The following is a 53,086-nucleotide window of genomic DNA, read 5'->3' as shown; positions in this document are numbered from 1 at the left end:
TAGTGACGATGACCCCCAAGAACTTCCCTTCTTCCATCCCAAAGGAACACTTGCTCGGGTTGAGCTTCATGTTTATCTTCCTGAGCGTGTTGAAAGTTTCTTTGATGTCTTTCAACATCGCTTCTGCGTCAGGGCTTTTGATGACCAAGTCATCCATGTAGACTTCCAAGTTCCTCCCAATTTGGGCCTGAAACTGGTTGTCCATCAGGCGTTGGTATGTGGACCCGGCATTCTTAAGTCCAAATGGCATCATTTGGTAACAAAATGTGCCATCGGGCGTCCGAAAAGCGGGTTTGTCCTGATCATCAACGGCCATGTGGATTTGATGGTACCCCTTATACGCATCCAGGAAGCATTTAAGGCGAAACGGTGCTAACGAATCCACCTTAAGATCAATTTCGGGTAACGGATAACAATCTTTGGGGCATGCTTTGTTTAAGTCCTTGAAATCTATGCACATGCGCCATTGTTTGTTATTCTTCGGTACCATAACGGGATTTGCAACCCATGTTTGATATCTGCTAACGCGTACGATGCCTGCGTCAAGGAGTTCCTTGACTTGGGTTCTACACGCGTTAGTTTGTTCTGGCCCCATTACTCTGCGCTTTTGTACGACTGGCGTAACAGCTGGGTCGCACTTGAGCTTATGCTCTGCCTTACTTCGGGGTACGCCAGTCATGTCAGCTGGTGTCCACGCGAAGATGTCAGCGTTTTTCTGTAGTAAGCGTTTGAGTAAGGTGCGCGTGGGATCCACGACTGTTGGGCCAATGGTAACGGCCTGGTCAGGGTATTTGCCATTGAAGGCCCATCTTTCCGGTTCGGTGATGGTTGGTTTAGCCATTTTTGGTTTGGGTTTAGATGAGACAGATGCGATGCATACCTGGGGAATGCCGGTGATCATCGCTACACCCTCAGCTGTTGGCCATCCCATCATGCCGTGGACTGAAGATACCACGGCGTTGAATCTTGCCATCCCGTCTCTCCCGAAGAGAATGTCGTATGTGTGGTGTGGTTTCCTCATCACGACAAAGTCCACCTCTTCTGTGCGGGAGTGTTTCCCGTCCGTAAGAGTGACGGGGAAAGATAGGATACCCAGGGGGGTGTTTGTGCTGCCGTCGAACCCTTCCATCGAGGCGTAGACCGTTTCCAGGCGTTCCTTGTCTTCGTCATCTAGCTTGTCGAAGAACTGCCTGTACATCACCGTTGACGAGGCGCCGTTGTCAGCAAGAGTGCGGGAAGTGATGTCGTGCCCCAGCTGGCTTTTGATGACGATAGGGCCTTCTTTGCTGGGTCCTCCTGGCACTCGCGGAAAGCGCACCTCAGCTTCCTTCCACGCGCATGGTTCTGTCGTTCGCCTTTTTCTTCCTCTAATGTTGCCATGAACCATGTTGATGCTGATGTCAACGGGCTTTCGTCCGTTGCCTCTGTACCGGTTATCATTCCTTCCTCCCTTCTTGATTGATGCCACAAGGTGTGCAAGTCTTCCATCCTTGACGAATGTTTCAACAATATCCTTCAAGGATGTACACTCCTCCGTACTATGACCCTTTGTCCCGTGGAAGTCACAGGATTTGCTTTGATCCGCATTAGGTCGCTGCCGGATCATTGGAGCTTTTGGCCATGGTAGTTTTTCGGTGGCAAATATCTCCGTGACGCTTTTGGTGAGTGGCGTCCACCGGTGTTTTCGGCTTGAAGGGTGTGTGTTATCCCCTCCGCCAACAAGAGGGCGAGAGCTGGATGAGGTGTCAAAGTTTACCCTTGACTGCCAAATACCTAGCTTCCTCTTTTTGTTCTGCCGGGCGATCCGAACATTGTTTTCTCTGGTCCTCTGCGTGTAGAGGTGTGTACTCTGGGGAAGATCCCTACCCAGTTGCTTCTCTGTCTCGGCAAAGCGCTTGGCCGCCGTCATGATGGCATCCCATGTGGATGGCATGCCGTCCTTACCCGTCAACGTGCGGATAAGCTCTGGTATTCGGCGCCCTGGATGAAAGCGGCGCGAACAAGATCTTCACTTATGTTGCCCAGACTCAGCTTTTTGGAGTTGAAGCGAGTGATGAAGTCTAGTAAAGATTCATCCTCCTCTCTAACGTAGTTGAGGATCGTCCACTGTTCTTCAGTATATTTCCTCTGTTGGCTGAAGTGTTGGCTGAACTTGTTCTGAAAGTCCGCCCAATCATAGATGTGGTGGACCGGTAAACGATCGAACCATGCCCTGGCCGCTCCAACCAGTGTCATCTGGAACATATAACACCACGTGGGTTCCGTCCAGTTGCTGACGGTTGCCCCCGCAATGAATCTGTTCAAGTGATCGTCTGGGTCGGATAGACCATCATAAGTGCCGATGTTGGACATTTGTTTGGCACTTCTCGGGGCGATTGCTTCCGCAATGTCCCTTGCAAACTTGGACTTTCCTGCATTTGCAGCAGTTGGTCTAAAGGTTTTGGAGAAGTCACGTGGGTTTCTCCCCGCGTTCGTTGGTTTAAAGGTTTCTCCAAAATTCCTTGTCGGTTGGAAGTCCGTTTCCTTACGCTTCCCTTTTGCCTTATGGCGAGGGTTTGCGTCGGTATCGGATTCTTCCCGCTCATCGTCCGAGTACTCGCACTCACTGTTCATGTTGAGATGTTGGCGAGTACTGCCGAATTCGTCAGCCTGTTGAAGTGAACGCAAGCGTTCATCCAACTCAGCTTGGAACTCTTTCTGACGTGCTTCGGCCCACGCCTTAACTTGATCGAGTGTTTGGCGAGGGAGCCTCGCCCGTTTCTCCAACTGGGCATCAGTGAACCCTAGTGAAATATTGTTTACTGCACTTGTCCCGGCATGAGTAACCGGGGTAGTGTTCGTAAAATTTGTATAACTGCCGGTGTTCCCCCCAGTTGCTGGGGTTGTGGTTACCGGGGTTTCTTGGTCACTTACTGGCCTTGGGACCGGAGTAACGTTAACCATTTCTTCAGAAATTTTGAAAAAACTAAGAATTAGTTCTAGCTTTTATGCACGGATGGCGCCAATGAAGAAACACTAATCGACCCCGGCAGATTACGGATAATCTGGGGGTTAAATAGATGTTTCCCACGAGGGTTAGGTCCGGCAAGATGGTTATTCTTCTGATGACCTGCAAAACAGACACCGTGAGCTCGTCACTGAGAAGGGGGGGTACCTCCTTGTGACCACCCTCCGGCGTGAGAATCAGACTAGATTGCTCTTGAATATAAGTGTATATTAAGAGAAATAGCTAGAGAGAAGATAAGATAATGAGATATCAGATAATGTCCTTACCATTCCAAGGTGTTGGAGTATTTATAGCCGAAGGTAGGTTTCCAAGAAGGTACAGCCGGCTGAATAGTATTCCTGTTCTACCAACAGTGGGCTACGCACAAGCCATGCTGGTTGGTGGATAGGCTGCGGCCGATAGTGACAAGGCCGGCTGTATACTGTTCCTTTACTGCCGGCTATGCACTGTTCCACCAACTGTAGGCTACGCACGTCCCACAGTGAGGGTTGGTGAGTAGGCAGCGGCTAATAGTGACAAACAGTACTAGAGGGTGCTCCTCCTCGTACTGTTGTCGGTGAGCTGTCACCCTGTGATTGGTTCATGGGCTGTTTTGGTCAGATCGTCTATTTTGCCCATACCTTGGCAGGTATAGTACAAAAGATCTTCCAGAAGCATACGGACTGGCTCATTTGGGCGGGAGTATTCCCGCCTTGCTCATTCCTTCAGGTGACATTACTGAAGTATCAAGAGTTAGTGCCTTGTGCGTGTAGCCTTGCTATTAGTGCGGGTAGCCTTCCCTGATGGCTTGTATCCGCAGCTGCGGGAACAAGCGGGGTACTTCACCATTGGGAGGCTTTCCCTGCGGGAACAGCTGACATACTGCGCGTAAGGTCTTCATCTCTGAGCATGGTGGGTCCTGCGGAAGCAGTTGGTCCTTGCGCAGACGTCCCTCTTCAAGGTGAGTCTTGCGGGTCCAACTGGGCTCTGCTGGGACCTACCTCTTCAGTGGCGTACGTACCAGTGGTGGGGTTCTGGGAAGCTGATAGAGTCCAGGTGAGTTCATCAGCAGAGAGATCGAGTAGATCAAGGCAATCAGCAATGGCGTTGGAAGCCCTGAAATCCCCACCGAGAGTACCACTAAATCTGGAGACGATGGAGATCACGTCTCGGACTATTTGAATGGTGGACTCGACGGAATCCACAAACTCAGATCCGGGAACCGATAAACATTCATATGCATCGTTGCTGCTGTAAGCGTGAGGAGTACAAGTAGATACTAGTACTAGTATGACGACGGTCGTAAGTGGAAGTGGAGCCATGATTTTGAATTGTTCGTTAAGCTAGCTAGCTAGTTATAAATTGTGTAACATGATGGAGTCAGCTGTGTGGGGGTGAAATTAAATGAACGAATGAATTAATATGGTTTGGGAGACAGGTGAGATATTTAATGCATGGGATGGGATGGGATGGGATGGGATGGGATATGTCTTTATGTATTGCGTGCCAGCCTTGTTTCCCTTGTAAGTGTTTTGCTGCCTTTAAGATCCATCCATCCATCCATCCATATATAACGAGCAAAAGTTAGCTAGTGTTACAATAATAATAATAATTCAAGATTCTGTTCTCGCTACATTTTCTTCATACAACCCCTCTTTGATGTAGATGATGACCCTGTCAACGCTGTTGTTTGGAGTAAAATTTATGGCGTCGGTGATGGTGGTGAAGTTACCGCTCCCATCGCTGGCCACAGTCAGTGTGTTTGCGTCGTAGTTGTTATAATCATAATCATCTTGGTTGTGGAAGATCTTGAGCTTGTCGTTGTGGATAGCCGAGAGAAGAGAAAGACAGTTGCTAACATGCTTGTAAGAAGCGATGATGCTGGCGACTAGAAGTGGTTTTTGAGGGCCAGACGCAGACTGTAGGCCTTCTAAGCAAGTATTCTTGTTGGTGACAGCTGCTGACAGGAAAGCTCTCACATCCGCCAAGTTTAACGTTTTGGGGTTGGTGAGCCGAGCGAGGGACTTGTTCAACGAGGCAACAGTTATCTGGTGGAGTTCATTGCAGTCTTGGATGGTTCCCTTCTGCTTCTCGGTGATACTAATATGAATATCATCGCCGTCCAACAAACTTAATACTTTTAATGCTTCTGATATAGCAACCTTGAGAGATTGGAGGAGGATATTATCAATAATATTGTTATTGTTGATATCTATGGAGACTGAGATCTTTAAGCAAGCATCCGGGTATGGCGTAGACTTGCAAATTGCTAGAGATGTGGAAGGGAGAGCCCGATTTGTTGGCATGAGTATTAGCATTAGTATTATTGGTATTTGTTTGGAGAAATTAGACATGTTAATTGTTTGTGCATATGGATGGATTTACAAAATCTGAATTTAACATCATATATCCTAGCTAGGAATGCAAAAAAACAAAAGCATGCATGGATACAAGAGCCGTGACTTAGGACAAAAATGTCACATGTCCTGCCTTCAATCATCAAGCAAATTCCTCCATCTTTTATCTTTCTAATTCACGGGTACCGTCTCTTAAGGAAATTATATATCTATCTAAGTTGGAAGTATCTTGTCATCTTCAAGACGTACAATAAATCTGAGTTTGGACAGGAATATCATATCACGTGGGTGGGGCGCCAAAACCGCGTTAAAAGTCAATATAATATCTCCTCAACACATACGCCTTGCTTTCCTGTGCCCTGCCCTACATCCAATGCCACATTAAACTTTGACCCAAAATGAAACCACACACCGACAAGCATCAACGCATACAAATCTATTTCATTCAACTTGTCTTAGTTTCATTTATTTTTCTTTTTCTTTAGAAATTAGCAAATGAATTATTAAACCGCCATACTCACGGTCACGGTGGGTGGGGGATTCCAATTTCCATGTCGTTATGGCAAAATGTGTCATTTTCCCATTCACATGCAACCAAATCTCTATTTATGTAACTTTCACATTTTTCTTTTTTTTAATGTAAAGGGCTTCCTCAACCCATTCACATGCAAGCAAATCTCTATACATGAATCTCTTATGGTGAATAACAAATTAAGTCCACTTGCTCTGTTTCTTGCATATATATATATATATATATAGAGAGAGAGAGAGAGGTTAAGTATAATTTGAAAACTCTTTTGAGCTAAGAAAACCCAAGAAACTTAATAAAAGGCTCACATGTTTCTACGTATAGGGAAATTCCTAAAATAGCTCTTTTTAGAAAGATAATTCTCAAAGTAGCCCTTTTGACATATTTATATTAATTTAACAATTTTTTTAAGCACGTAAAAATATTTAAGGTTCGCCCTTACAAAGTTTTGAATTAAGAATACATATATTTTTTTAATAAGTTTCATCTTTACAATTTTTAACAAAAAGGTACATATTTTTTAACATATTTACATATTAAATTATTTTCTAAATATATAAGCATTATAAAATAATAATAATAATAATAATAATAAAATAAGTTAACTTTTATGATTATTTTTTTTCACGTAAGTTGATTACAAAATTTTGAAATTACTATTATAAAAGTTGATTACAAAATAATAGAAGTTGATTACGAGACAAATGTTATAAAAGTTGATTACGAAATCTTAAACTTTAAAAAGCAAATTAAACAATCAATTTGTTTACTGAAAATGTTATAGAAAAATACAACCTTTAATATGTTAGTTAGATATTTTCTTATATCATATTTAAAATGGAAATGTAAATTTAATAAAATATATATATTCAAGTCAACAAAGTTACTATTAATTTATTGAAAAGAATTTTAAAATTCAAATTTCATTTTAAAAAAGTAAATACAAAAGTACGTGAGCCAGAAAAGAGATAATATTTTGCCTTCCAATTTTACCCTTGTAGTACTTCTATAATAGTTAAATATTAGAATAAATTATTGTTTTATGATAATGCAATCTCAACCATTGAATGCTAATGAATTAATTAAATGAATGGATCAGATTGAGTTTTCAGGGTTTCTTCAATTCAATAAGGTTTTAAAAATATCCATACCATATATATATATATATATATATATATCGTTTTTTTTGTGTTACATGTAATATATGTTGTAACATTTAATACAAAATATCGAAACATAAAAAAAAATTGTTTTGCTATTTTTTAACATTTTTTTACTAATTTTTATATATGTTTTTAGGAGAGAGAAAAAGTTATATTTATATTTACATTTTTTATTCACTTTAATTGTGAACAACAAGATTTAAACATTAATTAAAAACGTGTGGTTGATAATGAGTTTCTAGAGTTTTCAGAACTCAAGTGGATTTTTATTTTATACTTAGCATATATATATATATATATATATCTACTAGTTTGAGGCCCGCGTATTACACGGGTAATTGATGAAAATTTTAAATTTAATCATTAAGTGAAATACAGTCAATAAAATGATCATATATTGTTAATACAATTACAATTTACATTAAAATTACATAATTAAGATTACATAAATATGTTACAAATAAGTAAAACCTTCCTTGTACACTACATTTGTGATTGTATTGGTCGATATACATTGTTTATCAAAAATCAAAATCTTTTATCCATGTATGCTTGTAACTCTTGATAAGGTAACATATAGGTTTGCTTATAACTCTTGATAATGTATCCATGAAACTAACAAAAAAAAATATTCATGCACATAAAATACCATACATTTTAATTAATTAATATGATGTCATTTGAGATTATCCGCTTATGTTTATCAAAAAAACATGATTATCCAAAAAACCAGATTACCTGAATGTTGTTGATATAATCATCCTTAGAATATTTAGAATTTATGATAAATTTGTTGGCATTAATATTCTTTGTATGACAAATTTTTAATTAAGTTTATATTTTACAAGTAACAATTGTATAATCAAGCATCATATAAAACAGAAATACTATCACAAAATGATTTGTTTCATTTCATATGAAATGTAATTGCCAGGAAAATAATAAAAACATACTAACCTTAAAGTCATATTCAAATAATAGTGAGTTAGCAGAATATTAGAAGATTTAAAGTTACATAAAGTGAATGTAGTTATTCTTTTTTACAGTAGTTGAAAATATTAGATTAGAAATGCTTAAATTTGAATACCAATCCCATGTTATTAGTTAATATTATGAGAAGTTGTTGGAATATTTAATTAATCTACATATATTAAATCCAAAATTAATTTTTTTAATACACATTTAAATTAATCACCAAATTTAACCCGTGTTATTAAGAAAATACACATTTTCTTGAGTTCAAATGCATATAAGAAAATTATTAAATTCAAATTTGAAACCTATCTTATATAAAAAATTATTAAGTGCTGATCGAATCACAGTTTAAAAACAATTTGTAGTTTACCGTATAAATCCAAATTATTCGACAATGATGCATCTTTATTTTCTTTATTTTACAATTACCCGTGACTTAAAATTTTATTCGAACAGACCTGTAACTTTAATTTTCATATTTCCTTATTTTTTTAATTTTCATATTTCCTTATTTTTTTATTTCAACATTAATGTTAATAAATGAATCAGTTAGGATTTATATTTATTTAATAAAAATATTAAATTCATATATTGAAATGACTTAAAAGATAAGAATTATATATTAAAATTGATTGAAAAAGATGTTAGAAGGACTAGGAGGTTGACAAATGACAAAAATGATACACTTTTATTAGAGTATATAAATGTGTGTTTTAGTGGGCACGTGCTAACGAACTGAATGTGGCTGGTCTTGAAAGAAACTTAACCAGACCTGTTTCTTGATTACAATTAATTAAAGACATCGATTTGATTGAACTGGCTAGCTGGCTGGGTACAACAAATATGCACATTCGTCAACATCTGAATTAAATGCTATCATAATTAAGGTGTAAAATATATGCATGGGTGAGAAACATATACAAAAATAAAAATATTGAAACTTAATTATTATTTCATGAAGAAACTTTGCAGTCCTACACTTTCTTCACTGTATGGTACATTAAGTGATTGTACTTGTTTACATCTCTCTTTTAAGACTTGGGGACAATATGAATTCTGTTTTAGTTCATTACTAATGATTTGCTGCATAAATAAATTATATTAATCAAGAAACAACATATATATATATAGTATCAAACATGCACGTACATGAATTAATCATATATATAATCAACGACAAGAATTATACGAATACTTGATCGAAGGAAGTAACTCACTAAGATAACTAAATAAGTATAAATTTTCTGAATGAATCCTCAAAGCGTCAATCCTGCGGTATACTTGACACCGGTGGATGGCAACCAGGAGTTTCCTAAGAGGAATTGTGCGACGGTGAAGTTGTTCGCTTGGGTAGATACATTAAAGGCATGAAGACCCGGCCACTTGACGCGGCCTCCTAATCCAGCACCTGGGCCATAGTTCATGTACTCTGCGTAGAAAAGAGTATCGAGGGCGAAGTCACCGTTCCATTCTAGCCAGCCTTCCGGCCTTATGAGGCCACTGATGTAGGACTGCATGATGATGGTTCGAGAATACAGCTTCCACGGGCGTCCGAGGTATGTCATACTGGAGTTGGAGATTAATTCCGTGGATATGTTGGAGAACTGAATCGAAAAGCCCGAAGGCTGAGTTGGTTCCTTTCGGCCCTGTGCGGTAATGGTGTTCTTCTGGTTCGGGAGGCCCTTCCTGGCTAGGATCTGACAGTTCTGGAACACCACCACCCCATCTCCAAATATGAAATCAACGGTGCCTGTGATCAAACAGTCTCGGTAGAACTGGCGCATCGAGTGGGCGTACAGAGTGTCCTGGTACCCCGTGATGGCACACCGGAAAACGACCGACAGGTCCGAGTCGGATCGAAAGGCAACTGCTTGGTGCTTCTCTGGGCCTGCGGTGTTCTCAAACCTCATATCACGAGCAATGAAGCCCGCTCCCTTGACAGCAAATGTAGCCGAGCGATAGGTGGTCCAACCGTCAATGAAGTTGCGGTTTCCAGAAATAACGGTGAGGTCCATGCCATCCCCGATCATCATGACGTTGGTTTTCTTTTTACCGATCTCCACATACTCCTGGTATACGCCTTTCTTCACGTAGATCACATAGCGGCGGCTGCTGTGGTCTGGGACTGCAGAGATGGCATCCATCACCCTCGTGAAGTCGCCGCTACCGTCTGCCGCCACCACAGCATCAGCTGCTATATTATCGGCTTTGGCCTGGAGGAGTTTCCTCAGCTCTTTTCCTTTTAGCCAACCAGGAAAATTAGCAGCAGCAGGAGGAGCTTTTAGCAGCTTCCTCCGTCCACTCCCAGAGTTAGAATTAGGGAGCGCGCGCACCATGCCGAGTATTTGACGCACTAAGGAGGTGACCTGGCCAAGGCTACCGCCTACCAGTGTCTTTACGAAAGTGTTTGTGCCCTCAAATCCATCCATGCAAGTGTCTTGGTTACCCAGTGCCCCGCCAAGCCATGTCCTCATATCAGCACCCGTGTTACCAGTGCTGTTATAATTAGAATGCCCCCCTTAATTTGCCATACAGCAAATTAAACCAAATTAATTTTTAATGAAAATAAATTAATTAAGAGCTAGCTAGGTGGCGTACGTACCAGTGGTGGGGTTCTGGGAAGCTGATAGAGTCCAGGTGAGTTCATCAGCAGAGAGATCGAGTAGATCAAGGCAATCAGCAATGGCGTTGGAAGCCCTGAAATCCCCACCGAGAGTACCACTAAATCTGGAGACGATGGAGATCACGTCTCGGACTATTTGAATGGTGGACTCGACGGAATCCACAAACTCAGATCCGGGAACCGATAAACATTCATATGCATCGTTGCTGCTGTAAGCGTGAGGAGTACAAGTAGATACTAGTACTAGTATGACGACGGTCGTAAGTGGAAGTGGAGCCATGATTTTGAATTGTTCGTTAAGCTAGCTAGCTAGTTATAAATTGTGTAATATGATGGAGTCAGCTGTGTGGGGGTGAAATTAAATGAACGAATGAATTAATATGGTTTGGGAGACAGGTGAGATATTTAATGCATGGGATGGGATATGTCTTTATGTTTTGCGTGCCAGCCTTGTTTCCCTTGTAAGTGTTTTGCTGCCTTTAAGATCCATCCATCCATATATAACGAGCAAAAGTTAGCTAGTGTTACAATAATAATAATAATTCAAGATTCTGTTCTCGCTCCATTGTTTCTTTGGGCATCAGTCCCCATCCTTCTTTTCGTGCACCGCTCTGCCGCTTTTGCTCATCACTTTACTTTATCAACAAAAAGCATGCACCGTGTTACTTTACCCAAAACGTACCTTCATACCCTCCTTTTTCTTTTCTTTTCTTTTGTCACATGCATTTTCCTTGTTATTAGAATCAACTCGTTTTTCCTAAATGCATCGATCCCTCCTTATAAAAAATTATAATGAACTCATTGACAAAACTTTTCCAACTCCGTAAGGTGAACGACTTCTTCTCCATGCAGCCACATTCACCAGAGTTATTTATTAGTCACTTGTGGATTCTAAGTTTTTTTTTCTTTACTTTAAAAATATGTATATTATTATTATTAATCTAATTGTTTAACAAATATACATTAATTTTCATCAATAGATCGATGAAGGCATAAATCTTTCTATATATATTCTAACAAAAAAGAACTAGCGGGGTGTAACATATGACCATTGGTTATGGCCGTTACATTGAATACTCGCCGGCCGGAAGCATTAAAACTACACGCTAGACATTGCCTTTGTGAACGTATATGTTTGATTTCAACATATACGCCGCATAACATATGCACCTGTATGTTTGTGTGTGTGTAGGGTTTGGATCAAATACAAATGAAATTAACGTGCTAATCATGAGAATCAAGTAGAGTAATTATATATACAAATAGAGTAATTATCATAGAGTAATTATGTAATTACATTATGATGTAATTACATAATTACTCTACTTGTATATATAATTACTCAACTTGATTTTCACGATTAGTACGTTAATTTCATTTGTACGTTAACTTTCCCATATATATATATATATATGTATGTAGGATCAGGATCATGTGAGAACTTTTTGGAAATTCAGAAGTGTGAGAACCATTTTGGACCATAAAAAAATCCAAAAATTAAAAAAAATCATAAAACAAAAAAAAACACAAAAATAAAAAAAATAAAAAACAAAAGTTCTTATTTATCATCCCGGTTTCTAAAAAAAAAGTAAAAAAAAAATTCTTGGTTTAGCTAAATTATACATATACATATATGTATAATATATACATATATGTACACACATGTTTTTTTATACACATATGTATAATTTAAGGTAAATGATAATGTATATATGTGTACATTACATAACTAGAGATTAAATGAAAATATACATATGTGTATAGGTAAAACACGAATTAAAAAGAAAAAAAAATCGGTTTTTTTATTATACATATATGTATAATATATACACACATGTTTTTTTCTATACACATATGTATAATTTAAGGTAAATGATAATGTACATATGTGTATATTACATAACTAGAGATTAAATGAAAGTATACATATGTGTATAAGTATAATACGAATTAAAAAAAAAATTCGGTTTTTTAATGAAACCGGAATGAAATATAAGAATTTTGGTTTTTTTACTTTTTTAAAATTTTCGGTTTTTTTTGTTTTATAATTTTTTAAATATTTTCTTAGAGGTTTTTTTAATGATCCAAAATGGTTCTCAAAGTTCTCAATTTACCATACACACACACACACACACTCTAATAAAATATGACCACTTTTGCCACTTGTCAATCTCATAGCCATCCTCATATTTTTCTTAACCAATTTTAATATATGGTCCTTGTCTTTTAAGGCATTTCAATAAATGAATTCAATATTATTTATTAAAAGTAAATCATAACCGATTCATTTATTAACATTAATGGTGAAATAAGAAAACAAAGAAATATAAAAATTGAAGTGGTAGGTCTGTTAGAATAAAATTTTAAAGTCATGGGTAATTGCAAATAAAGAAAATAAAGGTGCATCATTGTCGAAGAATTTGGATTTGTATGGTAAACTAAAAATTGTATTTAAGCTGGTATTCGAGCAACAGTGCATAGTTTTTTTATATAAGATTGGTTTCAAATTTGGATTTAATAATTTTTCATATGCATTTGAACTCAAAAAAATGTGTATTTTCTTAATTTTCTCCAAACATTTTGTATAAACATGAAGAATCTATCTACTCTAATAAAATACTATCACTTTTGCTACTTGTCAATCTCATCGTCATCCTCACATTTTAATATATGACCATATATACCATATATGCAACCAATTTTAATATATGGTCCTTGTCTTTTAAGCCATTTCAATATATGAATTCAATATTATTTATTAAATGTAAATCATGACAGATTCATTTATTAACATTAAACGATTCTTACTTATTTGTAACATATTTGTGTAATCTTAATTATATAATTTCTGTAATTTAATGTAAATTATAATTGTATTAACAATATATGATCATTTTATTAACTGTATTTCATTTAATGGTTAAAATTTAAAATTTTTATCAATTACATGTGTAATACACGGGCCTCAAACTAGTATGTGTGTGTATGTGTGTGTGTGTGTGTGTATATATATATGGGATTAGTGAATATACGGTTGTTATATATTTAAGTTAGATACAAAACTATCAAAACTAAAAACTATGTAGTTTTGATCCAAATCTAATTAAATCCCTAACTTCCCTGATTACCTCTTCATCATTCGTTCAGTTTTCTTTGCTTTTCTGGTGAAACATGTAGCTAGCTTGTTGTGTGAAACCTAGAGTAGCCTAGAGATAGGGGTATTCTACTTCAAAATCTAATTCTTCGATCTTGGCCTAGAGAATTGTTCGTTCAATCAATTCTACTCCAAAAATTGATGAAATCCAGAGCGGTAAGCATTCTTAAATTACACATTGTCAACTATAGAATTTTATTGTGCTTTCTGTTTGAATGATGATGTTAATCTTAGGATGCTACATTATTGGCACTGATGTTGTATGTTCGACAATATTCTTATGTGTTACAACGTCTATGCTGAGCATCTGTTGGAACCGCTATTACAGACGATGCTTGCATTGTCGGGCCCAAAAACCGCAATTTTGGTAATTATTTCATTTGATCACTGACCCATTCACTGCTGTTGGATAAGGTAATTATTTAATTTAATCATTGACTTGTTCACTGTTTTTTAGGGTTGTTAAAAAGCTCGTGAATCGCTTGAAGCTTGCTCTAAATAAAAACCCTGCTAGTAAACAAGCCATGCCGAGCCAACTAGGTTTTGTGACTTAGCCGAGCCAGAGCCAGGGTTATCTAGTTTATAAATTTTGCAATACTAAAAAATATAACTTTTTTGTCTTTTGTATATCAGTATGTATAAAATCAAAAATATAAAAATAAATAAACTTAATGAGTTTGGCTCGTGCTTATTCACAATCCGAGCTCAAGCTTATTAAATTGTCACACCACAACCTAAGGCGGAAATGTCGGGGCGTGATCCGATTGCTCACAGCTCGAAGATATTATCATATATAAAATGTGACAATATCTAATTAATTATTTTAATTCAAATGTACACACAATAATCAAATACAACAAAACAATTCAAATAAATAAATAAAATCAATTAAATTTAAGTTTGTCTTCAATATAACCCTATGGTCTTTCTAAGTGTCCATTCTTCAACTCAGGCAACCTGTATATGCGTAGAAAATGGAGTTTTGTCAACAAACATGTTGAGTGAGTTTACCACCAAGTTTTGACATAAAAAATAATGTTAATATAATAAATAAGCAAAACGTAATAAATGCGGTAATGAAATCAAACCATAAGCAAATAAGTTGTCGATTAAACCATTTCCAAGCGAATCGGGCGCCGGTAAATCAACCATGAGCAAATAATGAGAATAAGACCGTTGCCAAGCGAATCGGGCGGTGGTCAATGAGAATGAGAACCCTCTCCAAGGGGATATGTCAAGCGAATCAATACAATAACACATAAGCACATAACAAGTAGATTTGATTAATCACACACAATTACACGTTTGCTATTTTGATATGTATGTATATATAGATATGTATATATAGTATTATATACGCATATGTGCCCAAAACGTTTATGAAAATCGAGTAAAATAGGGGAATGATAAAACTCACCTTAGACGGAAGGCAAGTGATTAATAAATTCGACAACGAACTAATGATTTAAGCGAGTCGTCCAATACACGTCAAACGAGATAACAAATCAGAACCTAAAACTCTGTGATATGAGACTATAAATAAAAACGAACTTAATGCCGCTGGAATCAGTCCAAACAGATGAGTAGAACTCTAGTTATGTTGATTTTAATGTTTAAATGAGCGGGTACTGACCAGAATCCGAACTCCGATTCGGAAGTCGGATTTTGGGCAGTAGCCTTAAAATTATGTTTTGAAAATAAAAGTATTCTGGACCGAACGTTGAATCCGACCAGAAGCATGAGAAAACGTATAGTCAAACTTGTTGACTGTTTTACCCTTTATCGGGTTTTGAATCAATTGACCAGTCAACACCCTTCAATCACCTAAATTGATTGAAGGCTATTGGCTAGGGAATGTGTATGAAAAATTCTACAGTTTACAACTTACCCGGAAAGTGAAAAAACAAGGATAAACGATGTGTCAAAGGTCCTAAAGTAAGCAAAGTCAACCGTCAAGGCTTGTGTCTTTAACGAATATGTAAAAACCGAAGGGTTTACGAGCTGGGCAGAAAGTAGGACGGCTGGAGTATGTTCTTTAGGGTTTGATTAAGGTTTACAGCAGATGGTTATGTCTTGTTTATATAAGAATAGCTAAAACGAACCAAATATGGGCTTTTTGGCCCGTTTAAGCAAGTATATACGATTTAAGGAAAGAATCTTCGATTTATTCACAAAGATCTGATCTTGGACAATGGAAAACGAATTAGGAATGGTATTTTAGTTGTATGATGTTTACTTGGACCTTAATTCACTCTAACATGCTTAAAATAAATGATTTTATACCTTAAACGAACTAAAGCTTAAATGATCTGTGCAGGTACCCCGTCGCGCTGCGCGGCCACCTAGGGTGGTCCCGTCGCGCAGCGCCCCGGGCCACAATGGGAAAAGTTTCATTTTTTGCATTTTTAGTCCCTATAGTTTGATATTTGGTCCATTATTGAACTTTTTATGTTTTAAATAGGGTTTAGACATTATATAAAGTACGAGGGGTATAAATTGAACATTAGAAACTTAAATATATTATTTTTGTTTAATAATGAAAATCTAAATTATTCCCGGTCGGTTTAAACGTAAACGAAAAATCCGAGATGTTACATAAATAAACATGCAGAGCCCCACATAGGCTAAGCGACTCGTTTAACTTTGAGTTCAAGCCCGAGCCCAATCTGACTCGGCTTAGTTCAACTTGTTTACAACTCTTAACTGTTGTGCATATTATTCTTTCCTTGCAGATTGAGTATGAAAGTCATTCATGAACAAATGATTGAGTTATGGAAGAAGCATTTTGAGGTGAAGGAAATGGTGGTGTTCTTTTATGTAGGCTACATGCTTTGTACCAAAGGCAATTTGACATCCTTGGATTATTGATACAAAAACTATTGGACGAGATTTGTGAATTGTGTGCCTGTTAGATTATAATTTGTTATGTTGTAATGAAAATTTACATTCTTTGTATGAATGTATGTTTCAGCCCCTGGTCTTGTACCCATTTTGTTTTAAGTTTTTTTGTATTTGACCTTATTAATGTTAGTTCATTGTATCGTGACGCACTTCATTTTAAATGTTTATATTTGACTTGTTTATTAGGCCATTTTATTTTGGCCCGTTTATTATTACTTCACTATATTGTTCTTTTAACAATCGGTCATTCATACAGTTAGTTATGAACAGGGGCGGACCAAGCTCTTTAGCAGGGGTAACCTCCGCTACCCCTCAACTTTTCGTCGATAGTGTAAAAAATTATATTTTTGGACAAGTTTTCGTATTTCGTTACCCCTGAAAAAATATGACGTTACCCCTATTTGTTTAAAGCTCAACCAATTTAAAAATTCAACCAAAGAAAATCCCAATCAAAGTTTAAAGCCCAAACCAATTAAAACCTATTAACCATTTTTCAAAAATAATACTCATTGTACGGAAATTGGAAACTAGACAGACATCAAACAGCGTTGCACCAGACACCACCACTCGACACCATTTTGAGATTTAAGTTTTTAATATGATTTTGGATATGCAAATTCAAGAACATGAAAATAAATTCAGTGAGGTCTCAACTAGTTTGTTAGAAAATATGTCTGGTTTAAATCCTTGCAATTCGTTTTCTAAGTTTGATATATCTAAGATAGTGTCATTTTATGAGATGCGTCTGAATGATTTTAGTAATGAAAAAAGATGGTGTATTTCGGGTGATGATCTTACGACTTTTTATCACACTATAAAGGAAGATGATAAAGTTGCAAAAATGAGTATAATGTTTGACCTTGCTCGTGTAATGGTGGAAACGGGAAAACACACCACTTTTCCTTTGGTTTATCGAATATTGAAGCTAGCGTTGGTTTTATCGGTTACAACCGCAACCATTGAAAGATGTTTTTCTAAATGAAGCTTATCAAGATGGATTTGTGCAACCGAATAGGTGATGAGTATTTGAACAATGCTTTAATTTGTGCGATCGAAAGAGAAACGCTTGATAAAGTAAAAGAAGACGATGAAAGTAAAAGAAGACGATGTAATGTCTCGATTTCAAGCTTTCAAAAACCGAATAGGCGAAATTTGCACCATATGTGTTTAAATTTATTTATTATCGTGTTTCTATACATCAAGGGCGGCTATGAGGCAGGGCCGGGTGGTCAACCGATCCCGGCCCGACACCCCAATAGGCCTGAATTTTTATTTTTTAATTATATATATTTAAAAAAAATATGTGTTTTTAATGTTTAAATTCAGTTACACAACTAATTTAAGGGCCAGTTCTTTCGCCTTCGGCCTAAAAAAATTTCACGATTCTCGGCGAAGGCCCTAGTTTACATTGTGTGAAATATGGTAAAAAAATATTTTTGAATGTTACTCTTAAAATTGATGTCTAGATCCACCACTGGTTATGAAATGAGGGGACAAGAAAGTTCTCAACTGATTTTCATTTGCTATACCACAAAAGTTTGGTTAAAGTTCCTATTTGAAAAAAAGTTGAGGGTATAGTAAATTATGAAGACCGTAAAGCGTCTTGTTGACCACCTCTCAGATTCAACTGGACAGAACAGTTCAAGACATTTGCAGAAAAGAATGGCAGGTTCATAGCATGTTTTGCATCTTTTCTCCTGGATCAGTCGTGTATTAAATTGGTTAGGTAATATGACACTACATGGGTCAAATATGACACTAAAAATTGCTGAAAAAGGACATATTTGCCACAGAATGTTGTTCATGAACAGATTTGACCAAAATGCCCTTGACGTCAGATTTGCGGGTCAGGTTAAGTTTTCAATCAAACTAACGATAGATGCTACAGGCCTGTAACTAACTGTGAATCTCTAAAGTCATAACATAGCTACATGTATCAACACAAAGTCAATACAGAAAGGCGAGCCAATGATCATTCCAAATTAAAAGCCAAAACCTACTAATTTACTAAAGTTAGGCTAGTAAACCGTTCACTATGGTTTTAATCCTCTGACACCGACTGACCGAAAGTAAGAAAATAAAACCGACAGCGAAACCAAACTGATGCCCGGTTTGGTCAGTTCCACGATTTTAAACCGAAACGTGAACACCCCTACCGCACCCATTTGCTGTGAGCTTAGATTGACCAGGCTACCCAAATATGAATACCATTATTTAAGCTGATATTGTAATTCAAAATTAGTGTACGTTACCATTATTGATGATCAGGCTTTTTTTTAAACAAATCCTGATTGATACTTTGTCAAATGCAGTGAAAAGCTCCAAGACAGTTACTAATCCAGGTAATACAGTAACGAATTGGCCCGTTTATTTTTTAGCTAAGTTCTTTTATAATACTTAAAAAATAACACAATTGGCCCACTTGAAGTATCTGCATGTTATCATTTGAACATGATTTTTTATATTAATAACGATATCTATCGGTTTAATTATTATGTTTACATGGTGTATATCGAACTGCAATATATCTTGCACAGTAAAGTGGACAAAATGATAGGCAAAAAATCAATATGATCCTGGACAAAAATGATAGATCCACCCCATACTAAAACATTATGAGAAAAAACCAAAATCTTAGTATCTAATCAAATTAAAAAAAAATTAATACAGTACTCAAAAGACACAAAAAACATTGCACATATCTTCAAGCCCATCCACAAATCATCCTTCTATTTCTAGTACATCATCTTTCGCCTGAAAGAAAAACTTAAATATGAGAATAATTTTAACAAAAAAAATGATTAATTTTTAAGTAAATGTGATCTTACCTTCTTTTTTGGACACCCGGTAATGTAATGAACTAATTCCTTGCGGTAAGAACAAGCTCCCTTTTTTTTTGCTTCTAAGGAAGATTTTAATCTAGTTGCACTCTTAGGACGACCTTTTGTATTAGTATGAACTTGTGGATCAGGAATAGAAATTTGAGGCATCATGTTTACTTGCGAAGTTCCCACATTAGAATCTTGTGACACACTCTAGGGCTACTTTGACTTTGTTCGAGTACTTTGCTCTTCTAAAAACTTCAACAACATGTTATTTAGTTTCGTTATCTCAGAGTCTCTTGCTTGCTCGACCGCTTTTCTAAAATTTGATTGAACACACCATAAAGTTAATGCACTAACCTTATTCCCACTATGTGTGTCTTCGATCCCAATAGTGCAATTAGCCAACTTATATCTAGTATCAAGTGTCCACCTAGGTAAATATAATGATCAGGGAGGGTTTGAACATTCTTTTTCTTCAGTACATATAAGATATGCTTGTATAACATCCCATATGTTTCAAACTTTGAACAAGAACAGGTAACATCTAAACTTATCTGAGAGACGAAACTTAACATTTCTCCAATATATTTTATCAATATTCAATTGTCCAACCTTGTAGTTGATTTCTTCTAAACTCTTGCTTATTGTCTCGTGAGTTAAATTGAAGGTAGCTTCGGTCCATTCCTTCATGAATACTTTAAAGAGTTGTTTAGTGTAACGTGAACCTGCTTTTGCTTCTATCAGATTAACAAAAGAAAAGTTTGGCTTGGAATTCATGCACCTGAAGTCTTCATCTTCTTCAGCAGCCCTTCGAGCCTCAACAGCTTTATCATATTGTACTACAAATTCATTCAGTACAGTATTTGAATTTACATATCCATCAAAAAAAGAATGAATGCTCTTGCTTAGCTTTAGCCGAATATTTACCACATAAATATTTCCAACGAGCTTCAAAATCTTCAATCGTATTACTTTTTTTCCATTGATTGTGTAACTCTTCAAAGTCACTATGTTGAACTTTAAGAGACTAAAGATGTTCAGTCTCATGTTTTTTAATATGCCATGAACAGTAGCGATGTCGAGTTTTTGGAAAAACTGTTTTGATTGCATTGCAAATAGCTTGATCCTAATCAGTAATTATCGCCGATACTTATCAAACATGCACTTTAAGAAATTTTGAAATAACCATTCAAAAGTATCTTGTTTCTCATTTTCCAATAGTACACCAAAAAGTATAGACTGACCATGATGATTCACCCCGACAAACTGGGCAAATGGCATCTTAAATTTGTTGGTCATGTATGTGACATCAAACACAACAACATCCCTAAATTTTATATACAATTCTCTTGATCTCCCATCAGCCCAGAAAATATTTCTCGGAGACCCATCATCAAATAAATCCACAACAAAATAAAGGTTATGATCTTCTAGTAATTTATCTTGGAAATGTTTAATAAGCCCGTAGAACTCCTTACCTTTGTATTGTTTTCGCTGGTCGGCTAAGACGTCAGAACATTGTTTTGATGTAACATTATTTTCATGGCATTTATGACCTTCTTGATTTTGCAAGGTTTCAACCCGGATTGACCTAGTTCCGCCATTAGAGATTTGCAAGCCAATGAGCGGTGAAACTTCCCATGAGACCGGTGTTTCAATACTTTGGTGGGCGAAACAGTAAACTCATGATTTTGTGAATCATTGAACACATCCACAAACCATTTCCCATCTTTTCTTTTTGAAATTCGAAGACGTGCGTTACATCCGGTCCTTAAATCCCTTCAACGTTTCTTAACATCTCCTACGGAACTTTTATACTTCAAATCTTTAAAACCTTCTTTGTTGCATACATACATTCTTCGATAATGCTCATTTGTTGTCTTATTTTTATAAGCCGTATGAATACGTAATCCAACTCCATGTAAAAACGCATAGTGATTGTAGAAATCATAAGCATCATCAGGAGTATCAAAAACTTTTCCCATTATGTCATTAGCTTCTTTCTCAAACGCATAATCCATGTCATTTCTTTTTTCTATTTCAAAATCTGAACCGCTATTAATGACCAAAAGGCCTTCTGAATCAATACGGTCAATTAGATTTGTATCAAAGCTTCAACCGGTGACTGAACTTCTAGATCCATTGTTGTATATGCCATGTTCAAGAAAAATGAACATGGATATTATAGCGCGTGCACGCGCGCGCGCACACACACACATATATATAAAGAATTAACAATTAACAAAGGTCCATTTAAAGAAAAAATAATTGACAAAGAACTAGTAGAGCATGGATATTATGGTATAAATATAAAGAACTAAGCTACCGTCAAAAGTATTTTTACTAACCTCCTGATTAGGTTATTGAGAATTACGATTCCAATGGAGCTGAAAAATACTAACCCTTGGTCTCAAGTTTTTTTAGGTTTACAAAGGGATTGATATTGATGGAGAAGATTGCCATGGGAAGAAAACTAAACGAATGATGAAGAGGTAATCAGGGAAATTAGGGATTTAATTAGATTTGGATCAAAACTACGTAGTTTTGATAGTTTTGCATCTAACTTAAATATATAACGCCCTTATATTCACTAATCCCTATATATATATATAGGGTTTGGATCAAATAAAAATGAAATTAATGTGCTAAACGTGAGAATCAAGTAGAGTAATTATATATACAAGTAGAGTAATTATCATAGAGTAATTATGTAATTACTCTATGATGTAATTACATAATTACTCTACTTGATTCTCACGTTTAACACGTTAATTTCATTTGTACGTTAACCTTCCCATATATATCACACACACACACACACACACACTAGTTTGAGACCCGTGTATTACACGGGGATTTCCAATGAGACTCCAATTCCAAATCCAAACATGCTGGCAATCGTAGTCACTATCCCCATCCTCAGTCAGGATCTTCGTTCGAATATCCGTCCAAATCCATTTCTCATTAACAGTAGTCTCATAGCCTAATAGACAATCATATTAATAAAACATTAAAGCACTTTTACAATCATATGCATACAATTACCATACTATCCATATCATCACTGAATGAAAACAATAGTTACCTTATCGGGGCTGAACTTAACCTTGTATCTAGAGCGTAGCAAAGTGATAAAACTAAGGTAATTGGAGCTAAATCTTGTGCACCTAAACCGGTTACGAACACAGTCGATTTGCTGCAACAATTAGTTTTAAGTCAAAACTCAAAATCCAGACATATTTATACGGAGTACAACTATTTTACCAGTATGTACAACTTACCAGTTTTTCCTTGATCATGCACACAAGTGACATCATCGCGAACACCAACCCCATTAGTATCAACGCGAAAGCAAGATGGAAAGACTGCAACAACAAAAAAATTAACTTCAACATCTAACAAAGACAATGGAAGGCTAAAAGATCCAGCAAAGATGATTGTTGTGACATTCGGTCCCTCATACCAACCAATACTGTAAGTATTGTCAACGAAGAGTTCCTGGATGGGTGGAGACTACCAATCCTAGAATTAAACCCATCAAGCACGCTTAAATGTGGAGTTATCATGCTACTCGCAATCAACACACCCAAAACAAATTGACAGGATTTAGGATTGAGCTTTCCTTATAAACACAGTGGTGTGTAATTTGCTTAGGTGTTAGTGTGTTACAAACACTGATTTCAAGGAACCTCATTCTCAACTCAACATTGTAATGAGTGACTAACTCACTATAATGCAGATGAATGATATTAGCAAACACGTTTTTAGTGCTAATTACAAGCTTAATGTCCTTAAAACAGTCCATCAAGCAATCCATTCACCTTTGATTCCCCTGCATGTCAACTTATTACACTTTTCAGCAGCTATTTTAAACATATATAACTAATGCTCAAACATACAAACACAATGCATGCCACATAAATTATAGACCTAGCCATCACATCAAAAATGCACATCCCCATCAATACATCCCAATGCACTTCAAGCAACTGCTCGTTATAAGCTTGAAAACTAAACCTAAAAACTATTCACGGTAAACAGAACCCTAGCTGAAAATAGATACCCTAAACACAGTCTAATAACCAATTTAATCAACTATACCATGCCTAAACTCAAATAATTAAATCACGGCACAAAACCATTAACAATCGTTCTATTTATACGTACATTATAAATGCTTGATAGCATTACAAGTGACATTTTACGAGTAGGAAAATTTAACTTACCAGTTTTTCCTTGATAGCATAACAAGTGACATCATTGCGAACACCAACCCCATTAATATCAACGCGAAAGCAAGACGAAAAGCCTGCAACAACAAAAAAAAATAGAGGGTCAGCACTCAACATAGACGAAAAACAATATAAAAACAGTAGGTTAATCAATTTAAATGTAGGCGACGGTGGTGGCGATGACGGAGGCGGCGAGATTTTAAGAGAGATTGATAATGAGTTTAATAGACGAAGGTGGAAGAGAGGAACAGAGGAACGGCGATGGCGATGGCGTAGGTGGCTACGGAAGAGAGGCAGCGATGGTGATGACATAGGCGACGAGGTGGCGATGAAGGAGGCGACGGCAGTGGCGAGATTTTAAGAGAGATTGATAATGGATTAAAATAAACGAAGGTGGAAGAGAGGAACAGAGGAACGGCGATGGCGATGGCGATGGCGTAGGTGGCTACGGAAGAGAGGAACTGGAATTAGGGTTTGATGAAAAGAAAGAGAATTAAAAAAATGGATCCAGTTAGTATTATTGGGGGGTTGAACCGAATGAGATACCATTTTTTAAAAATTGGTTAAAATTTGTGAGAGTTGCTAAGAAAATGACAAGTGGTATATAGTAGTATTTATTTATTAGAATAGTAAGATAAGATATATATCGGGTATGTTAGTATGGTTTCAGGTTATTCATGATATTTTTTGAATTGGATATGCACAAATATAAATATAACTCTTTCACAAATATTTTTTGTAAAACTTAATTCGACTCATTTTTCTAATGAAAAATTAATAAAGACTTATCAATGAAAATAAAATTTAGGGGTTTTACAACAATTCGGATCGCATGTAAAACCAATCGCATCGCATGGATGCAACCGGTCGCTTTGCATGGCTAAACAAATCACATCGCATGGATGAAACTAATCGCATCGCATGGGTCAACGAATCGCATCGCATGGATGCAACCAATAGCATCGCATAGCTAAACAAAGTGCATAGCATGGACGCAACCAATCGCATCTCCTCCGACGAATCGCATCACATGGCTATGCGTTGCGATTCTTCCTTATGCAATCAGATATGGGGTTTTCTTCGTTTTACCATTTTTCAATCATTTTCCTCCGTGACCCTTCCTTATGACCCGATTTTACCCTTTTAATGGGTTTTGGGCTGTAACAACTTTGTCTTCTCGCGTTTTACATAGCCCGAACGTTATTTTTTCTTTTTATATCGCACCTGTTAGGTTGCGACTCACTAAGTTTATGTTTTTCTTACATCCTACAGCCCGATCTACTATTATACCAAGTTGCATGTTGAAACCGACCTAAACAACTTAACCTTTTTCACCAAACTCACCTTCCGGTTTCGGGTTTGGTTCAGATTTGGACCAACCCGCGGATCTAAACAAGTTTCTTGTTGTTTGATGATGCTTGAACACGAATCTTCTTGGCTCTCTTGGATTTTAGAAGAATATGAGATAAAGAGAGTTTGTGTGTGTTTTGAGTGTGTGTAGGGAGGAAAGAGATGGAGAAATGAGGAGCGTTTGGGTAAAATGGGAGGGTTTGGGGTTTAAATACTCCAGCCCATGGGCCTTAGGCCCATAACCACTCTCAAGTCCATACATAAATCCTAGACCTACCATTCAATTCCTTTATAACTTAACAAAATTAAAAATCGACACCCATGAAATAATAAAATTTCCTTTTATTTATTATTCTCAAATACGGATGTTACACTTAAAGGGGCTATCAGCGACCCGTGGGACGACTTTGAAGCTGATTCTCTCAACCTACCCTTAATATTTTGATAATAGTTAAACCTTTGCATTTACCAAAATTTGTACTTTATATGATACAATGTGTATAAATACCCATGATTCTGATTAAAAAATAATAAATAAATATAGATTATATATATATATATATATATTTATTTATTTATTTTTGGGCATAACAGAGATTCATGGGATGTTTAAGATGACGAGTCTCTTATTTTATTTTTCTTTAACACGTAGAGTTTTCATTTCTGTATTTTAGGCTTCAATTTATTCATTTTAAGAGTGTCGATTTGGTTTTCCCTATGCGGGGTTAGCATACACCAGTAGGCTTTTGTTTTCACTTAAAGGGGCTATCAACGACTCGTGTGACGACTAAGAATCTGATTCATCAACCTACTCTCAATATTTTGATCAATAGTTAAACCTTCGCATTTACCAAAATTTTTACTTTATAACTTGGCTCGTTCCAAAAATTTGGTAGTTTTGCCCAATCCCCAGGTACACGAGCCCTGCCTAAAATCGTCATACGACTCAGGCTGGTGAATCAACTCATGAACTTTCACCATGAGACGTATTTCATTAGCCGGACGTGTCACGTAAAGTTTTATTTGAGAAAGGAAATGGTTGAAGAATGGTAGCCAATAATAATGATTGTTGGAAGGATAAGGGGGGGGGAGGTTGGGCATAGAAAAGTTTAGGGAGTAAATAGCAAATAATAATGAAGGAAAGAAAGAAAGAAGGGAAGAAAGGGTAAACGCGTAGTCTAGTCTTTGTATTGTAAACCTAGGCAGCCAGTAGACGGATTAAAATACTATTTATCTTCTCAATCGATGGCTCCAAACCCTAGGCCTAGATTTATTATTATTCAGCCAACAATAATCTCCATCTTCCCTTGATTATTCAATAGCAGAATCCGATCTACCACCGCTCGGTAACTAACTTCTTCATCCTTGCTCAATTACTTGAGACTTATGCTCTATTTGTTGTTTTGCAGGATGGATAAACAACCACTTGCTTCTTCATCACACGACCTTGCGCAACGTCTCTATGACAAAGTAACTAACCCTTTTCTATCACTATTACTTTTACTTATTATTATTATCTTCTTAATTAATAATTAATTAGGTAGGTTTATATCCTATCCACTTTCAACTTTTATTTATCCTCCTAATATTGCAACCGATATATGTATCAATTGCATAGATTAATGCTCATATTTGCTTCCCTTTCAAGTTTCAAAACTACACACTCACTATGGTTTTCTCAGAATATCGAGTTGGAAAATAAGCGCCGCAAGTCCGCTCAAGCTAGAGTACCATCCGACCCAAATGCCTGGCATCAAATGCGTGAAAATTTCGAGACCATAATACTCGAAGACCATGCTTTTTCCGAGAAGAACACCATTGAATTTGCTCTTTGGCAGTTGCATTACAGGCGGATTGAAGAATTCAGGGCGCATTATACCGCTGCATCTCAGCCCAGAGGCGCCCCTGCTCGACCCGATCGAGCTTCAAAAATACGGTTACAGTTTAAAACATTCCTATCAGAAGCTACCGGTTTTTACCATGATTTGATTTTGAAAATTAGAGCCAAATACGGACTCCCAATAGGCCAGTTTTATCCTGAACAAGACAACCAGCAGAAAGATGGGAAGAAATCTATGCAGATTAAAAAGGGTTTGATATCTTGTCATCGGTGCTTGATATATTTAGGCGATCTTGCACGTTACAAAGGATTGTATGGCGAAGGTGAATCAAAAAGCCGTGATTATGCAGCAGCTTCAAGTTATTACTTGCAAGCAGCTTCTTTGTGGCCATCAAGTGGGAATCCACATCATCAGGTTATTCTTGGTTCTAAACTTTTTTTTATCTAGATTTTATATTTATTTCCGTCCTGATTTGATTGTTTTGTTTGTTGTAGCTTGCTATATTGGCTACCTATTCAGGAGATGAATTGATGGCAGTATATCGCTACTTTAGAAGTCTGGCAGCTGAGCATCCTTTTTCAACTGCAAGAGATAACTTGATAGTAGCCTTTGAGAAGGTAATATTAGTATACATGTTGACATATTTATGGCGTTTTATTAATTTTTTTAGAAGGTATAACAAAATAACAAATCACTGGTTTTTTTTCACATGGTAGAATCGACAAAGTTATACTCAGTTGCATGTCGATTCAAATGGTCCTGTTAAGGAATTACCTGTTAGGACAAAAGGTAGAGGAAGAGGGAAAGCAGATCCAATATCTCGATCAAAGGAGCTGGTTACTGATACTGATGTGGATATAGTGGCTGTAACGCGCCAAACGTTTAAAGCATTTCGTGTCAGTTTTGTTCGCTTGAATGGTATTCTTTTTACACATACAAGGTACGGTAACGATTTGTTTGATTGATTTGACTAACTGAGTGTTCAATACTCATTTTAGTTTTTAGAGGTCTTTTTATATTTGAAGTTTTAATAAGTATTTGCCAAGTTCTTTAAAGGCCTAACAGAGAAAAAGTGTTCATATTTGAGGGAAAAATATTCAGTAAGTTGAAACTGAAGTATACTTTTCTTATTAGGATAAAAGTAGGTTTTAATAGGTAAATTTTGTTACAGTTGGTATGAAACTGTTATTTGGCATCTACATAATTAAGTGATAGAAGCAAATCTGTTTTTTATCCAAACAATAAAATCTAAAGGTTTATATAGTTAGTTAATCGGTCTCAAAAACCAAATTCAGTACCTCTTAAATTGATCAAAAATTTAATTGCATGAAGTATTGTTTCAGCTTGGAGGCATTTGAAGAAATTCTTTCTCTAGTTACCAACGCTTTGCAGGAGCTTCTTTCTTCCGGGCCAGAAGACAAGCCGAGTTTTGGTACAGACGCGGATGAAAATGGGCTTTTTATCGTGATACTCGTTTCCATACTCATATTTACAGTAAATAACGTGAGAGGCGGGGGCGAAGATCAGAGTTATGCAGATATTGTACAAAACACTGTACTTCTAAAAAACGCTCTCATAACATTCTATGAGATTATTGGTCAACTACTTAAAAGATGCATAGAATTGATCGACCCTTCCTCAAGTTTTCTGTTATCTGGCATTCTCGTTTGTGTGGAATGGATTGCTTGTCATTCTGATATCGTTATATCTAAGGAAACTGACGAAAAATCAACGGCTCAGATCAAATTTTGGGGCTACTGTGTGTCTTTGTTTAATAAGCTATTGTCTGCTGGTTTGGTCTCCTACGATGATGATGATGATGAAGATCTGAGTTGCTTTACTGATATGACACGGTATGAAGAGGGGGAGAACGAATATCAATCTGCTTTGTGGGAGGATTTTGAGCTAAGAGGGTTCTTGCCACTTGAACCCGCACACACATTTTTGGATTTTTCAAGAAAGCATTCTGATAACAAAAAGGATAAATTAGCTCGTGTGAAGAGGATTCTGACTGCAGGGAAAGTTATTGTGGATAAGATTACCATTGATCATAAGAAAGTGAGGTTTGACTCAAAACTGAATAAGTTTGTTATCGATGTTGAGATGAAAGACATGGGTAGCTCTAAATCACAGGTAGTTAAACAGTTGACAGTGGAATCTCATGTGGAAGGCGAAGGTGAAGATGAGGATGAAGTGATTGTGTTTAAACCAAATTTGATTGATAATCGAGCTGAAATGCTTTCTTCAAAAGAAATGTTTGAAAAACTGCGAAGTATAGATGCTGGTTCTGGTCAGTCTAATATTCGCCAGCTGGACACGGTGTATGTTAGCTCACAGTCCCTTTTGCCTGTTAACAATTACACTCAAAACATAGGGCAGCCAGTTAACAACAGTTACAGTACACAAAACACTGGGCAGCCAGTTAACAACAGTTACAGTATGCAAAACACTGGGCAGCCATATCCGTTCCAGTCTCCATTGTGGTCTAGTGGATTGCAAGGCTTGGCTTTACTGGAAAATGGTCAACCTGAAATGCACAGAGATATGCAGATTTCAAATGCTAGTGCTGGTATGATGTATGCTGGACCATCTCATACACATGAACCTGATCCTTATCTTGTGGGGCGAAATACATCTTTAAACATGTCAACAAGCTCTTTAAAAGTGTCTACAAACAGGCCCATACGACACCTTGGACCGCCACCTGGTTTTACCTCTGTTCGCCCTAGTAAGCAAGTTAACGAGCCGAACTCTGCATTGGGCCAGAATCAGAGTCTTTTAAATGATGATTACAGCTGGTTAGATGGATATCAGTTGCAGTCATCAATGAAAAGTGGTGTTCAACCGGTTAATCTGCCATCAAGTCGGAGTTCTCAGTATGCTAATGATTCTGTAGCTACATCTAGCTTCCCGTTTCCTGGAAAACAAGTCCCAGTGGTCCAGTTTGAAGCGGAAACGCAGAATCTAGATAGTTTACACGCTCACCGTCAACAACGGTATGTTCCTCAGTTGGATCAACAAGGACAGTCAATTTGGAAAGGCAATCACTTTGTGTGATCTCTTTGAGCTCTACATGGTATAATCTAATTCTTAATAGGACTAATTTCATATTTGAAAAATTTTATATACACCGAACCAAAACTAACAATATCATATATACACAACTTCAATGAATTTTTACTTAATGACCATCCTACCCCTTTTCATTATACTTGTTTAAACCCTATTTTAATTTCGGTTGACGTCAATGATAAGCAAGCGAACCAAACTGTCGTCTCTCTTTTTTTGACCTCTCGACAGAGATAATCGAACTCGGTGTGATTGCATAATAATTTAACTAGAATCAGATAGTCAAACCAGGTATAACTGCATCTGTGTCCACCTATCTGTCACATTATATTATCTCATTAGGGCATGTTATTGCATTAGTTTATCGCATCTGTTTATTGACTCTTTCAGTTTTGTTAGAAATTAAAATTGCTGGTAAAAAAAAATTAAGACAAAAATGGGTAAAAAGTTTAAGCTAAAAGGGGTAAATAAGAAAAAATTTGTAGTTAAAGTGACGATATTTTGGCTACTTTGTGAGGGCGTGCATGATGTTTTCAGTTTTGCATGAGTGTACATTTGATCGTTTAGATCCTTTATAAGGGCATATATGTTTTTACATTCTTTTATTAAATTTTGTGTTCTGATGTTTGGAGTTTTTAACGTGTTATATGAAAGGTCAACTGTCATGGCCTTTGATCATGAAGTGCAAAGTCCAGGTTATTATGGTACTGGCAATCGTGGCATACGTGCAGGCAAAATGGTGAGAATGACCTCTGCTTGCTACTTGTTTGATTGGCAGTTGAGATATTTATCTTTTTATATGTACTTACAGAGAATATGACTGTCTTTCCCATTGGAGTTAAAGATTCAACTGAATTGCTGTTTATGGGTTGAGGATGGGTGGTAACGTCGTATCAATGAATCATCTGTTGGGTATAAACTGTTTGTATAATTGTCTGCTGGTTTTGTGGCTAATTGTTGGAGACAAAAGTGGTTGAACGTGAGTGGAAGCATTGTTAATCATGATCGCGGTCTAGATCTCGGGTCTTAAATGTGTTTTCTTGGTGAACTTTTTGGTTTCTCTTGCCATAAAGGAGATATGTTATGCTATGTCTTGGATCTTTTTTGTTTTGTTTTGAACGAATACTTTTTCATGTTGGGATTTTACAATTGATGTTTGTTACTAAATAAATATTTTTCATTTGGTCTAATTTGTTTTTCATAATTTTGCGGTTAACTTGTTAGGCGCTATGATTTTGACGTTTGGTTGATAAACGTGTCTATAGAAGTTTGATTGTTTCTTAAGCTTTGAAAGATGTCACTTGATCAAAACGTGTAAGGGTGCAAACGAGCCAGCTCGACCAGGCTTGAGGTCGGCTTGTTTATGTTACATTGAGTTCGAACTTTAGCTTAGTTTGTTTTAATCTTTATTTCTAAAGCTCGAGCTCGATACATTTCATAGTCTTTTAAGCTTGAGCTTGGCTCGTTTATTTTAATTTATTTTTAAATATTTATAATTATTTTTTGTATATTTTTTTAATTAACGTAAGGTCATCGCAAAATGATCTCTTATGATTAACTTAAAAAAAATGTTAAAGAGTTATATTTATATTTGTGCATATCCAATTCAAAAAATAACATGAATAACCTGAAACCATACTAACATACCCGATATATATCTTATCTTACTATTCTAATAAATAAATACTACTATATACCACTTGTCATTTTCTTAGCAACTCTCACAAATTTTAACCAATTTTCAAAAAATGGTATCTCATTCGGTTCAACCCCCCAATAATACTAACTGGATCCATTTTTTTAATTCTCTTTCTTTTCATCAAACCCTAATTCCAGTTCCTCTCTTCCGTAGCCACCTACGCCATCGCCATCGCCATCGCCGTTCCTCTGTTCCTCTCTTCCACCTTCGTTTATTTTAATCCATTATCAATCTCTCTTAAAATCTCGCCACTGCCGTCGCCTCCTTCATCGCCACCTCGTCGCCTATGTCATCACCATCGCTGCCTCTCTTCCGTAGCCACCTACGCCATCGCCATCGCCGTTCCTCTGTTCCTCTCTTCCACCTTCGTCTATTAAACTCATTATCAATCTCTCTTAAAATCTCGCCGCCTCCGTCATCGCCACCACCGTCGCCTACATTTAAATTGATTAACCTACTGTTTTTATATTGTTTTTCGTCTATGTTGAGTGCTGACCCTCTATTTTTTTTTGTTGTTGCAGGCTTTTCGTCTTGCTTTCGCGTTGATATTAATGGGGTTGGTGTTCGCAATGATGTCACTTGTTATGCTATCAAGGAAAAACTGGTAAGTTAAATTTTCCTACTCGTAAAATGTCACTTGTAATGCTATCAAGCATTTATAATGTACGTATAAATAGAACGATTGTTAATGGTTTTGTGCCGTGATTTAATTATTTGAGTTTAGGCATGGTATAGTTGATTAAATTGGTTATTAGACTGTGTTTAGGGTATCTATTTTCAGCTAGGGTTCTGTTTACCGTGAATAGTTTTTAGGTTTAGTTTTCAAGCTTATAACGAGCAGTTGCTTGAAGTGCATTGGGATGTATTGATGGGGATGTGCATTTTTGATGTGATGGCTAGGTCTATAATTTATGTGGCATGCATTGTGTTTGTATGTTTGAGCATTAGTTATATATGTTTAAAATAGCTGCTGAAAAGTGTAATAAGTTGACATGCAGGGGAATCAAAGGTGAATGGATTGCTTGATGGACTGTTTTAAGGACATTAAGCTTGTAATTAGCACTAAAAACGTGTTTGCTAATATCATTCATCTGCATTATAGTGAGTTAGTCACTCATTACAATGTTGAGTTGAGAATGAGGTTCCTTGAAATCAGTGTTTGTAACACACTAACACCTAAGCAAATTACACACCACTGTGTTTATAAGGAAAGCTCAATCCTAAATCCTGTCAATTTGTTTTGGGTGTGTTGATTGCGAGTAGCATGATAACTCCACATTTAAGCGTGCTTGATGGGTTTAATTCTAGGATTGGTAGTCTCCACCCATCCAGGAACTCTTCGTTGACAATGCTTACAGTATTGGTTGGTATGAGGGACCGAATGTCACAACAATCATCTTTGCTGGATCTTTTAGCCTTCCATTGTCTTTGTTAGATGTTGAAGTTAATTTTTTTGTTGTTGCAGTCTTTCCATCTTGCTTTCGCGTTGATACTAATGGGGTTGGTGTTCGCGATGATGTCACTTGTGTGCATGATCAAGGAAAAACTGGTAAGTTGTACATACTGGTAAAATAGTTGTACTCCGTATAAATATGTCTGGATTTTGAGTTTTGACTTAAAACTAATTGTTGCAGCAAATTGACTGTGTTCGTAACCGGTTTAGGTGCACAAGATTTAGCTCCAATTACCTTAGTTTTATCACTTTGCTACGCTCTAGATACAAGGTTAAGTTCAGCCCCGATAAGGTAACTATTGTTTTCATTCAGTGATGATATGGATAGTATGGTACTTGTATGCATATGATTTTAAAAGTGCTTTAATGTTTTATTAATATGATTGTCTATTAGGCTATGAGACTACTGTTAATGAGAAATGGATTTGGACGGATATTCGAACGAAGATCCTGACTGAGGATGGGGATAGTGATTACGATTGCCAGCATGTTTGGATTTGGAATTGGAGTCTCATTGGAAATCCCCGTGTAATACACGGGTCTCAAACTAGTGTGTGTGTGTGTGTGTGTGTGATATATATGGGAAGGTTAACGTACAAATGAAATTAACGTGTTAAACGTGAGAATCAAGTAGAGTAATTATGTAATTACATCATAGAGTAATTACATAATTACTCTATGATAATTACTCTACTTGTATATATAATTACTCTACTTGATTCTCACGTTTAGCACATTAATTTCATTTTTATTTGATCCAAACCCTATATATATATATATAGGGATTAGTGAATATAAGGGCGTTATATATTTAAGTTAGATGCAAAACTATCAAAACTACGTAGTTTTGATCCAAATCTAATTAAATCCCTAATTTCCCTGATTACCTCTTCATCATTCGTTTAGTTTTCTTCCCATTGCAATCTTCTCCATCAATATCAATCCCTTTGTAAACCTAAAAAAACTTGAGACCAAGGGTTAGTATTTTTCAGCTCCATTGGAATCGTAATTCTCAATAACCTAATCAGGAGGTTAGTAAAAATACTTTTGACGGTAGCTTAGTTCTTTATATTTATACCATAATATCCATGCTCTACTAGTTCTTTGTCAATTATTTTTTCTTTAAATGGACCTTTGTTAATTGTTAATTCTTTATATATATGCGTGTGTGTGCGCGTGCACGCGCTATAATATCCATGTTCATTTTTCTTGAACATGGCATATACAACAATGGATCTAGAAGTTCAGTCACCGGTTGAAGCTTTGATACAAATCTAATTGACCGTATTGATTCAGAAGGCCTTTTGGTCATTAATAGCGGTTCAGATTTTGAAATAGAAAAAAGAAATGACATGGATTATGCGTTTGAGAAAGAAGCTAATGACATAATGGGAAAAGTTTTTGATACTCCTGATGATGCTTATGATTTCTACAATCACTATGCGTTTTTACATGGAGTTGGATTACGTATTCATACGGCTTATAAAAATAAGACAACAAATGAGCATTATCGAAGAATGTATGTATGCAACAAAGAAGGTTTTAAAGATTTGAAGTATAAAAGTTCCGTAGGAGATGTTAAGAAACGTTGAAGGGATTTAAGGACCGGATGTAACGCACGTCTTCGAATTTCAAAAAGAAAAGATGGGAAATGGTTTGTGGATGTGTTCAATGATTCACACAATCATGAGCTTACTGTTTCTCCCACCAAAGTATTGAAACACCGGTCTCATGGGAAGTTTCACCGCTCATTGGCTTGCAAATCTCTAATGGCGGAACTAGGTCAATCCGGGTTAAAACCTTGCAAAATCAAGAAGGTCATAAATGCCATGAAAATAATGTTACATCAAAACAATGTTCTGACGTCTTAGCCGACCAGCGAAAACAATACAAAGGTAAGGAGTTCTACGGGCTTATTAAACATTTCCAAGATAAATTACTAGAAGATCATAACCTTTATTTTGTTGTGGATTTATTTGATGATGGGTCTCCGAGAAATATTTTCTGGGCTGATGGGAGATCAAGAGAATTGTATATAAAATTTAGGGATGTTGTTGTGTTTGATGTCACATACATGACCAACAAATTTAAGATGCCATTTGCCCAGTTTGTCGGGGCGAATCATCATGGTCAGTCTATACTTTTTGGTGTACTATTGGAAAATGAGAAACAAGATACTTTTGAATGGTTATTTCAAAATTTCTTAAAGTGCATGTTTGATAAGTATCGGCGATAATTACTGATTAGGATCAAGCTATTTGCAATGCAATCAAAACAGTTTTTCCAAAAACTCGACATCGCTACTGTTCATGGCATATTAAAAAACATGAGACTGAACATCTTTAGTCTCTTAAAGTTCAACATAGTGACTTTGAAGAGTTACACAATCAATGGAAAAAAAGTAATACGATTGAAGATTTTGAAGCTCGTTGGAAATATTTATGTGGTAAATATTCGGCTAAAGCTAAGCAAGAGCATTCATTCTTTTTTTGATGGATATGTAAATTCAAATACTGTACTGAATGAATTTGTAGTACAATATGATAAAGCTGTTGAGGCTCGAAGGGCTGCTGAAGAAGATGAAGACTTCAGGTGCATGAATTCCAAGCCAAACTTTTCTTCTGTTAATCTGATAGAAGCAAAAGCAGGTTCACGTTACACTAAACAACTCTTTAAAGTATTCATGAAGGAATGGACCGAAGCTACCTTCAATTTAACTCACGAGACAATAAGCAAGAGTTTAGAAGAAATCAACTACAAGGTTGGACAATTGAATATTGATAAAATATATTGGAGAAATGTTAAGTTTCGTCTCTCAGATAAGTTTAGATGTTACATGTTCTTGTTCAAAGTTTGAAACATATGGGATGTTATACAAGCATATCTTATATGTACTGAAGAAAAAGAATGTTCAAACCCTCCCTGATCATTATATTTACCTAAGTGGACACTTGATACTAGATATAAGTTGGCTAATTGCACTATTGGGATCGAAGACACACATAGTGGGAATAAGGTTAGTGCATTAACTTTATGGTGTGTTCAATCAAATTTTAGAAAAGCGGTCGAGCAAGCAAGAGACTCTGAGATAACGAAACTAAATAACATGTTGTTGAAGTTTTTAGAAGAGCAAAGTACTCGAACAAAGTCAAAGTAGCCCTAGAGTGTGTCACAAGATTCTAATGTGGGAACTTCGCAAGTAAACATGATGCCTCAAATTTCTATTCCTGATCCACAAGTTCATACTAATACAAAAGGTCGTCCTAAGAGTGCAACTAGATTAAAATCTTCCTTAGAAGCAAAAAAAAAGGGAGCTTGTTCTTACTGCAAGGAATTAGGTCATTACATTACCGGGTGTCCAAAAAAGAAGGTAAGATCACATTTACTTAAAAATTAATCATTTTTTTTGTTAAAATTATTCTCATATTTAAGTTTTTCTTTCAGGCGAAAGATGATGTACTAGAAATAGAAGGATGATTTGTGGATGGGCTTGAAGATATGTGCAATGTTTTTTGTGTCTTTTGAGTACTGTATTAATTTTTTTTGAATTTGATTAGATACTAAGATTTTGGTTTTTTCTCATAATGTTTTAGTATGGGGTGGATCTATCATTTTTGTCCAGGATCATATTGATTTTTTGCCTATCATTTTGTCCACTTTACTGTGCAAGATATATTGCAGTTCGATATACACCATGTAAACATAATAATTAAACCGATAGATATCGTTATTAATATAAAAAATCATGTTCAAATGATAACATGCAGATACTTCAAGTGGGCCAATTGTGTCATTTTTTAAGTATTATAAAAGAACTTAGCTAAAAAATAAACGGGCCAATTCGTTACTGTATTACCTGGATTAGTAACTGTCTTGGAGCTTTTCACTGCATTTGACAAAGTATCAATCAGGATTTGTTTAAAAAAAAGCCTGATCATCAATAATGGTAACGTACACTAATTTTGAATTACAATATCAGCTTAAATAATGGTATTCATATTTGGGTAGCCTGGTCAATCTAAGCTCACAGCAAATGGGTGCGGTAGGGGTGTTCACGTTTCGGTTTAAAATCGTGGAACCGACCAAACCGGGCATCAGTTTGGTTTCGCTGTCGGTTTTATTTTCTTACTTTCGGTCAGTCGGTGTCAGAGGATTAAAACCATAGTGAACGGTTTACTAGCCTAACTTTAGTAAATTAGTAGGTTTTGGCTTTTAATTTGGAATGATCATTGGCTCGCCTTTCTGTATTGACTTTGTGTTGATACATGTAGCTATGTTATGACTTTAGAGATTCACAGTTAGTTACAGGCCTGTAGCATCTATCGTTAGTTTGATTGAAAACTTAACCTGACCCGCAAATCTGACGTCAAGGGCATTTTGGTCAAATCTGTTCATGAACAACATTCTGTGGCAAATATGTCATTTTTCAGCAATTTTTAGTGTCATATTTGACCCATGTAGTGTCATATTACCTAACCAATTTAATACACGACTGATCCAGGAGAAAAGATGCAAAACATGCTATGAACCTGCCATTCTTTTCTGCAAATGTCTTGAACTGTTCTGTCCAGTTGAATCTGAGAGGTGGTCAACAAGACGCTTTACGGTCTTCATAATTTACTATACCCTCAACTTTTTTTCAAATAGGAACTTTAACCAAACTTTTGTGGTATAGCAAATGAAAATCAGTTGAGAACTTTCTAGTCCCCTCATTTCATAACCAGTGGTGGATCTAGACATCAATTTTAAGAGTAACGTTCAAAAATTTTTTTTACCATATTTCACACAATGTAAACTAGGGCCTTCGCCGAGAATCGTGAAATTTTTTTAGGCCGAAGGCGAAAGAACTGGCCCTTAAATTAGTTGTGTAACTGAATTTAAACATTAAAAACACATATTTTTTTTAAATATATATAATTAAAAAATAAAAATTCAGGCCTATTGGGGTGTCGGGCCGGGATCGGTTGACCACCCGGCCCTGCCTCATAGCCGCCCTTGATGTATAGAAACACGATAATAAATAAATTTAAACACATATGGTGCAAATTTCTCCTATTCGGTTTTTGAAAGCTTGAAATCGAGACATTACATCGTCTTCTTTTACTTTCATCGTCTTCTTTTACTTTATCAAGCGTTTCTCTTTCGATCGCACAAATTAAAGCATTGTTCAAATACTCATCACCTATTCGGTTGCACAAATCCATCTTGATAAGCTTCATTTAGAAAAACATCTTTCAATGGTTGCGGTTGTAACCGATAAAACCAACGCTAGCTTCAATATTCGATAAACCAAAGGAAAAGTGGTGTGTTTTCCCGTTTCCACCATTACACGAGCAAGGTCAAACATTATACTCATTTTTGCAACTTTATCATCTTCCTTTATAGTGTGATAAAAAGTCGTAAGATCATCACCCGAAATACACCATCTTTTTTCATTACTAAAATCATTCAGACGCATCTCATAAAATGACACTATCTTAGATATATCAAACTTAGAAAACGAATTGCAAGGATTTAAACCAGACATATTTTCTAACAAACTAGTTGAGACCTCACTGAATTTATTTTCATGTTCTTGAATTTGCATATCCAAAATCATATTAAAAACTTAAATCTCAAAATGGTGTCGAGTGGTGGTGTCTGGTGCAACGCTGTTTGATGTCTGTCTAGTTTCCAATTTCCGTACAATGAGTATTATTTTTGAAAAATGGTTAATAGGTTTTAATTGGTTTGGGCTTTAAACTTTGATTGGGATTTTCTTTGGTTGAATTTTTAAATTGGTTGAGCTTTAAACAAATAGGGGTAACGTCATATTTTTTCAGGGGTAACGAAATACGAAAACTTGTCCAAAAATATAATTTTTTACACTATCGACGAAAAGTTGAGGGGTAGCGGAGGTTACCCCTGCTAAAGAGCTAGGTCCGCCCCTGTTCATAACTAACTGTATGAATGACCGATTGTTAAAAGAACAATATAGTGAAGTAATAATAAACGGGCCAAAATAAAATGGCCTAATAAACAAGTCAAATAAAGACATTTAAAATGAAGTGCGTCACGATACAATGAACTAACATTAATAAGGTCAAATACAAAAAAACTTAAAACAAAATGGGTACAAGACCAGGGGCTGAAACATACATTCATACAAAGAATGTAAATTTTCATTACAACATAACAAATTATAATCTAACAGGCACACAATTCACAAATCTCGTCCAATAGTTTTTGTATCAATAATCCAAGGATGTCAAATTGCCTTTGGTACAAAGCATGTAGCCTACATAAAAGAACACCACCATTTCCTTCACCTCAAAATGCTTCTTCCATAACTCAATCATTTGTTCATGAATGACTTTCATACTCAATCTGCAAGGAAAGAATAATATGCACAACAGTTAAGAGTTGTAAACAAGTTGAACTAAGCCGAGTCAGATTGGGCTCGGGCTTGAACTCAAAGTTAAACGAGCCGCTTAGCCTATGTGGGGCTCTGCATGTTTATTTATGTAACATCTCGGATTTTTCGTTTACGTTTAAACCGACCGGGAATAATTTAGATTTTCATTATTAAACAAAAATAATATATTTAAGTTTCTAATGTTCAATTTATACCCCTCGTACTTTATATAATGTCTAAACCCTATTTAAAACATAAAAAGTTCAATAATGGACCAAATATCAAACTATAGGGACTAAAAATGCAAAAAATGAAACTTTTCCCATTGTGGCCCGGGGCGCTGCGCGACGGGACCACCCTAGGTGGCCGCGCAGCGCGACGGGGTACCTGCACAGATCATTTAAGCTTTAGTTCGTTTAAGGTATAAAATCATTTATTTTAAGCATGTTAGAGTGAATTAAGGTCCAAGTAAACATCATACAACTAAAATACCATTCCTAATTCGTTTTCCATTGTCCAAGATCAGATCTTTGTGAATAAATCGAAGATTCTTTCCTTAAATCGTATATACTTGCTTAAACGGGCCAAAAAGCCCATATTTGGTTCGTTTTAGCTATTCTTATATAAACAAGACATAACCATCTGCTGTAAACCTTAATCAAACCCTAAAGAACATACTCCAGCCGTCCTACTTTCTGCCCAGCTCGTAAACCCGTCGGTTTTTACATATTCGTTAAAGACACAAGCCTTGACGGTTGACTTTGCTTACTTTAGGACCTTTGACACATCGTTTATCCTTGTTTTTTCACTTTCCGGGTAAGTTGTAAACTGTAGAATTTTTCATACACATTCCCTAGCCAATAGCCTTCAATCAATTTAGGTGATTGAAGGGTGTTGACTGGTCAATTGATTCAAAACCCGATAAAGGGTAAAACAGTCAACAAGTTTGACTATACGTTTTCTCATGCTTCTGGTCGGATTCAACGTTCGGTCCAGAATACTTTTATTTTCAAAACATAATTTTAAGGCTACTGCCCAAAATCCGACTTCCGAATCGGAGTTCGGATTCTGGTCAGTACCCGCTCATTTAAACATTAAAATCAACATAACTAGAGTTCTACTCATCTGTTTGGACTGATTCCAGCGGCATTAAGTTCGTTTTTATTTATAGTCTCATATCACAGAGTTTTAGGTTCTGATTTGTTATCTCGTTTGACGTGTATTGGACGACTCGCTTAAATCATTAGTTCGTTGTCGAATTTATTAATCACTTGCCTTCCGTCTAAGGTGAGTTTTATCATTCCCCTATTTTACTCGATTTTCATAAACGTTTTGGGCACATATGCGTATATAATACTATATATACATATCTATATATACATACATATCAAAATAGCAAACGTGTAATTGTGTGTGATTAATCAAATCTACTTGTTATGTGCTTATGTGTTATTGTATTGATTCGCTTGACATATCCCCTTGGAGAGGGTTCTCATTCTCATTGAACACCACCCGATTCGCTTGGCAACGGTCTTATTCTCATTATTTGCTCATGGTTGATTTACCGGCGCCCGATTCGCTTGGAAATGGTTTAATCGACAACTTATTTGCTTATGGTTTGATTTCATTACCGCATTTATTACGTTTTGCTTATTTATTATATTAACATTATTTTTTATGTCAAAACTTGGTGGTAAACTCACTCAACATGTTTGTTGACAAAACTCCATTTTCTACGCATATACAGGTTGCCTGAGTTGAAGAATGGACACTTAGAAAGACCATAGGGTTATATTGAAGACAAACTTAAATTTAATTGATTTTATTTATTTATTTGAATTGTTTTGTTGTATTTGATTATTGTGTGTACATTTGAATTAAAATAATTAATTAGATATTGTCACATTTTATATATGATAATATCTTCGAGCTGTTAGCAATCGGATCACGCCCCGACATTTCCGCCTTAGGTTGTGGTGTGACAATTTAATAAGCTTGAGCTCGGATTGTGAATAAGCACGAGCCAAACTCATTAAGTTTATTTATTTTTATATTTTTTATTTTATACATACTGATATACAAAAGACAAAAAAGTTATATTTTTTAGTATTGCAAAATTTATAAACTAGATAACCCTGGCTCTGGCTCGGCTAAGTCACAAAACCTAGTTGGCTCGGCATGGCTTGTTTACTAGCAGGGTTTTTATTTAGAGCAAGCTTCAAGCGATTCACGAGCTTTTTAACAACCCTAAAAAACAGTGAACAAGTCAATGATTAAATTAAATAATTACCTTATCCAACAGCAGTGAATGGGTCAGTGATCAAATGAAATAATTACCAAAATTGCGGTTTTTGGGCCCGACAATGCAAGCATCGTCTGTAATAGCGGTTCCAACAGATGCTCAGCATAGACGTTGTAACACATAAGAATATTGTCGAACATACAACATCAGTGCCAATAATGTAGCATCCTAAGATTAACATCATCATTCAAACAGAAAGCACAATAAAATTCTATAGTTGACAATTACTAGGTTTAATGAATAGAAATTGGAATTCATCAATAGACGAATTCTTTTATTCTTTCGTGTAATTTAAGAATGCTTACCGCTCTGGATTTCATCAATTTTTGGAGTAGAATTGATTGAACGAACAATTCTCTAGGCCAAGATCGAAGAATTAGATTTTGAAGTAGAATACCCCTATCTCTAGGCTACTCTAGGTTTCACACAACAAGCTAGCTACATGTTTCACTAGAAAAGCAAAGAAAACTGAACGAATGATGAAGAGGTAATCAGGGAAGTTAGGGATTTAATTAGATTTGGATCAAAACTACATAGTTTTTAGTTTTGATAGTTTTGTATCTAACTTAAATATATAACAACCGTATATTCACTAATCCCATATATATATATATACACACACACACACACATACACACACATACTAGTTTGAGGCCCGTGTATTACACATGTAATTGATAAAAATTTTAAATTTTAACCATTAAATGAAATACAGTTAATAAAATGATCATATATTGTTAATACAATTATAATTTACATTAAATTACAGAAATTATATAATTAAGATTACACAAATATGTTACAAATAAGTAAGAATCGTTTAATGTTAATAAATGAATCTGTCATGATTTACATTTAATAAATAATATTGAATTCATATATTGAAATGGCTTAAAAGACAAGGACCATATATTAAAATTGGTTGCATATATGGTATATATGGTCATATATTAAAATGTGAGGATGACGATGAGATTGACAAGTAGCAAAAGTGATAGTATTTTGTTAGAGTAGATAGATTCTTCATGTTTATACAAAATGTTTGGAGAAAATTAAGAAAATACACATTTTTTTGAGTTCAAATGCATATGAAAAATTATTAAATCCAAATTTGAAACCAATCTTATATAAAAAAACTATGCACTGTTGCTTAAATACAATTTTTAGTTTACCATACAAATCCAAATTCTTCGACAATGATGCACCTTTATTTTCTTTATTTGCAATTACCCATGACTTTAAAATTTTATTCTAACAGACCTACCACTTCAATTTTTATATTTCTTTGTTTTCTTATTTCACCATTAATGTTAATAAATGAATCGGTTATGATTTACTTTTAATAAATAATATTGAATTCATTTATTGAAATGCCTTAAAAGACAAGGACCATATATTAAAATTGGTTAAGAAAAATATGAGGATGGCTATGAGATTGACAAGTGGCAAAAGTGGTCATATTTTATTAGAGTGTGTGTGTGTGTGTGTATGGTAAATTGAGAACTTTGAGAACCATTTTGGATCATTAAAAAAACCTCTAAGAAAATATTTAAAAAATTATAAAACAAAAAAAACCGAAAATTTTAAAAAAGTAAAAAAACCAAAATTCTTATATTTCATTCCGGTTTCATTAAAAAACCGAATTTTTTTTTAATTCGTATTATACCTATACACATATGTATACTTTTATTTAATCTCTAGTTATGTAATATACACATATGTACATTATCATTTACCTTAAATTATACATATGTGTATAGAAAAAAACATGTGTGTATATATTATACATATATGTATAATAAAAAAACCGATTTTTTTTTCTTTTTAATTCGTGTTATACCTATACACATATGTATACTTTCATTTAATCTCTAGTTATCTAATGTACACATATATACATTATCATTTACCTTAAATTATACATATGTGTATAAAAAAAACATGTGTGTACATATATGTATATATTATACATATATGTATATGTATAATTTAGCTAAACCAAGAATTTTTTTTACTTTTTTTTTAGAAACTGGGATGATAAATAAGAACTTTTGTTTTTTATTTTTTTTATTTTTGTGTTTTTTTTTTGTTTTATGATTTTTTTTTAATTTTTGGATTTTTTTATGGTCCAAAATGGTTCTCACAGTTCTGAATTTCCAAAAAGTTCTCACATGATCCTGATCCTACATACATATATATATATATATATGGGAAAGTTAACGTACAAATGAAATTAACGTACTAATCGTGAAAATCAAGTTGAGTAATTATATATACAAGTAGAGTAATTATGTAATTACATCATAATGTAATTACATAATTACTCTATGATAATTACTCTATTTGTATATATAATTACTCTACTTGATTCTCATGATTAGCACGTTAATTTCATTTGTATTTGATCCAAACCCTACACACACACAAACATACAGGTGCATATGTTATGCGGCGTATATGTTGAAATCAAACATATACGTTCACAAAGGCAATGTCTAGCGTGTAGTTTTAATGCTTCCGGCCGGCGAGTATTCAATGTAACGGCCATAACCAATGGTCATATGTTACACCCCGCTAGTTCTTTTTTGTTAGAATATATATAGAAAGATTTATGCCTTCATCGATCTATTGATGAAAATTAATGTATATTTGTTAAACAATTAGATTAATAATAATAATATACATATTTTTAAAGTAAAGAAAAAAAAACTTAGAATCCACAAGTGACTAATAAATAACTCTGGTGAATGTGGCTGCATGGAGAAGAAGTCGTTCACCTTACGGAGTTGGAAAAGTTTTGTCAATGAGTTCATTATAATTTTTTATAAGGAGGGATCGATGCATTTAGGAAAAACGAGTTGATTCTAATAACAAGGAAAATGCATGTGACAAAAGAAAAGAAAAGAAAAAGGAGGGTATGAAGGTACGTTTTGGGTAAAGTAACACGGTGCATGCTTTTTGTTGATAAAGTGATGAGCAAAAGCGGCAGAGCGGTGCACGAAAAGAAGGATGGGGACTGATGCCCAAAGAAACAATGGAGCGAGAACAGAATCTTGAATTATTATTATTATTGTAACACTAGCTAACTTTTGCTCGTTATATATGGATGGATGGATCTTAAAGGCAGCAAAACACTTACAAGGGAAACAAGGCTGGCACGCAATACATAAAGACATATCCCATCCCATGCATTAAATATCTCACCTGTCTCCCAAACCATATTAATTCATTCGTTCATTTAATTTCACCCCCACACAGCTGACTCCATCATATTACACAATTTATAACTAGCTAGCTAGCTTAACGAACAATTCAAAATCATGGCTCCACTTCCACTTACGACCGTCGTCATACTAGTACTAGTATCTACTTGTACTCCTCACGCTTACAGCAGCAACGATGCATATGAATGTTTATCGGTTCCCGGATCTGAGTTTGTGGATTCCGTCGAGTCCACCATTCAAATAGTCCGAGACGTGATCTCCATCGTCTCCAGATTTAGTGGTACTCTCGGTGGGGATTTCAGGGCTTCCAACGCCATTGCTGATTGCCTTGATCTACTCGATCTCTCTGCTGATGAACTCACCTGGACTCTATCAGCTTCCCAGAACCCCACCACTGGTACGTACGCCACCTAGCTAGCTCTTAATTAATTTATTTTCATTAAAAATTAATTTGGTTTAATTTGCTGTATGGCAAATTAAGGGGGGCATTCTAATTATAACAGCACTGGTAACACGGGTGCTGATATGAGGACATGGCTTGGCGGGGCACTGGGTAACCAAGACACTTGCATGGATGGATTTGAGGGCACAAACACTTTCGTAAAGACACTGGTAGGCGGTAGCCTTGGCCAGGTCACCTCCTTAGTGCGTCAAATACTCGGCATGGTGCGCGCGCTCCCTAATTCTAACTCTGGGAGTGGACGGAGGAAGCTGCTAAAAGCTCCTCCTGCTGCTGCTAATTTTCCTGGTTGGCTAAAAGGAAAAGAGCTGAGGAAACTCCTCCAGGCCAAAGCCGATAATATAGCAGCTGATGCTGTGGTGGCGGCAGACGGTAGCGGCGACTTCACGAGGGTGATGGATGCCATCTCTGCAGTCCCAGACCACAGCAGCCGCCGCTATGTGATCTACGTGAAGAAAGGCGTATACCAGGAGTATGTGGAGATCGGTAAAAAGAAAACCAACGTCATGATGATCGGGGATGGCATGGACCTCACCGTTATTTCTGGAAACCGCAACTTCATTGACGGTTGGACCACCTATCGCTCGGCTACATTTGCTGTCAAGGGAGCGGGCTTCATTGCTCGTGATATGAGGTTTGAGAACACCGCAGGCCCAGAGAAGCACCAAGCAGTTGCCTTTCGATCCGACTCGGACCTGTCGGTCGTTTTCCGGTGTGCCATCACGGGGTACCAGGACACTCTGTACGCCCACTCGATGCGCCAGTTCTACCGAGACTGTTTGATCACAGGCACCGTTGATTTCATATTTGGAGATGGGGTGGTGGTGTTCCAGAACTGTCAGATCCTAGCCAGGAAGGGCCTCCCGAACCAGAAGAACACCATTACCGCACAGGGCCGAAAGGAACCAACTCAGCCTTCGGGCTTTTCGATTCAGTTCTCCAACATATCCACGGAATTAATCTCCAACTCCAGTATGACATACCTCGGACGCCCGTGGAAGCTGTATTCTCGAACCATCATCATGCAGTCCTACATCAGTGGCCTCATAAGGCCGGAAGGCTGGCTAGAATGGAACGGTGACTTCGCCCTCGATACTCTTTTCTACGCAGAGTACATGAACTATGGCCCAGGTGCTGGATTAGGAGGCCGCGTCAAGTGGCCGGGTCTTCATGCCTTTAATGTATCTACCCAAGCGAACAACTTCACCGTCGCACAATTCCTCTTAGGAAACTCCTGGTTGCCATCCACCGGTGTCAAGTATACCGCAGGATTGACGCTTTGAGGATTCATTCAGAAAATTTATACTTATTTAGTTATCTTAGTGAGTTACTTCCTTCGATCAAGTATTCGTATAATTCTTGTCGTTGATTATATATATGATTAATTCATGTACGTGCATGTTTGATACTATATATATATATGTTGTTTCTTGATTAATATAATTTATTTATGCAGCAAATCATTAGTAATGAACTAAAACAGAATTCATATTGTCCCCAAGTCTTAAAAGAGAGATGTAAACAAGTACAATCACTTAATGTGGTTTTATTATACTTAACACTTAATGTAAACAAGAAAGTGTAGGACTGCAAAGTTTCTTCATGAAATAATAATTAAGTTTCAATATTTTTATTTTTGTATATGTTTCTCACCCATGCATATATTTTACACCTTAATTATGATAGCATTTAATTCAGATGTTGACGAATGTGCATATTTGTTGTACCCAGCCAGCTAGCCAGTTCAATCAAATCGATGTCTTTAATTAATTGTAATCAAGAAACAGGTCTGGTTAAGTTTCTTTCAAGACCAGCCACATTCAGTTCGTTAGCACGTGCCCACTAAAACACACATTTATATACTCTAATAAAAGTGTATCATTTTTGTCATTTGTCAACCTCCTAGTCCTTCTAACATCTTTTTCAATCAATTTTAATATATAATTCTTATCTTTTAAGTCATTTCAATATATGAATTTAATATTTTTATTAAATAAATATAAATCCTAACTGATTCATTTATTAACATTAATGTTGAAATAAAAAAATAAGGAAATATGAAAATTAAAAAAATAAGGAAATATGAAAATTAAAGTTACAGGTCTGTTCGAATAAAATTTTAAGTCACGGGTAATTGTAAAATAAAGAAAATAAAGATGCATCATTGTCGAATAATTTGGATTTATACGGTAAACTACAAATTGTTTTTAAACTGTGATTCGATCAGCACTTAATAAATTTTTATATAAGATAGGTTTCAAATTTGAATTTAATAATTTTCTTATATGCATTTGAACTCAAGAAAATGTGTATTTTCTTAATAACACGGGTTAAATTTGGCAATTAATTAAATTTGGTGATTAATTTAAATGTGTATTAAAAAAATTAATTTTGGATTTAATATATGTAGATTAATTAAATATTCCAACAACTTCTCATAATATTAACTAATAACATGGGATTGGTATTCAAATTTAAGCATTTCTAATCTAATATTTTCAACTACTGTAAAAAAGAATAACTACATTCACTTTATGTAACTTTAAATCTTCTAATATTCTGTTAACTCACTATTATTTGAATATGACTTTAAGGTTAGTATGTTTTTATTATTTTCCTGGCAATTACATTTCATATGAAATGAAACAAATCATTTTGTGATAGTATTTCTGTTTTATATGATGCTTGATTATACAATTGTTACTTGTAAAATATAAACTTAATTAAAAATTTGTCATACAAAGAATATTAATGCCAACAAATTTATCATAAATTCTAAAGATTCTAAGGATGATTATATCAACAACATTCAGGTAATCTGGTTTTTTGGATAATCATGTTTTTTTGATAAACATAAGCGGATAATCTCAAATGACATCATATTAATTAATTAAAATGTATGGTATTTTATGTGCATGAATATTTTTTTTTGTTAGTTTCATGGATACATTATCAAGAGTTATAAGCAAACCTATATGTTACCTTATCAAGAGTTACAAGCATACATGGATAAAAGATTTTGATTTTTGATAAACAATGTATATCGACCAATACAATCACAAATGTAGTGTACAAGGAAGGTTTTACTTATTTGTAACATATTTATGTAATCTTAATTATGTAATTTTAATGTAAATTGTAATTGTATTAACAATATATGATCATTTTATTGACTGTATTTCACTTAATGATTAAATTTAAAATTTTCATCAATTACCCGTGTAATACGCGGGCCTCAAACTAGTAGATATATATATATATATATATATATATATGCTAAGTATAAAATAAAAATCCACTTGAGTTCTGAAAACTCTAGAAACTCATTATCAACCACACGTTTTTAATTAATGTTTAAATCTTGTTGTTCACAATTAAAGTGAATAAAAAATGTAAATATAAATATAACTTTTTCTCTCTCCTAAAAACATATATAAAAATTAGTAAAAAAATGTTAAAAAATAGCAAAACAATTTTTTTTTTATGTTTCGATATTTTGTATTAAATGTTACAACATATATTACATGTAACACAAAAAAAACGATATATATATATATATATATATATGGTATGGATATTTTTAAAACCTTATTGAATTGAAGAAACCCTGAAAACTCAATCTGATCCATTCATTTAATTAATTCATTAGCATTCAATGGTTGAGATTGCATTATCATAAAACAATAATTTATTCTAATATTTAACTATTATAGAAGTACTACAAGGGTAAAATTGGAAGGCAAAATATTATCTCTTTTCTGGCTCACGTACTTTTGTATTTACTTTTTTAAAATGAAATTTGAATTTTAAAATTCTTTTCAATAAATTAATAGTAACTTTGTTGACTTGAATATATATATTTTATTAAATTTACATTTCCATTTTAAATATGATATAAGAAAATATCTAACTAACATATTAAAGGTTGTATTTTTCTATAACATTTTCAGTAAACAAATTGATTGTTTAATTTGCTTTTTAAAGTTTAAGATTTCGTAATCAACTTTTATAACATTTGTCTCGTAATCAACTTCTATTATTTTGTAATCAACTTTTATAATAGTAATTTCAAAATTTTGTAATCAACTTACGTGAAAAAAAATAATCATAAAAGTTAACTTATTTTATTATTATTATTATTATTATTATTATTATTATTTTATAATGCTTATATATTTAGAAAATAATTTAATATGTAAATATGTTAAAAAATATGTACCTTTTTGTTAAAAATTGTAAAGATGAAACTTATTAAAAAAATATATGTATTCTTAATTCAAAACTTTGTAAGGGCGAACCTTAAATATTTTTACGTGCTTAAAAAAATTGTTAAATTAATATAAATATGTCAAAAGGGCTACTTTGAGAATTATCTTTCTAAAAAGAGCTATTTTAGGAATTTCCCTATACGTAGAAACATGTGAGCCTTTTATTAAGTTTCTTGGGTTTTCTTAGCTCAAAAGAGTTTTCAAATTATACTTAACCCCTCTCTCTCTCTCTATATATATATATGCAAGAAACAGAGCAAGTGGACTTAATTTGTTATTCACCATAAGAGATTCATGTATAGAGATTTGCTTGCATGTGAATGGGTTGAGGAAGCCCTTTACATTAAAAAAAAGAAAAATGTGAAAGTTACATAAATAGAGATTTGGTTGCATGTGAATGGGAAAATGACACATTTTGCCATAACGACATGGAAATTGGAATCCCCCACCCACCGTGACCGTGAGTATGGCGGTTTAATAATTCATTTGCTAATTTCTAAAGAAAAAGAAAAATAAATGAAACTAAGACAAGTTGAATGAAATAGATTTGTATGCGTTGATGCTTGTCGGTGTGTGGTTTCATTTTGGGTCAAAGTTTAATGTGGCATTGGATGTAGGGCAGGGCACAGGAAAGCAAGGCGTATGTGTTGTGGAGATATTATATTGACTTTTAACGCGGTTTTGGCGCCCCACCCACGTGATATGATATTCCTGTCCAAACTCAGATTTATTGTACGTCTTGAAGATGACAAGATACTTCCAACTTAGATAGATATATAATTTCCTTAAGAGACGGTACCCGTGAATTAGAAAGATAAAAGATGGAGGAATTTGCTTGATGATTGAAGGCAGGACATGTGACATTTTTGTCCTAAGTCACGGCTCTTGTATCCATGCATGCTTTTGTTTTTTTGCATTCCTAGCTAGGATATATGATGTTAAATTCAGATTTTGTAAATCCATCCATATGCACAAACAATTAACATGTCTAATTTCTCCAAACAAATACCAATAATACTAATGCTAATACTCATGCCAACAAATCGGGCTCTCCCTTCCACATCTCTAGCAATTTGCAAGTCTACGCCATACCCGGATGCTTGCTTAAAGATCTCAGTCTCCATAGATATCAACAATAACAATATTATTGATAATATCCTCCTCCAATCTCTCAAGGTTGCTATATCAGAAGCATTAAAAGTATTAAGTTTGTTGGACGGCGATGATATTCATATTAGTATCACCGAGAAGCAGAAGGGAACCATCCAAGACTGCAATGAACTCCACCAGATAACTGTTGCCTCGTTGAACAAGTCCCTCGCTCGGCTCACCAACCCCAAAACGTTAAACTTGGCGGATGTGAGAGCTTTCCTGTCAGCAGCTGTCACCAACAAGAATACTTGCTTAGAAGGCCTACAGTCTGCATCTGGCCCTCAAAAACCACTTCTAGTCGCCAGCATCATCGCTTCTTACAAGCATGTTAGCAACTGTCTTTCTCTTCTCTCGGCTATCCACAACGACAAGCTCAAGATCTTCCACAACCAAGATGATTATGATTATAACAACTACGACGCAAACACACTGACTGTGGCCAGCGATGGGAGCGGTAACTTCACCACCATCACCGACGCCATAAATTTTACTCCAAACAACAGCGTTGACAGGGTCATCATCTACATCAAAGAGGGGTTGTATGAAGAAAATGTAGACATCCCTAGCTACAAAACCAACATGGTTCTTCTCGGAGACGGAAGTGATACTACTATAATCACAGGAAACAGAAGTGTGGCTGATGGTTGGACTACTTTCAGATCTGCCACTGTTGGTAATTTAATTAAGCTCACTCATTACGAATAAGTAAAGCACGTTTTTGAAATAATGATCGAATGGATCAACAGCTGTGTCAGGTGAAGGATTCTTGGCACGCGACATCGGGTTTCACAACCTAGCAGGAGCAGAGAAGCACCAGGCAGTAGCCCTTCGTGTGAATGCAGACCTAGCAGCAGTGTACAGATGCACCATAAGCAGTTACCAGGACACGTTGTACGTCCACTCCTTCAGGCAATTTTACAGAGAATGCGACATTTATGGGACCATAGACTACGTGTTTGGCAATGCAGCGGCAGTGTTCCAGGGATGCAACCTCATATCCAGAATGCCCATGCTTGGTCAGTTCACTGTCATCTCCGCACAGTCAAGGGACTCTCCTGACCAACAAACAGGGATTTCCTTTCAGAATTGTTCCATTCTGGCTACAGAGGACCTTCGTAACTCAACAACTACGGTCAAAAGCTATCTTGGGAGGCCATGGAGGCCCTACTCTCGCACCGTCATCATTGAGTCCTACATCGATGACTTAATTGACCCCGAGGGCTGGATCCATTGGTCCGAAGAAGACGAACAAGGTTGGGACACCTTATACTATGGCGAGTATGCCAACGTTGGTCCTGGTTCCAATCTAGACGGTCGAGTCACATGGCCAGGTTATCACATTATGGACTATTATGAAGCTTATAATTTCTCAGTGTCAGAATTCATCACCGGCCAAGAGTGGCTAGACTCCACATCCTTTCCTTACGATGATGGGGTTTAGAGAGAAATATCTCATGATGAAGATCATGTGGTTTTTCACACTCCAATAGATCGAGTGATCCATTTCCTGTACTAAGTTAAATCCGATGTAAAACAAACATCAAAACATAAAGAAAGACTTCTTCTTTCACCATCACTTACAAAATAAGAGCTTTCTCCTTGAATAAATTATTAAAACACAAGATATTTTTGCATTTTGTACAAGGTAATGTTAAACTTTAAACAAGTGAATCAAGAACACCAAAATGAGGATTAATTTGAACAACACACGGTCAACTCTTTGCTTATTATGAAGAAATTAATGACACACAAATAAACCTAACTTCTAGGGTTTATAAGCTACATATTCAAACTCAAACTAGGAATTTAAATAATAAACTCAATTATCAAAACTCTAACAAATAAATATAAACGAACTTAAACTTCAAGTAATTCAAATTACACCTTAGACTTTATTAATCTCCTCCAACCACCCCTATAGAGATTACCGTACTACCCTTGTACTTTACCGTACTAATCATTCGAGTCCTTCAAGTTGGTATTGTATCATTTTTAACACTCCCTTTCAATATCAACCGTCGTCTACCATGACACACATGAAGAACCTCCCACTCCAAACATCCCGTGATTCAACGTAACAAGTCACGTCTTCCGGCCTCAACTCAAGTGTTAAATTCCAACACTCCCTC

At 35.6% G+C, this 53,086-nt stretch overlaps 4 protein-coding genes and 1 pseudogene across 4 annotated transcripts; 3 read left to right on the top strand and 2 right to left on the bottom strand.

The window, feature by feature from the left end:
• Nucleotides 1–4,599: 4,599 nt before the first annotated feature.
• On the bottom strand, nt 4,600–5,340 carry LOC143566903 (putative pectinesterase/pectinesterase inhibitor 12 pseudogene; annotated as a pseudogene).
• A 3,926-nt stretch (nt 5,341–9,266) lies between these two features.
• On the bottom strand, nt 9,267–10,760 carry LOC143568098 (pectinesterase/pectinesterase inhibitor PPE8B-like). Its single transcript, XM_077054337.1, has 2 exons — nt 10,613–10,760; nt 9,267–10,528 (listed from the first exon to the last, which is right to left on the bottom strand). The coding sequence occupies exon 2, from the start codon at nt 10,482–10,484 to the stop codon at nt 9,267–9,269; it is 1,218 nt and encodes a 405-aa protein (XP_076910452.1). The 5' UTR covers nt 10,485–10,528; nt 10,613–10,760.
• A 15,721-nt stretch (nt 10,761–26,481) lies between these two features.
• Nucleotides 26,482–30,703, top strand: LOC143566894 (nonsense-mediated mRNA decay factor SMG7-like). Its single transcript, XM_077053459.1, has 6 exons — nt 26,482–26,565; nt 26,778–27,350; nt 27,431–27,553; nt 27,653–27,876; nt 28,280–30,012; nt 30,660–30,703. Exons 1-5 carry the CDS (start codon nt 26,482–26,484, stop codon nt 29,991–29,993), a joined length of 2,718 nt encoding a protein of 905 aa, XP_076909574.1. The 3' UTR covers nt 29,994–30,012; nt 30,660–30,703.
• Nucleotides 30,704–45,326: 14,623 nt separating this feature from the next.
• On the top strand, nt 45,327–46,820 carry LOC143568090 (pectinesterase/pectinesterase inhibitor PPE8B-like). Its single transcript, XM_077054331.1, has 2 exons — nt 45,327–45,474; nt 45,559–46,820. The coding sequence occupies exon 2, from the start codon at nt 45,603–45,605 to the stop codon at nt 46,818–46,820; it is 1,218 nt and encodes a 405-aa protein (XP_076910446.1). The 5' UTR covers nt 45,327–45,474; nt 45,559–45,602.
• Nucleotides 46,821–50,789: 3,969 nt separating this feature from the next.
• LOC143566882 (putative pectinesterase/pectinesterase inhibitor 12) lies at nt 50,790–52,446 on the top strand. Its single transcript, XM_077053455.1, has 2 exons — nt 50,790–51,630; nt 51,704–52,446. The coding sequence occupies exons 1-2, from the start codon at nt 50,790–50,792 to the stop codon at nt 52,396–52,398; spliced, it is 1,536 nt and encodes a 511-aa protein (XP_076909570.1). The 3' UTR covers nt 52,399–52,446.
• The last annotated feature ends 640 nt before the right edge of the window (nt 52,447–53,086 follow it).

The sequence above is a fragment of the Bidens hawaiensis genome, unplaced genomic scaffold (assembly GCF_021521415.1).
Source record: "Bidens hawaiensis isolate Kalapana, Puna unplaced genomic scaffold, B.hawaiensis_p1.1 tig00001236_1, whole genome shotgun sequence".
NCBI classification, from domain to species: domain Eukaryota; kingdom Viridiplantae; phylum Streptophyta; class Magnoliopsida; order Asterales; family Asteraceae; genus Bidens; species Bidens hawaiensis.
The sequence above is the reverse complement of the archived record's forward strand: the minus strand, read 5'-3'. Positions and strand labels throughout refer to the sequence as shown.

Coding starts and splice junctions, on each gene's coding strand:
- LOC143568090 (XM_077054331.1), top strand. CDS start 45,603: ATGAGGACATGGCTTGGCGGGGCACTGGGTAACCAAGACACTTGCATG.
- LOC143566894 (XM_077053459.1), top strand. CDS start 26,482: ATGCTCTATTTGTTGTTTTGCAGGATGGATAAACAACCACTTGCTTCT. Junction 26,566..26,777: donor CGCAACGTCTCTATGACAAA/GTAACTAACCCT, acceptor TGGTTTTCTCAG/AATATCGAGTTGGAAAATAA. Junction 27,351..27,430: donor GTGGGAATCCACATCATCAG/GTTATTCTTGGT, acceptor TGTTTGTTGTAG/CTTGCTATATTGGCTACCTA.
- LOC143566882 (XM_077053455.1), top strand. CDS start 50,790: ATGTCTAATTTCTCCAAACAAATACCAATAATACTAATGCTAATACTC. Junction 51,631..51,703: donor TTTCAGATCTGCCACTGTTG/GTAATTTAATTA, acceptor ATGGATCAACAG/CTGTGTCAGGTGAAGGATTC.
- LOC143568098 (XM_077054337.1), bottom strand. CDS start 10,484: ATGAGGACATGGCTTGGCGGGGCACTGGGTAACCAAGACACTTGCATG.